Here is a 72,089-nt window from a genome sequence, read left to right as displayed (position 1 = left end):
AGGCAGGGCCCAAGGGGATGGAGCATATGCCCTGGGGGAGCTGGGTTTCTCAAGGGTGTGAAGGCAGTCTCTGCCTTGGTTGGGGGTTTGGCTAGGATCCAAGGGCTTGGTGTTGCACTTCATGCTGCTTTTGCTTTTTCCTCCATGTGCGTGCCTTGGTTAGAGGTTTGGCTGGGGCTGGAGGGGTTGAAGCTGCACCACTGAGCTAGTTTTGTTCTCTCCCAAGTGTATGCATGCATTGGCAATGGTTGCCTCCACCCTGGTCAGGGGCAGGGCTGGGGTCTGAGTTGGCTCAGTTTCCTCCAAGTGTGCACCCTCTTGTTGGCAATAGCAGCCTCCGCCGTGGTGGAGAGCAGCATTAGAGCAAGAGGGGCTGGCGGGGGACCCCAGTGTGGGCTGAGGTGTGTGTGCTGGGGTGATCCTGGCAAGCCAGCTAGAGCCCCAGCCAGTTTGCACTCTGCTTCCTCAGCGCTGGGACTGAGAGTGAACAAGCATGTGCCTACAGTCTTCATGAGTGGAATCTTAGTTTCCTACAGCCCTCTGGTAAGCCTCACTGGTTTTCAAAACAGCCAAGGGGGCTCGTCTTCCTGGTTTTGGACCCCAGATCTGGGGTTCCTAATATGTGGCTCGAACACCTCACTTCCCAGGGAGGATCCCTGAGCCTGTGACATCCCCCTCCTGCTAGGGGTGCAGGTTCTGCCCAAATCACTTCTCTTCCCCTCCTACCAGACTCTGTGAGGATCTTTCTTTACAGCTTTGGTTGTAGAAGAGCCATCCTGCTAATCTGCAGGTCAATTTCAGAGAGAGTTTTTCTATATGTAGTTGACGTTTTAATGTGTTTATGAGAGGAGGTGATCTCAGCATCCTCCTACTCTGTCATCTTGATCCCACCTCAACTGTCACCATTTTCTAGGCAACAGAAAGGGGAGCAGACAGAGTAAGTATCTGTGAGATGACCCGGAAATGGCCTGACTCAGATTCTTTCCTATCCCATCGGCTTGAACACAGTCAGACAGCCTCACATGACTGTAAAACTGCCTGGGAGAATACAATAAGTCCCCTACATGTGAACGAGTTTCATTCCAAAAGTGTGTTGGTAAGTCCAATTTGTTCGTAAGTCCAACAAAGTTAGCCTAGGTACTCAACTAACACAGTCGGCTATACAGTACTGTACTGTAATAGGTTTATAATACTTTTCACACAAATAATACATAAAAAACAAACAAACACAAAAAATAGAAAACATTTTTAATCTTACAGTACAGTACCTTGAAAAGTACAGTAGTGCAGTACAACAGCTGGCATACAGGGGCTGGCATCGAGTGAACAGACAAGAAGAGTTACTGACTGGAGGAGGGAGAGGAGGTGGGAGATGGTAGAGCTGAAGGATTGTCAGCAATAGGAGACGGAGGGCAAGCTGCCATTTCACTCATGCCTGACACTGACAGCACAGGTTCTGGTTCCTTGCTGGATTCAGTTCTATCTACCCTCTTGAAAAAACGATCCAGTGATGTCTGGGTAGTACTGTACCAGCTATATCACTGCTGCTTTTATGCTTGCTTGGACATTCTGGGCTCGAAATAAAGATATTGTACTACTATATTCTATACAGTACTACACAGTAAAGTACACAGAAGCACAACCACTTGTAGAGAATGCACACGTGTGACAATGTACGCCAGACACGTGAACTAACTTATGTGATTGGACATGTGAACGCACGTTTGCATCTCTGAAAGTTCTAAACTTGAAGGTTTGTATGTAGGGAACTTACTGTAGTGTGTATTTTGCAGCTGTGAAGGGATCTGTGTACCCAAGTAAAGACTGGGGGACCCTATTACTAAACATAAAAAGGAGAGAAGGCTACTGGGAGACTGGCCGTCAGTCTGCCCCTCCGTAAGTCCCTCCTCCCCTAGGTTCACATACTTTTTTCTTTCTATTAATACAACTCTCCCTCTCCCCACAAAAGACAAGTCAAATCTCATCCTGTTTCTTCATTCAGCTCACAGTTAGGATTTCTGGGTGATATTCTGTCTTCTCCATCAGATCTGGCTATGGCCCGCCTAGTCTGGCAGACATCAAACAGGAAGATAGCAAAACATGCAGATGCTGAGACCCTGGTGGCTCTGGACAGCTCACCTCTGGCTATTATGTGATAGAGGAATAAATGATCTTTTATTTTAACCCACTGTATTTTTCTCCTTCTGTCACAGCAGCTTAGTTTTTACCCAAACCAATAGAGTATCTATTACAAAATCACTTGAATTTCCTATATTTATTTCAGTTTTATACTTCCCAATGACTTCTCAAACAAGACTATGTATTTTAGCAACTTAAGATTCAGTGAAGTGGAATCTATTTTGCTTAATCTCAGTTATCTTGTTCAATGATCCCAGCAGACGCTATCATACAGAGCACAAAGAGAAGAGCAGATGGCCTGGAAAATGAATCAAACGGAATTTGGCTCTCACTGTCACTGTCATTGCCACTTCTTTTGCTTTTAAATGAGAAAAATCATTACAGTTTTTGAAAACTTCCCTACAGACTCAGTGAAACCTGGGGATGTTCTGAGGTAAGGATTAGAGGGAAATCCTCTCATCCTTGCCCACTTCTTGTCCAATCCAGTGATGAGGTCACCTGAATATTGGGTGTGGAATAATTAGGTGAGGACTGTGTATGCCTCCGTTGACTTCTGCAGCTCCCACTCAACCCCTGACTCTCTAGGGACAGTTCAGACATGGGAAGTACATGATTTGTGTTGAAATAACTTTCTAGGCCCAAGATGCAGCCATCTCCACCCTGGGTGCCTCATTAGCAAACTGAAACTTAGGTGACTTTCATTTCCCTTTAGATGCTCTTCTTGACCAGAAACACAGTACATCCAGTCAGCAAATCCCCGAATGCCAAGCCAACTGTGAGTTCTATAGTTATTTCCTTGTTTCCTGTTCTTTACCCTATAAAAAGCTCCTGTCTTCTGCCCCTGCAGTGATCTGGATGCCTGGGGATGGAGACAGTCTGCTTCATGAAGTGTTAAGTAAAGTTTGTTTGTAACACCTGCCTTGTCTCCTTTAATCATTCTTAGCAAAAGTTATGTTTATTTTTTAGAAGAGTTTGTGTTTCTTGTTTCTTTGAAAGCCCTCAAATGTCTATTTTAAAATTCAGAGATCAAAATGATACAGTGAAAATTCAGTTCATCAGATTGCCTGCCTAAGGAATAGTCTTGTAACTAGAGTTTGATAAAATAAAACAAGTTATTTTTCATTTCAAAAATTGTCACAGAAAAAATGTTTATAAATTTATTAGTGAACCAGCATTTCCATACAGAATCTAGCTCCCATGACCCTCGCATTAAACCCACCTGGAGTGGCAAGGATGGAGGGAGCGTCTATCCAGAGTCTAGTTAGAAAGCACCAAGATTCCTCTCCACGAGCAAGAAAAATCCCAAGAGAAAAAGGCCATCAAGAGCATGGACCAAAGTCTGAGAAGAATACTGAATACTGTTCTCAGAATCTCCTTTAGTTCAATCTCCATGAACCCACACCTCAGTCCTACATCAAGGGAGTTGCAATAAAAATAGACGAAAAAGAAAAAAAAAAGATCTGAGAAATAAATATCAAGCAAGTGTTTGGGCTTCAAATATGAGATAGGGCCAGTAGCATAGACATTGACACCCTTCCCACCGGGCAGTGGCACCTGCTGACTGGACATCAGTGGACGTTAGTGACAATGAGGGCTGCCTTAAGATTTCTAGAGGGCCTGAGACTCAAAAGATTATGATAATTCTCCCACATAGACATGAAATAATAATAACTCCAAACTGTTAAGTAAATGTAAGAAAATTTAAATAAATTATGATTTTGCTCTGAAAACTAAATCAATGAATTTTTGAATAGCCAATGATTTACAAAAGTTTTCCTGATGCCTATATTTTGTTAGTGCTCTAAGCATGTGCTTGCCCGGCCCATTGGGTAAACCAGGCTGGCTTCAGTAGCAGTCTCTCTGGAGGGAGAGGGCTGGACATTAGTACTCTTGGCACAGATACCATGTTGTTCAACACAAAGACCCATAAAACACAGAAGGCATCAGTGGAGACAGAGGCACAGCCAGGGCAAGCTGGGCAGGAGAGCAGAAGCCTGGGAGGTACCTCCGGTGGTCAAGAGTACTAGTTTACCCAGCACACTTGGGAACCTGCCTGAGGTCTCCCAGAACTATTCGGGAGGAATTTGTGAGGAGTCTAGAGTTTCTGCAGAGCAGTTAAAAGAAGAGAGGAAAATGGGTTTATAACAATTGTGATTCTATCTTTTACCTCCAGGTTGATGGGATTTGGGTTGCATTCATATTTATACATACATATACACACACACACACACACACACACACGATATGTATGTGTGATAGAAGATAAAGTATATTGCAATAATTGAATCTTGGTGATACAAAGTCTTGAGGTACCATAATCAGACATCTTTGAGCATTGCTTGTATTACAAATTAGCACAGATGTATAAAAAGAATACGGAGACAATTAGCTTTAATGTGCAAAGTGCCGTAATATGCCCTGAATGTTATTTTCTGTTATATTCAATTTTCTATCATCTCACTTTTGTTCTTATTGCTCAGGGTAGCCAACAATATTTCTGTTCATTGTTAATCACAATTTTAGGGCATGTGCTAAAATTTCAGTTCAATTCAACAATCATATATTGAGCACTTACCACGTGCCAGGTTCAAGGTGCCAGGATCCAGAGATGACGAACACATAAGTCTCTGTCTTCCTCAGCCTCACACTAAGAAGATACACCAAAAAAAACACGATGATTAGAGACAGTGTGGTTAAATCTCATCACATATAAATGAGGTAAATAGAAGTGCAGCAGTAAAGTAGCCGCACATGGAGAGAATGCTTAATTTAGTTGGGGGATATGGAGTTTTGCTAAGAAAATGTTTCTAAAAGGAGGTAGTAATTGATCTGTTCTGGAGGAAGAACAGAAGTCACCAGGCAGTTAAGTAGGAGCTGGGAACCACAGGGTGATAACAAAATCACAGAACATTTGGCCTGGTGAGAAACTGAATGTGCTTTGGTGAAATTGAAGCGGAAGCTTCAACGTTTGGACATTTAGGGAGGTAAGCCTGGAAGAGTATCAGACATTTGAACTAATTCTGTAGGTCTGAGGAGCAAGCTAGGAAATGAAGGGAATGAATAGCATAATGGGATCTGCATGTGAGGAACTTCACCTGGTAGCTGTTTGGAAGGTACTAGGAACGGACTAAGATGCTAATCAACACATGGCAGGGTTTCGAGAAAGGTTTTGACACTGAGGTAAGAAGATAGGAAAGACGGGGCTTCCGGGAAGATGGCGGAAGAGTGAGACGCGGAGATCACCTTCCTCCCACAGATACACCAGAAATACATCTACACGTGGAACAACTCCTACAGAACACCTACTGAATGCTGGCAGAAGACCTCAGACCTCCCAAAAGGCAAGAAAGCCCCCACGTACCTGGGTAGGGCAAAAGAAAAAACAGAGACAAAAGAATAGGGACGGGGCCTGCACCAGTGGGAGGGAGCCGTGAAGGAGGAAAGGTTTCCCACACACTAGGAAGCCCCTTCGCAGGCGGAGACTGCGGGAGGCGGAGCGGGGAAGTTTCGGAGCCGAGGAGGAGACCGCAGCCACAGGGGTGCGGAGTGCAAAGCGGAGAGATTCCCGCACAGAGAATCAGGGCCGACCAGCACTCACCAGCCCAAGAGGCTTGTCTGCTCACCCGCCACGGCGGGCGGGGCTGGGAGCTGAGGCTTGGGCTTCGGTCTGAGCGCAGGGAGAGGACTGGGGTTGGCGGCGTGAACACAGCCTGCAGGGCGCTAGTGCGCCACAGCTAGCCGGGAGGGAGTCCGGGGAAAAGTCTGCACCTGCCGAAGAGGCAAGAGACTTTTCCTTCCCTCTTTGTTTCCTGGTGCGAGAGGAGAGGGGATTACGACCGCCTCTTAAAGGAGCTCCAGAGACGGGTGCGAGCCGCGGCTAAAAGCGCGGACCCCAGAGACGGGCATGAGACGCTAAGGCTGCTGCTGCCGCCACCAAGAAGCCTGTGTGCGAGCACAGGTCACTGTCCACACCCCTCTTCCGGGGAGCCTGTGCAGCCCGCCATTGCCAGGGTCCCGAGATCCAGGGACAACTTCCCCAGGAGAACGGCCGGCGCGCCTCACGCTGGTGCAACGTCACGCCGGCCTCTGCCGCCGCAGGCCCGCCCCGCACGCCGTGCCCCTCCCTTCCCCTCCCCCCACCGGCCTGAGTGAGCCAGAGCCCCCGCCTCAGCGGCTCCTTTAACCCCGTCGTGTCTGAGAGAAGAACAGACGCCCTCCAGCGACCTACACGCAGAGGCGGGGCCAAATCCAAAGCTGAGCCCCGGGAGCTGTGCAAACAAAGAAGAGAAAGGGAAATCTCTCCCAGCAGCCTCAGGGGCAGCGGATTAAATCTCCACAATCAATTTGATGCACCTGCATCTGTGGAATACCTGAATAGACAACGAATCATCCCAAATTGAGGAGGTGGACTTTGAGACCAAGATTTATGATTTTTTCCCCTTTTCCTCTTTTTGTGAGTGTGTATGTGTATGCTTCTGTGTGAGATTTTGTCTGTATAGCTTTGCTTCCACCATTTGTCTTAGGGTTCTATCCGTCCATTTTTGTTTTTTCTTAATAATTCTTTTTACATTTTAATAACTTTATTATATTTTATCTTACTTTATTTTATTTTATCTTCTTTCTTTCTTTTCCTTCCTTCCCTCCTTCCTTCCTTCCTTCCTACTTCCCTCCCTCCCTCCCCCCTTTCTTTCTTTCTTTCTACTTCTACTAATTCTTTCTTTCTACTTTTTCTCCCTTTTATTCTGAGCCGTGTGGATGAACGGCTCTTGGTGCTGCAGTCAGGAGTCAGTGCTGTGCCTCTGAGGTGGGAGAGCCAACTTCAGGACACTGGTCCACAAGAGTCCTCCCAGCTCCACATAATAGCAAATGGCGAAAATCTCCCAGAGATCTCCATCTCAACACCAGCACCCAGCTTCACTCAACGACCAGCAAGCTACAGTGCTGGAAACCCTATGCCAAACAACTAGCAAGACAGGAACACAACCCCACCCATTAGCAGAGAGGCTGCCTAAAATCATAATAAGGCCACAGACACCCCAAAACACACCACCGGACACAGTCCTGCCCACCAGAAAGACAAGATCCAGCCCCATCCACCAGAACACAGGCACTAGTCCCCTCTACCAGGAAGCCTACACAACCCACTGAACCAACCTTAGCCACTGAGGACAGACACCAAAAACAACGGGAACTACAAACCTGCAGCCTGCAAAAAGGAGACCCCAAACACAGTAAGAAAAGCAAAATGAGAAGACAGAAAAACACACAGCAGATGAAGGAGCAAGATGAAAACCCACCAGACCTAATAAATGAAGGGGAAATAGGCAGTCTACCTGAAAAAGAATTCAGAATAATGATAGTAAAGATGATCCAAAATCTTGGAAATAGAATGGACAAAATGCAAGAAACATTTAACAAGGACCTAGAAGAACTAAAGATGAAACAAACAACGATGAACAACACAATAAATGAAATGAAAAATACTCTAGATGGGATCAATAGCAGAATGACTGAGGCAGAAGAACGGATAAGTGACCTGGAAGATAAAATAGTGGAAATAACTACTGCAGAGCAGAATAAAGAAAAAAGAATGAAAAGAACTGAGGACAGTCTCAGAGACCTCTGGGACAATATTAAACGCACCAGTATTCGAATTATAGGGGTTCCAGAAGAAGAAGAGAAAAAGAAAGGGACTGAGAAAATATTTGAAGAGATTATAGTTGAAAACTTCCCTAATATGGGAAAGGAAATAGTTAATCAAGTCCAGGAAGCACCGAGAGTCCCATACAGGATAAAGGAGAAATATGCCAAGACACATATTAATCAAACTGTCAAAAATTAAATACAAAGAAAACATATTAAAAGCAGCAATGGAAAAACAACAAATAACACACAAGGGTATCCCCATAAAGTTAACAGCTGATCTTTCAGCAGAAACTCTGCAAGCCAGAAGGGACTGGCAGGACATATTTAAAGTGATGAAGGAGAAAAACATGCAACCAAGATTACTCTACCCAGCAAGGATCTCATTTAGACTTGATGGAGAAATTAAAACCTTTACAGACAAGCAAAAGCTGAGAGAGTTTAGCACCACCAAACCAGCTTTACAACAAATGCTAAAGGAACTTCTTTAGGCAAGAAACACAAGAGAAGGAAAAGACCTACAATAACGAACCCAAAACAATTAAGAAAATGGGAATAGGAACATACATATCGATAATTACCTTAAATGTAAATGGACTAAAGGCTCCCACCAAAAGACACAGATTGGCTGAATGGATGCAACAACAAGACCCATATATTTGCTGTCTACAAGAGACCCACTTCAGACCTAGAGACACATACAGACTGAAAGTAAGGGGATGGGAAAAGATATTTCATGCAAATGGAAACCAAAAGAAAGCTGGAGTAGCAATTCTCATATCAGACAAAATAGACTTTAAAATAAAGACTATTAGAAGAGACAAATAAGGACACTACATAATGATCAAGGGATCGATCCACGAAGAAGATATAACAATTGTAAATATTTATGCACCCAACATAGGAGCACCTCAATATATAAGGCAAATACTAACAGCCATATAAGGGAAAATCAACAGTAACACATTCATAGAAGGGGACTTTAACACCCCACTTTCACCAATGGACAGATCATCCAAAATGAAAATAAATAAGGAAACACAAGCTTTAACTGATACATTAAACAAGATGGACTTAATTGATATTTATAGGACATTCCATCCAAAACCAACAGAATACACATTTTTCTCTAGTGCTCATGGAACATTCTCCAGGATAGATCATATCTTGGGTCACAAGTCAAGCCTTGGTAAATTTAAGAAAATTGAAATTGTTTCAAGTATCTTTTCTGACCACAACGCCATGAGACTAGATATCAATTACAGGAAAAGATCTGTAAAAAATACAAACACATGGAGGCTAAACAATACACTACTTAATAACGAAGTGATCACTGAAGAAATCAAAGAGGAAATCAGAAAATACCTAGAAACAAATGACAATGGAAACATGATGACCCAAAAAATATGGGATTCAGCAAAAGCAGTTCTAAGAGGGAAGTTTATAGCAATACAATCCTACCTTATGAAACAGGAAACATCTTGAATAAACAACCTAACCTTGCACCTAAAGCAATTAGAGAAAGAAGAACAAAAAAACCCCAAAGTTAGCAGAAGGAAAGAAATCATAAAAATCAGATCAGAAATAAAAAGAAATGAAGGAAACAATAGCAAAGAGCAATAAAACTAAAAGCTGGTTCTTTGAGAAGATAAACAAAATTGATAAACCATTAGCCAGACTCATCAAGAAAAAAAGGGAGAAGACTCAAATCAATAGAATTAGAAATGAAAAGGAGAAGTAACAACTGACACTGCAGAAATACAAAAGATCATGAGAGATTACTACAAGCAACTCTATGCCAATAAAATGGACAACCTGGAAGAAATGGACAAATTCTTAGAAATTCACAACCTGCCAAGACTGAATCAGGAAGAAATAGAAAATATGAACAGAACAATCACAAGCACTGAAATTGAAACTGTGATTAAAAATCTTACAACAAACAAAAGCCCAGGATCAGATGGCTTCACAGGCGAATTCTATCAAACATTTAGAGTAGAGCTAACACCTATCTTTCTCAAACTCTTCCAAAATATAGCAGAGGGAGGAACACTCCCAAACTCATTCTACAAGGCCACCATCACCTTGATACCAAAACCAGACAAGGATGTCACAAAGAAAGAAAACTACAGGCCAATATCACTGTTGAACGTAGATGCAAAAATCCTCAACAAAATACTAGCAAACAGAATCCAACAGCTCATTAAAAGAATCATACACCGTGATCAAGTGGGGTTTATTCCAGGAATGCAAGGATTCTTCAATATACGCAAATGAATCAATGTGATACACCATATTAACAAATTGAAGGAGAAAAACCATATGATCATCTCAATAGATGCAGAGAAAGCTTTCAACAAAATTCAACACCCATTTATGATAAAAACCCTGCAGAAAGTAGGCATAGAGGGAACTTTCCACAACATAATAAAGGCCATAAAAAAAGGCCACAGCCAACATCGTCCTCAATGGTGAAAAACTGAAAGCATTTCCACTAAGATCAGGAACAAGACAAGGTTGCCCACTCTCCCCACTCTTATTCAACATAGTTTTGGAAGTTTTAGCCACAGCAATCAGAGAAGAAAAGGAAATAAAAGGAATCCAAATTGGAAAAGAAGAAGTAAAGCTGTCACTGTTTGCAGGTGACATGATACTATACATAGAGAATCCTAAAGATGCTACCAGAAAACTACTAGAGCTAATCAATGAATTTGGTAAAGTTGCAGGATACAAAATTAATGCACAGAAATCTCTGGTATTCCTATACACTAATGATGAAAAATCTGAAAGTGAAATCAAGAAAACACTCCCATTTACCATTGTAACAAAAGAATAAAATATCTAGGAATAAACCTACCTAATGAGACAAAAGACCTGTATGCAGAAAATTATAAGACACTGATGAAAGAAATTAAAGGTGACACAAATAGATGAGAGATATACCATGTTCTTGGATTGGAAGAATCAACATTGTGAAAATGACTCTACTACCCAAAGCAATCTACAGATTCAATGCAATCCCTATCAAACTACCACTGGTTTTTTTTTTTTTCACAGAACTAGGGCAACAAATTTCACAATTTGTATGGAAACACAAAAGACCCTTAATAGCCAAAGCAATCTTGAGAACGATAAACGGAGCTGGAGGAATCAGGATCCCTGATTTCAGACTATACTACAAGGCTACAGTAATCAAGACAGTATGGTACTGGCACAAAAACAGAAATATAGATCAATGGAACAGGATAGAAAGCCCAGAGATAAACCCACACACATATGGTCACCTTATCTTTCATAAAGGAGGCAGGAAGGTACAGTGGAGAAAGGACAGCCTCTTCAATAAATGGTGCTGGGAAAACTGGACAGGTACATGTAAAAGTATGAGATTAGATCACTCCCTAACACCATACACAAAAATAAGCTCAAAATGGATTAAAGACCTAAATGTAAGGCCAGAAACTATCAAACTCTTAGAGGAAAACATAGACAGAACACTCTATGACATAAATCACAGCAAGATCCTTTCTGACCCACCTCCTAGAGTAATGGAAATAAAAACAAACATAAACAAATGGGACCTAATGAAATGTCAAAGCTTTTGCACAGCAAAGGAAACCATAAACAAGACCAAAAGACTAACCTCAGAATGGGAGAAAATATTTGCAAATGAAGCAACTGACAAAGGATTAATCTCCAAAATTTATAAGCAGCACATGCAGCTCAATAACGAAAAGACAAACAACCCAATCCAAAAATGGGCAGAAGACCTAAATAGACATTTCTCCAAAGAAGATATACAGACTGCCAACAAACACATGAAAGAATGCTCAACTTCATTAATCATTAGAGAAATACAAATCAAAACTACAATGAGATATCATCTCACAGCAGTCAGAATGGCCATCATCAAAAAAATCTAGAAACAATAAATGCTGGAGAGGGTGTGGAGAAAAGGGAACCCTCTTGCACTGTTGGTGGGAATGTAAATTGATACAGCCACTGTGGAGAACAGTATGGACGTTCCTTAAAAAACTACAAATATCGGTACCATATGACCCAGCAATCCCACTACTGGGCATATTCCCTGAGAAAACCATAATTCAAAAAGGGTCACGTACCAAAATGTTCATTGCAGCTCTATTTCCAGTAGCCCGGAGATGGAAACAACCTAAGTGTCCATCATCGGATGAATGGATAAAGAAGATGTGGCACTTATATACAATGGAATATTACTCAGCCATAAAAAGAAACGAAATTGAGCTATTTGTAGTGAGGTGGATAGACCTAGAGTCTTTCATACAGAGTGAAGTAAGTCAGAAAGAGAGAGACAAATACCATGTGCTAACACATATATACGGAATTTTAGAAAAAAAGAAGTCATGAAGAACCTAGGGGTAAGACAGGAATAAAGACACAGACCTACTAGAGAATGGATTTGAGGTTATGGGGAGAGGGAAGGGTAAGCTGTGACAAAGGGAGAGAGAGGCATGGACATATATACACTACAAAACGTAAGGTAGATAGATAGTGGGAAGCAGCCGCATAGTACAGGGAGATCAGCTCGGTGCTTTGTGACCGCCTGGAGGGGTGGGATAGGGAGGGTGGGAGGGAGGGAGACGCAAGAGGGAAGAGATATGCGAACATATGTATATGTATAACTGATTCACTTTGTTATAAAGCGGAAACTAACACACCATTGTAAAGCAATTATACTCCAATAAAGATGCAAAAAAAAGAAGATAGGAAAGACATCTTTCAGAGGTAATCTTTGGGGGAAAGGGGCAAATTAAGATAATGCTCATTTTTTTAGTAACTGGTGGTTCCACTTCCTGATACAAGGAAAACTCAAAGAAAAAGATTTGGATTTGTGTTCAAGGCGAATGCAGGGGTAGCTGTCATGGAATGTGGAATTGCAATGATGTGAGAGGGCCATGTTGAGGTGCCGTGAGGCTCTTACAAAGGGGACTAAAGAGGAGAAGTCCAGGATGGAGAGAGAGATGTTATAACTGACCTTGTTGTATTTCACGTAGATTATCTTACATGAAACACCTTATCATGCTTTTATAACATGTAATGTAAGTAATTTACATGTAAGCAAGGACCATGTAAATGGGTTCATGATAAAAGAGACAGTTTTATCTAACTCAAAAAGAAACATGTGCCCCAATGTTTATAGCAGCACTAGTTACAATATCCAAGACATGGAAGCAACCTAAATGTCCATCGACAGAGGAATGGATAAAGCAGATGTGGTCCATATACAAAATGGAATACTACTCTGCCATAAAAAAGAATGAAATAATGTCATTTGCAGAACATGGATGGACCTAGAGATTATCATATTAAGCAAAGTAAGTCAGACACAGAAAGACAAATATCATATGATATCACCTATATGTGGAATCTAAAAAAATGATACAAATGAACTTATTTACAAAACAGAAATAGACTCACAGACATACAAAACAAAGTTATGGTTACCAAAGGGAATAGTAGGAGGAGGGGAAAGAGATAAATTAGGAGTTGGGGACTAATATATACACACTATTATATATAAAATAGATAAAAAACAAGGACCTTCTGCATAGCACAAGGAACTATACTCAATATCTTATAATAACCCACAGTGGAAAACAATCTAAAAAAGAATATGTACATGTGCATATATGTGTATATACATATATATATATACACATATATAACCAAATCACTTTGCTGTACACTTGAAAATAACACAACATTGTAAATTAACTATACTTCAATTTAAAAAAATGAGAAAAGTACAGACACAAAGAGATCAAAAAAAAGGAGTCAGTTTTAGAAGTTAAAAATGCAAAGGCAGGGCTTCCCTGGTGGCGCAGTGGTTGAGAGTCCGCCTGCCGATGCAGGGGACACGGGTTCGTGCCCTGGTCCGGGAGGATCCCACATGCCGCGGAGCAGCTGGGCCCGTGAGCCATGGCCGCTGAGCCTGCGCATCCAGAGCCTGTGCTCCACAACGGGAGAGGCCACAACAGTGAGAGGCCCGCCTACCGCAAAAAATAAATAAATAAATAATTTTTAAAAATGCAAAGGCGATGGCTGAGAATGAATCCTCCAATATATGTATAAATATATATAATCCTCCATGTGTAAACACAATATTTTCTTTAAAAAATAGTTTGAATTTTTCTATGCATTTCTCACATTGAAAGGCAGTGTGGGATTGAGGCTAAGGGCATATTTTCTGGAATGATCTGTGTGTTTAACTCCTAGTTCTGCCTCTCCTGAGCTGTGTGATCTTGAATACTTCACTTAAGCTCTCTGGGCTTCTGCAATCTCATATAGAATGAAGGTGATAACTTGGAGATAACATACCACACAGGATTTTTGTAAGAACTAAATGGGATATTACAGGGTATGACTTTTTTTTTTTTTTTTTTTTTTTTTTTGCGGTACGCGGGCCTCTCACTGTTGTGGCCTCTCCCGTTGCGCAGCACAGGCTCTGGACGTGCAGGCTCAGCGGCCATGGCTCACGGACCCAGCCGCTCCGCGGCATGTGGGATCTTCCCGGACCAGGGCACGAACCCGTGTCCCCTGCATCAGCAGGTGGACTCTCAGCCACTGCGCCACCAGGGAAGCCCTAGGGTATGACTTTTAAAGGAGAGCTTGGCATATGAGAGTGTTCAATAAGCATTGTCTATTATTATCTTAGATGAAAGTATTTGTTGTTATTCTTTCAACATAAATTTACCCAGAATGGTGAAGAATGGTCTCAAACTTCTATTTATATCTATATCAAACGAACCCAAAGTTGGTACATGACCTAAGTAGAAATTGTGCTCCTTTGAAAAGTGGTTGGATACAAGGTGAATGCACAGGTCTTTCTTCAAAGGAAAATTAAAGCTCATTTAATATTTTTAAAAATATATGTAGTTTGGAGGAAATTTAACTGTTTGACATTGTTTACAATAATCAACCAGTTAATAGCTTCATCATAATAATGCAGATGCAATCCTAGTTTTAGTAAACCGACTGTGCAAAGGACAAAAGGGGGAAATTATAAAAGCTGGAAACCGAAACAAATGCAAGTAATAAGACATAACTGTAAAAAACAGAGGGCTCTATCTTCTGGGGGCCTTTCCTGTGATGATTCTGAGGCACAGCAACCTAGCTTGGAGGGTCAGCTGCCCAAGCAGAGGAAAGGATGCAGGAAGAAACCTGCAGCATCAGACGGAAGGGAAATTTCAGGAAAAGAGAGGATTCAAAAATAAAGTATGTAAATCAGAAGTTTCAAATCGAAACCAGAGAAAGAGTACCCTTGCCCCTTCTCCCCCACCAAAAAAAAATTCCCATTTGTGTATCTTCTGTTAAAGGAAAGAAATAAGAGCTGTGCAGAGATGATTAAGAAGCTATGTCACCCCCTGTTAGGTGATGCTCAGTTCAGCTTCTGGACTGTAAAAGTGACCTAATTCTTTCTCTTAACTTTCTAGATGTTTATACGCCTTCTTCTGAATAGTCAACAATTCTTTCTTCAAGTTTATGTCTTAGATTATAATTTTCTTGATATAGACACTTTGTTGAATATTATGTATAACAAGTGCAACAAAGCAGCCTCTGACAGTTTTTCTTCCTTCATACACAGATAGTATGCATTTGGTAATTCATTCCTGAGGAAGCTTTACTAAAAATAGTATGAAAGATAAAAGGGACAAGTTACAGTGTGGAGGATATGGAAGGGTGAAAACCTAAGAGGACACTAAAAGCATATTCCAATCTATTTAATATAGCTTCCTATATAAGACACAACAATTAGATACATCTTTTGCAGAAAACAAAAAAAAAAAAATTCCACCATGTAGTACACTTAGCTCCCAGAAAACCACCCACAGTTCTCAATTTGGAAATTTATCCTTAGGGTTTTTTGCCAGAAATAATTTATCCTTTTCCATGGTCATGTTTTCAAAGAAATCTTTCTCTTTTTTCCCCTCTACTTTAGAGGCAGTTTAATGCTTATGAGCCCTAGCCCTGACCTAGCCTATGTTCTGATGCATTTTTCCAATGGCAAAATTCAAACTTGGCATTCACTATCTTTGGCCTCACAGAAAACTGGTCCAAGTGGATTCCAGGAATGTTGGCTGAAGAAGACTTTGACACGGAGACAGCCTCTCTGCCAGGTGTATGCCCTCAGGATGACAGACACGGTCTAATTCAGATTCCAAACTTGCAGGAGAGACAAGAGATTAAGAAGAGCTGAGGTCACACATCCATCTCTGGTCCATCCAACTGTGGCCAGGCTTGGGGCTGGAGGGAGAACAGGGTCACATACTAAAAACACAGTAGCTTTCAGGGAAGCATGGCAGTGGGCTGAGGGGAAACTCCAGCATTATCCACTCCAGGTTCTAATCAGGGCCTATTCACCAACAGGATTAAAAGCAATCAGGGCAAGAAATTGTTTGGAAGAGATATCCATGGGATATGATCTTAAAAAAAAAAAGAAAAAGAGTAGTCGAGTTGATCTCCAGGCTGGAGGGTTTAGTATTGTGACAATGACAAAAGAGAAAACCCAAAGATATCTTGGCTACAACTAGAAAGCTTAATCTTTTTTTTAAAAAAAAACATCTTTATTGCAGTATAATTGCTTTACAATGTTGTGTTCGTTTCTGCAGTATAACAAAGTTAGTCAGCTATATGTATACATATAACCTGATATACCCTCTCTCTTGCGGTCTCCCTCCCACCCTCCCTATCCCACCCCTCTAGGTGGTCACAAAGCACGGAGCTGATCTCCCTGTGCTATGTGGCTGCTTCCCACTAGCTATCTATTTTACATTTGGTAGTGTGTATATGTCAGTGCTACTCTCTCACTTCGTTGCAGCTTAGCCTTCTCCCTCCCCGTGTCCTCAAGTCCATTCTCTATGTCTGTGTCCTTATTCCTGTCCTGCCCCTAGGTTCATCAGAACCCTTTTATTTTTTTTAGCTTGCATATATATATGTTAGCATATGGTATATGTTTTTCTCTTTCTGACTTACTTCATTCTGTATGAGAGTCTCTAGATCCATCCACAGCTCTACAAATGACCCAATTTCGTTCCTTTTTATGGCTGAGTAATATTCCATTGTATATATGTACCACATCTTCTTTATCCATTCATCTGTTGATGGGCATTTAGGTTACTTCCATGTCCTGGCTATTGTAAATAGTGCTGCAATGAACATTGGGGTGCATGTGTCTTTTTGAATTATGGTTTTCCCTGGGTATATGCCCAGCAGTGGGATTGCTGGGTCATATAGTAATTCTCTTTTTAGTTTTTTAAGGAACCTCCATACTGTTCTCCATAGTAGCTGTATCAATTTACATTCCCACCAACAGTGCAAGAGGGTTCCCTTTTCTCCACACCCTCACCAGCACTTGTTGTTTATAGATTTTCTGATGATACCCTTTCTAACTGGTGTGAGATGATACCTCAGGTTGTCCATTTTTTTGGCATATAGTTACTGGTAGTCATCTCTCATGGTCCTTTGTATTTGTGCAGTGTCAGTTGTTACTTCTTTTTCACTTCTCATTCTGTTGATTTGACTCTTCTCCCTTTTTTTTCTTGATGAGTCTGGCTACTGGTTTACCAATTTTGTTTATCTTCTCAAAGAACCAGCTTTCAGTTTTATTGATCTTTGCTATCGTTTCCTTCATTTCTTTTTCATTTATTTCTTATCTGATCTTTATGACTTCTTTCCTTCTGCTAACTTTCGGGGTTTTTTTGTTCTTCTTTCTCTAATTGCTTTAGCTGTAAGGTTAGGTTGTTCATTTGAGATGTTTCTTGTTTCTTGACTTAAGACTGTATTGCTATAAACTTCCCTCTTAGAACTGCTTTTGCTGAATCCCATAGGTTTTGGGTCATTGTGTTTTCACTGTCATTTGTTTCTAGGTATTTTTTGATTTCCTCCTTGATTTCTTCAGTGATCTCTTGGTTATTTAGTAGTGTATTGTTTAGCCTCCATGTGTCTCTATTTTTTACAGATTTTTTTCCTGTAATTGATATCTAGTCTCATAGCATTGTGGTAGGAAAAGATACTGATACAATTTCAGTTTTCTTATATTTACCAAGGCTTGATTTGTGACCCAAGATATGATCTATCCTGGAGAATGTTCCATGAGCACTTGAGAAGAAAGTGTATTCTGTTGTTTTTGGAGGGAATGCCCTATAAGTATCAATTAAGTCCATCTTGTTTAATGTGTCATTTAAAGCTTGTGTTTCCTTATTTATTTTCATTTTTGTTGATCTGTCCATTGGTAAAAGTGTGGTGTTAAAGTCCCCTACTCTTATTGTGTTACTGTCAATTTCCCCTTTTATGGCTGTTAGCATTTGCCTTATGTATTGAGGTCCTCCTATGTTGGGTGCATAAATGTTTACAATTGTTGTATCTTCTTCTTGGATTGATCCCATGATTATTATGTAGTGTCCTTCTTTGTCTCTCATAATAGTCTTTATTTTAAAGTCTGTTTTGTCTGATATGAGAATTGCTACTCCAGCTTTCTTTTGATTTCCATTTGTACGGAATATGTTTTTCCATGCCTTCACTTTTAGTCTGTATGTGTCCCTAGGTCTGAAGTGGGTCTCTTGTAGACAGCATATATATGGGTCTTGTTTTTTTTATCCATTCAGCCAGTCTATGCCTTTTGGTTGGAGCATTTATTCCATTTACATTTAAGGTAGCTATTGATATGTGTGTTCCTATTACCATTTTCTTAATTGATCAGATCAATACAACATTTCTAAAATATGTCTTCTGTGAGTGAGAAAGCAGGCTTCGTGTCTAATATCCACACCTAGGAAAACCAAGGGAAGATTTGGTTTTACTAATTCAAATCCCCTTAGTGGAAAATAAACAATTCCTGAAAACCTACAAGAGCTAAATACACTTCAGAATGGAAATCTGAAGCACTGCACTTCTTTGTTTGTAAACCTGCTCTTTGGATCCATTGATCTAGGTATTAGAAAAATAACCTGGGTGTATGAGTGGAGAACAGGCATTTGTATATGCCCTTTAAGAAGCAGTTTATGTTAAAGGTATGCAACAAAATTTATAGATCTCAATAAGGTCAAAGGGAGGTTGGTTTAAAAGGGTGAGGGGTTATATTTAATTCACTGAATGTGAATGCTTAGCCTTAGATTCAAAAGCTAGGATCAGTGAGAAGGAGAAAAATACTCCCTTCTGAATGGAAAAGAATGCATATAAATGATACACCCTGGGACTGCATTCATTGAATGTCCTTTTTTAACTGTAGCTAATTTGGGTTGAATGTCTTACTCTACCAAATGATTCAGACAAAGCAGCAAAGACAAATGAAAGCCGTGGATAAGTATTTCCAAGTTGTCCCAGAAAAGAAAACTAGGGTAAGCCAGCCTCCTTAAAATTTTCATATTCAAGACTCCGTTGAGATTTCTGATAAGAGCTATGGACTCTCTTTCTTGAAAATTGTGCTGCACTAAAATATTTACATATGAGGGGCCAGGGGCTTCTGAATCCCTGGAGATATTTCTGTGGACTTTACCATTTCAAGACCAGCTTGAAACTTCTAGTCATCCATTATTTTCCATTCCCAGTGTCACCATCCTAATTCAAGCCAATTTTATAACACTCCTGTTCTATGTTATTCTCTCCCCTGTGGAGTTCACACTTCCTGTTGAATATATCACTATCCAAAATAAAATTGCAAAGAGTTTTGCCTCAAGTGCAACCCCCTCAGTGTTTTGATCAGAGTTTACCTTATCTCCCTATAAATCCTACTGTTCTACCTGCTTTATTTCTTGTATATATCTAATAGAATTTTTTTCATCTCCATGTTTTTACTTTGAAAGTTATTTTTTGCTTTTAAATGCCTTCATCTGTTTCTCAGCCTATCAAGCTTAAGATTCAACACAAACATCAAACAGTCTTTAAAAAATGTTGCCCTCATAGCTTTCCATACTCTGTTTATAGTCCCATGACATTTAGTTTATGTCCTTCATATGGTATTCGGTACTTATTTATTTATACTACAATCATTTATATATATATGATTTCTCTCCTTTTAAGATAGTCAATATTGGAAACTCAGATCAAGATGGTGGAGTAGGAGGCCATGGAACTCACCTCCCCCCCGCAACACATCAAAAATACATCTACATGTGGAACAATTCTCACTGAAAACTAACTGGAGACTGGCAGGAAATCTTCTGTACAACCAAGGCTATAAGCAAGACACACACATAATCATGTAGGAAGGGAAGAGAAGAGATTAGGTCGGGACCCGTGCCGCTGGGAAGGGACTCAGAGGAAAAGGGAGATCACATGGGCAGAGAGCCTCCCTGGGGAGAGAGTGGTTCAAGCCACACATTGGGTGTCACAGCCCTGGGGTCTGACACAAGGAAGATGAGCCCCCTTGGCTGGTGGGACTAACAGGAGGGCTGTGGGAAGCCTGGACTCTGCACGTGAGGAGCACAGGCTTGCTTGCTTGCTGCTGAGGGAGGGCAAAGAGGGCAGGCTGAAACCACATGTGGGTGGCTGGCTGGTTTCCCACAACTGCCCCAGCGTGTGCCCCAGCCTGAGCTGAGGGAACGCTCCAGCCCTGCTCGCCCCGCATCACAGCGCCACACTGGAGCGAGGGCTGCCGAGGACAGAACCCCGCTGCAAGACAGAGGTGGCTCAAACCCAAGTGGAGGCTGAGCAGGGGGGTGACAGCCACTATTGGCGCTTACACAGGCGGCACATCCAGGGCAGACTGCCACACCTCACACCCCAGCCCTTGCCAAACACCCACACCAGTCCCTCGTGTTGCAGTACTGCTCCCCTCTAGGGATGAGGCTGGGGGTCCTGGGAGAGGGGAGAACACAAACCTAAAGGGAATGGGCCAGCTTGGACCTGAACCTCAGGGCTTCTGCTTCAACAACTTCGGACCCACCCTCACCCCTGATAGTGTGGTGATGAGCACTGAGCAGAGGAGAAGCCCTGCCTCACAGCTGGCTCCAGCCCAAACCTCTCCATCTCCAGCCTCACCTCCTACCAAGGCGATAGCTGTCAGCACACCCCGGGAAAAGCTGTGACTTGTGTTCACGTCAGATCCAGCTCTCCCACCAAAACCACTGGGCACATGCAGTCTGTACAGGGATGCTCCTACAGAAGGACACCCATTTAAGACCACCATGGGAAACTATTTTACCTAATTTCACAGAGACAGAGAAAGATAAACAAAATGAGAAGACAGAGGAATTTGTCTCAATTGAAAGAGCAAGAGAAAACTAAAAAAAAAAAAACTAATGAAATAAAAGTAAGCAGTTTATCAGATAAAGAATTCAAAGCATTAGCAATAAGAGTAATAACTAAATCAGGGAAAAGAATAGATGAATGTAGAATTTTAACAAAGAACTAGAATATATAAAAAAGAACAAGTCAGAACTGAAGAATGTAATAACTGAAATGAAAAACACGCTAGAAGGAATTAATAGCACACTAAGCAATACAGAGGAACACATAAGTGGAAGATAGAATAATGGTGATACTCAATCAGAACAATAAAAAGAAAAACAAATTTAAAAATGAGAATAGTAAAAGTGACCCCTGGGATAACATCAAGCATACCAACATTCACATTGGAGGGGGTCGCAGAAGAAGAGAGAGAGAAAGGAGTTGAAAATATATTTAATGAAATTATTGCTGCCAGTCAATGCTTTGGGTTTGGTATGTGTCTTCTATATCTTTTTTACCCACATTTACTTATTTAATAAAACTTTATTAATACTAATCTTGTGCTTGGTAGCAAAACATACATGGTACTTGCTATCATAGAACATACAGGTAAACAAACAAAACACATACAATAAGCTAACAAAGAAATAATTAATCACAAAATGTAAAATTCTATGAAAGAAAGAAATAGCTTGGCCAAAAATTAACAGAAAGGGACCAATTTAGAATGACCAGGAAAGGCCTCCCCAGGTAAGAGACATTGAATAGAGAGCTGTGGAGGAGCAGGGAGCTGGTCTAACCACAGCCTGGGGAAGAACATTTCAGAAGGAAGGAATAGCATGAGCAGAAACCCTAAGATGAGAAAAAGAAAACCTTTGGAATGTTCTAGAAACTGATAGGGTTCATGTGAATAAAGCATAGTGAGAGAGAGGAGGAATTGCACCACATGTCCAGATGTAGTTGTGGAGAAGCAGGGGCTAAGTGTGAGCTTTTTATGTAAAAAATGCACACAAGCTCTTATGTGGAGAATAAATTGAAGGTGCCAGAGCAGCAAAGAATCAGGGAAACTCAGAAGGCTGTTCTGAGTACATGTGTTTTGAATGAATAATATCAGGCAAAGTAAAAGAAGAACCCAATGTGGAGGTTTAGGTACCTAAATGGTACCAAAAATGGCCTGAATTAATGAAGAAAATATATTTGACATTTATTTAATTCACTTATTTATGATGCCTCTATTGGAAATGAGCCTACATTGGATTCCAGATAGTGCTAAAAAATAACAATGTGACAGCAGAAGCAAAAGACCAACTGACACTAACATAAGAGCAATTGATTATGATATTAGTAGGTCATGAAATGATGTGTAATGAGTGTACATTAGTTAACTTCCTCAAGAGTTAGTTTTATTTTAACTTTTTATTTGGAAATAATTATAGATTCATAGGAAGTTGCCTTTCACCAAGTTTTCTCCAATGGCTTATATAATTCTCATACTATTTCAAAATTAGGAATTTGATGTTGGTAGAACGTGTGTGTATAGTTCTACATCATAAAATTTCATTTTAAACCCTAGAAAAGAATGCCTTTACTTCTTCATAATTAAGATGCCTTTCCACCTATGCTGTTGGCTGAAATTTTCACAGGATAAAGCTTGTTTTTGAATAATGGGCTTGCTTCATGCCCTTGTTGTCATATTTCGCACCACTTAAGGTATTTCCAGCATTAGCTAAATTATATCCTCATCTGTCCAACAGACAGATTTTCTCCTATTTTTATACATAAAGTTGCTGCAAAGAAAAGAAGCATTTGAGAAGTCCACTAAAACATTTTTTTGGGTGCTCTAAAGAATTTATTCAGACAATATTCTTATATCGTGTATAATAGTTATCAATGGTAAGTAACAACTATTTATAAGCTCTTAAACTCACTTCTGTGTGTCACAATACAATTAATTATGGTAACAGGCCAGGAAAATAGCAGAACTATTTGTGTCACATTTAGATGGCAGTGCTAATTTGACTTAGAAATTACTATATAATATTATAGCCTAAACAGTCATTGACATTAATTTCAGATTATACTTCAAATTAAGAATAGAAAAATTAAATAGTTATAAAATAATAATTAGAAAACAGGTTAGCACATCATTTAAGACATGTTTTTTTCCAGTTTTACATATGAAACATTTTTTAATGGTAAAATTAGTCCTGGAGAATGTTTCTATCTGAAGTCAGAACAGGTGTTTCAAATTCTATACACTATCAATTTAAAATTCCCTTTTCCTCCAGCTGCTCTGAGATCTTATCTGCTGCGGGATTGTTCATAGCACTTTCCTCTGCCACCCCTGCTCTTGTGAAAATTCATTTTATTGTAATTGTTGGAAAAAACAATGCCTGGGTTCCCATCAACACACAGAGAGGGTTACTGACCCTCAGCCCGCCTCCACAGCCTGGTGTGAAGGAAGAGCCCATGGCAGCCCTAAACCCAACCCAAACCCAACCCAGCCTCCGTTTACCCATCTCTAAAGTGTAAGTTATAAGTACAAGATCTTCCAAGATACCTTCTCTCTTTAATTCAATAATTCTGTGATGTCTCCAATTCAGGTGGCACATGCAAATTCAATTCCATAGCCAGCATTCCCTCGTGTAGGATATTATCAGCAGAAATGCAGTTTCATTTCTTTGAAAGGATACAGTTGATACTCTCGAGGCATCCACGGTAGCTTGGATGATGGGCCAGAGAATCTCTTTGGCTCTGACAGTCTGGCTTGGCCATGGCCTTGACTTTTGTACCCTGTAACCTTCGAGCTGTGCCAGGACACGAGCAGCAACAAATTGAGATTCCACTGCTCAATTGCCGAAAACCTAGGATAATGGTTGATTTGGGCCAGCCTTTCTATTGAATCCCAGCCCACCTCTCACCAGCTGTGTCTCTAGGCAGAGATGTGGATCAGGAAGGAAGGAGGACCAGGGTAGGCCAACCCTGGACAAGCACAGAGATGGTTTTACCCTCTGCCCCATTTCAAACACCTTCTGGACAGAGCTGCTCCTGGACCCAGCAGTGTGGTTTCCAGACAGGCAGGGGTCAAAGACCTGAGAGTGGATCCTGCCCTTAAAAGATGAAGTCGAGGGTGGGTAGGAGAACCTCACAGCAGGAGGGCACAAGCTAGGAGTACAAATGAACATGAGAATCATAGAGCTTCAGATTTGGGAAAAGGCTGTAACTAGAACTTAGTCCTTGACCTCCTGCTATCTCCTGACCAGCGGCAGTTGGTATTCTGCTTCAATAGCCCCAGTGGTAGGTAATTCACCACCTAGCAATGTAAATGGTTTACTTTTTGCCTACCTAATTCAATCCTTCCCAATTATGGACTGTCTTTAATTTTATTCTATTTTCTTGCACAGTTGTTTGAATGGGAAGTAAAAGGGAGAATGGAAGGAAAAACAATAGCAGCTCTTGCTGAATCTTGGCCTCGTAGTTTGACAGCATCACAGTTTCACTGGTTTTATTTGCAGGAATAATTGCACCTCACAGTCCTTAAATTGCTATGGATACGCAATTCTTGGTGAGCATTTCCTTTGGACTGTTTTTGAATTGTATCACTTTAGAGAAAGCTATTTTATATTTCTAAAAAATTTCACATTATTGTGACAAATTTTGAAAAAATTCCAGAACAAGTGGTTTCTTTTTTTTTTTTTTTTTTTGTATCTATTTCAAATACGTGGCTTGACGTTTTCCCCAAGGTCTTGCTTGAAGGGTGAAATTGTTCCTCCAGCTCTGGTAATGCTCCTTAAGTTTCTCATTAGCAAAAGATAGAAAGCATATTGTCTAGAAAAAAATTAACTTTAAAAAAAATGGTCAGTCTTAAATGGAACCAGACCACAATGTCTGTACCATATTCCAGATGGTTAATGGGAATGATTTTATTCTTTCCTCAACTTGGAGTCTTCTTTGCATTATTCTCTATTTCCTTAGATAAGTGCAGATTGTATCTGAAGACAATCAGAACTGTTAAAAGCTAAGCGACTGCATTTCAGAAGAATAATTTGTGTTTTCTGTCACCCAGTGCCATTGTATTCTGATATCTAATATGCAGTCAGCAAGGATGTGCATTCACCATTCAGCTCTTCAATCTTTGCCCTCCAGAGAAGAGAAGCATTACTCATTTCTCTCCCCATGCACTTCTGGAGCAGGGTTACAAGGTTGAAGGGTCTAACTCTTAAGGAATCATCCATCCAGGAAATTAAAGGTATTTCAGGAGGCATTTTTATAAATACTAACCTATGCAGTGAAGATTAGCATAAAGTCATATAAAAAAGAGAGCCGACCAGTTAAACATGACTTTTTCTAATAAAAGTTATTCATTTTAAGACATGAGAACAGGGCAGTGCAGAGTTTGAGAGAGAAGGCTCCAGAATCAGACAGTCCTGAGTTTGAATTCTGGTTTCACTGTTACTAACTATATGACCATGAGCAAGTTCCTCATAGTTAAACCTAAGCCTATAATTATATGTTTAAAGATAAAGCTAACGTGAGATGTTCACCCCATTAAATTCTGTGAGGAGTAAATGAGATAACACACAAGAACATCTCCTGTAGCACCTACCTACCACACAGTGGTGCCTAGTAAGTACAAGCACTGTTACTATATTATTGCTTAATCCAGGTTCTAGAAATATTTATCATGTCTGCTATATTCCAGATCCTGGGCCAGGTACTGAGGACACAAGAATTTGAAGTTTGTTCTTTAATTGTTTTCAAGATCTAGTAGAGACAAGCAAAAGGTAAACAAATGACAGGATAACGTAAGAAGTGCAGTGACGAGGGACATGGGAACACAGCTGGGGGCGGGGGGTGTCAACTGATAAGACAGCATGAAGCTTTTGACAGGTTTACAGATGAAAGTCTTTCTGTTGGTGCAGAAATGTCTCTGGTTCTTTATCACCCATGCTAGACTCTCCATGAATAAAATTTCTGGGAGTAAATTATGTGCTTCTAAAATCTGCCATCATTACTTGAGGCTGTTAAGGATGCTGTCCGGGCACCATCCTAGCGACTGTCTTCAAGGTGCAGCCTCTGGAATCTTTAAGGTGTGGCCTCTGGAATCAGGCTCCTGGGATTAACTTCCAACTTCCCTGAGCCCTGGTTTGCTGTGTGCAAAATTCTCGATCTCTCTAAGTCTCAGTTTCTTCCGCTGTAGAGTGGGAGCGTAATGTTGCTTACTTTACGAAATTTTGTGAGGATTAAAGGAAATAATATATATAAGGCACTTGACAGATGCCAAGTGACAAGTGGATGTTGACTGCTGCACTTGGTTAAATAAGAGCTAAAAACTGCTCTCATTTCAGAAAAGTCATCATTTTCTGGTTGGTTTGTTAGGACCATGACCCATGAGTCAGAATTAAAAAGGGAGTAGTACATCTCTTGGCCAAAAGGAAAAATCTAGACATGATGGAAAGAACACCCCTATTTGTCTGTAATTTAGTTCTTTTCTATTTCCCTGGATGGTGAAGGGTGAAGGATCCTGGAAGTGTCAAATTAGATAAGGGCTGATTTCCATTTACATTGCCGTGCTAAGCTCTATTTTCTGTGTGCATGTTCATAATGTTCTCATTTAATGTGTAAATATGTTTTAGTCCTGACACCGTGTGCTCCTGGTTTTATGACCAAATCTGTTGCCATGCTGCCCATAGTTTTATTTTTTATATTTTAATAAAAATCCATTGTTTGATCCTTTTTATCAGACTCTTGTGAAAAGATTCATGTGAGAATCACCCAGTGGTAAATCACAGCCCTTTCCTAAATACCCAGGACAACAAAAAAGAAAGGAAAGGCCTTGGAAGGAAGATATGTTACCCACAGAAGTATTAATAATACACTCTGGACACAGGAAGTAGTGGGAGTATCATTCATACCAAGGTAAACATGCTGATTAAAATCTCCCTCACCGTGCCTCGCCTACAGGAGCCTCATTGTTACTTTCACCAGCAGCAACGCTGTACTGTCACTTTCTGATTTCTAGAGATTATTGTCTAAAATGTGTATTGTCTAAAATGTGTATTGTCTAAAATGTGTTTTACTGATTTATTTCTGTACCAATATTGTCTTAACTGTTAAATTTTGTGCTTAAGATGTTTTAAGTCATTATAATACAAAAATATATCTAGGGTATTACAGGCTAGTAAAAACCTGGATATCTTTCAGTCAAGTTTCATAATGATTAATGATCAAATTGATGATCAGAATTCCGTGTAAGATGTTTAAATGTAGTTAAATTAAGAAGTCATTTTAAAAAGATGATTAATGATTCTTGATGATCTAAGTCTAGTTTGAGAAGATAATTTATAATAAAGAAGCAAATGGGGAAGCAGTGGGTCATAACCAGTGGAGAATATTAGAATAAATTGCAGAAGCTTTCAAAATTCACATATGATTGCTTCCCAAGGAAGTCTGGGATATAAGCCAGACACATGAATTTTAATTTAAAAATATGTGATTCCAATCATCTATCATGTTGATAATTACTCCAGAGTCAAAAAGTTGATTTCAAGTGCCGGGTCCACCATCTACTAGCTTTGTGACCTTAAATATGTTAACTTAAATTTCCAGTTTTTTCACCTATAAAATGAGGGACGGGTGTCCCCCTAAAACCTAAAAAGTCTTTTAAAGACTGGTAGGCATAAATACAACTTATTTCTCTTCCTCTTTTAGTCTCGGTTTCCTCATCTGTAAAGTGGAGCTAATAATTATCTAGTGTGAAGAGTTGAACATATCTAAATAAAGCAAACTATGTAGAAATGGTGTATGAACTGCAAAACATTATTTAAATACGAAGTATTTTCATCTAAAAAGTTAACAGGTCAAGGAAGAGCTAGGGAACAAGGGGTAGTGGATTTACTTAATACAAGGTATGAATGCAAATTTTAAGGGATTTAGTGTCAGGCTTTAAGCAACACTGAAAATGGCCTTTCGTGCGTCTTCTGAGGTTTCATCTTCTTTTGTGTGTGGCCGTTTGTCGGTTAATATAACAGCAGTGACAGCAGTGGGCAATGCTCCTTCTTTAGCCCTAATATCAAGACAGCCATACTACTGGGTCTCCCTGGTGCAACTCACCTACGGGCTATGCCCCTTGATCTCCACTTAGTTTACTTGGCTGTTATAAAGAGACTTGGACAGCAAATTGGAATGAAATACCTTTGTCACATAAGTCAAGATAATTAGAAATAATAATAGCTGCATAGCCACAGAGAACCCCAAGATTACCCTAACTAGAAAAATTGCTTCTGTTCCCAAAACTGATTGTTTGAATAAAAAAGAATTTCCACTTAAAGCAAGGAACTTCCCTGGCGGTCCAGTCCAGTGGTTAAGACTCTGCCCTTCCACTGCAGAGGGTATGGGTTCAAAGGTTAAAAAAAAAAAGAAAGAAGCAAATGAACGTGCCCTGAGTGTCACATGTACCTACCCCCTTTGAATTTCCAACTTATACCGCAGATGCCCAGATAATACCACATCTTCCTCAATCAACCTAAATGTATTTAATCACCTCCTGATCCCATCAATGACTGGACTTGGAACCAACATGTTCAAAAGAAGCAGGATTCTTGGATGTGTTAATTATTTTTCCAGTACTATGAACATCAGCTGACGCTTCATTTACATTTGTCTTTTGATTAATGTTAGCTCCTTTCTCCACTAAAATAATTCTTGTTCTTATTAAATGTTTAAAGATAACTTTTGTTTTGAATGCATAAATTTGTATAACATAGGAAAAGCAAAAGAATTCTGATAATTTTGTTGTATGCTCTATTACCTGGCCAAGTGAAGATCCTCCGTAATTCTTGTCACACAGTAGACAGACTCGTGCTGCTAATACTCTTACGTCCAAGGCTTGATTCAGGTGCCTTCAAGAAACTTCCTTCAGTTTTGAGTTAAGTACCTCCCAGAAAACTGTGACTATACATCTGGGGTTACGCTCACCATCTGCTACATGTTAAAAAGATGCATTTCTGTGTAGGTTTCCCATGGAACTTAATGCCTGTCAAGAGGCAGGACTGTCTTGTTTTACTGCCAGCATCTTCCACAGAACTTGGCTGGTACCATTTGGGCTACTCATTAAGTGTTGGTTGAATGGAACTGAACGGCTACTACCTTTTGCTGAGATCCATTCTTCTACTTCTCAGATAAACTGATAGTGAGATGAGCATATTCTCCTAAACAAAGGTTGAATAAAAATTCTTCACTTTATAATCTGCTGTTTCTTCCTCACCCAGTCTCCAGCCAAGACCACTGTGTCAAATTGTTCAGACAAACCTAGCTGGAAAGGGAATATGATGTCCAAACTACAGGAAGCATGAAAAATAAACAAAAGAAGTGTTAAGATGACTTAGAAACCGGGAGCAATTGAAATATTTCCAAAGTGCCAACTTTGTGATTTCCTCAAAAGGAAAAGGTGTGAATAAAGCTCTTAACTGAACCCTAATATACAGCTTCTAGCATTTTAGCTTACTTTATTTTCCCCCTATTTTTCTTATTTGGGTGACTTTTTTCTAATACACTCTAGTAATACTGAGGTTTTTAGAGTCTTAATCATGGCTATTTAATTATAAATTCTCACTTTATTTGAAATGTGATTTTTAAAGTTTTAACACGTTATTTAATTATATTCAGGTGCAATTTTCCCTAACGAGACACTTAAATGGGAAGATGATATTTCCTTGAAAGAATTTGCACTTTTTTTTCAAAATTGTCTTGTGTTCTTTTTTTTTTAATTTATTTTATTGAAGTTTAGTTGATTTACAATGTTGTGTTAGTTTCTGGTGCATATAGCAAAGTGAATCCGTTGTACATATATATATATTCTTCTTCATATTCTTTTCCATTCTGGTTTATTATGGGGTATTGAATATATTTTCCTGTGCTATACAGTAGGACCATATTGTTTATCCATTCCATATATAATAGTTCACATCTGCTAATCCCACACTCCCAGTCCATCCCTTCCCCACCTCCCATCCCACTTGGCAACCACAAGTCTTTTCTCTATGTCTGTGAGTCTGTTTCTGTTTTGTAGATAATTTCATTTGTGTCATATTTTAGATTCCACATATAAGTGATATCATATGGTATTTGTCTTTCTCTTTCTGAATTGTCTTTTGTTCTTATTTAGCATTAAATATAGGCTAACCATAATATCTTGAGATTGAAAAAAATAAGACTTATTGTATGCAGGTGCTCAAGCTGAAAGTCAAGTATACAACTTTAAAGACTTCCATTTGGCTTTGAGTGGGAAGTATAGTAATTCAGTGTTTAGGTAGGCATGCTGTGGAGTCGCCCAGATGTAGGATTAAATTTGCCTTTTGCAAATTGCTGTGACTTTGGGGGAATGTTCTATAGTCTCTGTGAGCTGCAGTTTTCTCATCTGTAAAATAATAACATTATCAAACTTATAGCTTATTGTGAGGCACTAAATGCTCAATCGGTAACTATTGGTGTAGCCTCTATGAAACAGTTAGTCAATTGATAACCCCTTTACTCCATTCAGAATGAGATGGTTTTATTGCATTTGTTATTTGTTATCATTTTGCATCAGTACTTTCTAACCGAATGTTTTCAAATTCCAAGCCTTTGATTGGAAGACAGATCACAGTCTTCCTTTTAATACTCACTGCAGGTGCTCTCGATTTCCCTGAGCCAAACCACAAGCCCTGGCCTCTATGACCCTATGCTTAGTATAACCCACATCAATTCTGAATTCCATTTTGTGTATAGTCTGTTAGTTTGGTCCATTTCCTTTCCTCTCCACAACCTCATTCATACCCAAATATATTTCTAAATATTTTGTTCTGTTCCAAGTTGCAAAATATCCTTTATATGACCTTTAAAAATATCGTCTATTTTGAAAACTAGGTGCATTTTCCTCATCAGCTCCCCCACACCCTCCTGCAGTCTACCTCAGCCTTATGTTGGCATCTTCCCTGGTCTGCTCATGTACAGCACAGCCGTCTCTCTTACTTTGCTAAACCATGTCTCTATTTTACATGATACCTCCTCTTAAAGGATTTGTTATCAGTAGAATATTGTATAGCAAACAGTCCCTAACTAGGTCTCCCCTTTCTATTAACTCATTCCTAGATTTAATTAAATGGGATCACATAATTTGGGCACTTATATCTATCTTAGATATTATTTAGTTTAATCTCCTCATTTTGCAAATGAGAGCGCTGAGGCCCAGAGAGATCGGTGCACAGAAAGTATTGCCTGTCTTTTCTTTCAATTAAATTAAATTTCATTTAAAATTACCCTTGAAAGCAAAGATTACATTTTATGCATATCCCATGTGTCTATACAATCTAAGTTGCTTTGGTGTTAATAAAACAATTCAACACTATGAAAGATTTTGATGTAATTTTCATGCTTAATTATCAAAACAGTGTGCCTATAACAGGTGATGCTTGTTTCAATGGATAATGGCAACAGCAGAAGGTTACCTGGAACTTTTCCTGAGCCATATTTCTATGGTTGTCCCCTGCCCTCTGTTAGGCCTCTGGATAAACTCTATGCCCATAAAGGGCAGTGTGTTATGTGATAGAACAGAGTTCATGTGCTTTGAAGCTGGACCTATCTGAATCAGAATTTACCACTTGCTACCTCACGGCCTCGGTTAAGTCATAGTACCTCTACGAGCCTTAATGGGAACAATAATACAAACCTGAAGTGGGAATTAGAGATGAATTATAATAAGCCCCCAACAGATAAGTGTTCCATACCTGGCAACTCTTATTATTAAAGTTTATTTGATATTACCTAGGGGGAATGCATGCAAAGGAGAGTTACAGCAGTCTTCAGAATAGTCTTCCAAAAGGAAGGAAGAGAGAAAACAAAACTGATGGGACTAGAGAAAGTGTTTGATATGGATGTTCACTCATTTCATTAATTTTTTTAAAAGCCATAAAATATTAAGGCTCAAGATGAATACATATCTACATACATAAAGGAGTGGGGACCACAACAACCTGTAAAATATAGTTTAGAAATAAAAACAGAAACAAGAAAAATAGGTCAGTCACACCTTTTTTTTTCCCCCTTGTTATTTGGGAAAAGCACAATATTTTGCTTGATTGCTTTTACTACTCACTTTTCAACCAGTCATATGGATTATACGGACCATAGGCAAAATAAGTCAACTGTATTATGTTTTTTAAAAACAATATTTATTTATTTATTTTGGCTGTGCTTAATAGCTGGGGGTGATGGGTAAAAGGAACTGTGTTAAATAGGTCTTTAGGGACGCAGTGGTAAAGTGTGGGCGGAGAGCGGGTATTCTAGTCCTAAGGTTAGGTCTCAGTCTTTGAGCGAGTCTCTGAACTGTGAACTTTACAAGTGCTTCTCAGTTTGTTCTCTCCCCTTGGGAGGGGTAGGGTGCTTACATTCGGCTGCAGTTGGGTATTTCCCTTCTCTAATATGGAAGGCTAGAGGTATCTGCAGTCGGGTGTTTTCCTTCCCCCAGGCCAGTGACTCTGATAAAAATCCAGCAGGTGAGGCTCTGATAAAATAATTCCCCTCAAGGGCAGGCCTTGTTATGAAGCACAGAATGTTCTGGCATATTTTAAAATGGCTCCTTTTCCCCTCGTCCTGCCAGAAGCACAAGAGGATTTTTTTTCCAATATTCACGGTGGAAATGCGGTCCTGAAGGGAAAAAACGCGAAGTGTGCTCTGCCCCCAACCCAGGACTGGTTCCCTTGGAGTTTTTAACTCTCCCATTTGTCCACTCTAAGCCTCTGCCACTTCACGTATCAGAGTTCAAGGTTTTCTGCCCCAGCACTTATTCCCCTGGAAGCTTCTGCTCCAGTAAGTTGTGAGTCTCTGTATCTGCTTGTCTTTCCAATTTGGGGCCAGCGTTAGTTGAAAACACGTCTAAAAAGTGAATTTTGGGCTTCCCCGGTGGCGCAGTGGTTGAGAGTCCGCCTGCCGATGCAGGGGACACGGGTTCGTGCCCCGGTCTGGGAAGATCCCACATGCCGCGGGGCGGCTGGGCCCCTGAGCCATGGCCGCTGAGCCTGTGCGTCTGGAGCCTGGGCTCTGCAACGGGAGAGGCCACAACAGTGAGAGGCCCGCGTACCGCAAACAAACAAACAACAACAAAAAATATATATATGTATTCACATCCATACAATGTGTTGCATGTACACACACACAAATACATTAATAAAGGAATCATTAAATGAAAGAAATTTGAGAAATCTTACTCATTTGCCCTAGAAAGCTATGCTCTCCTTCTCACAGGCTCCAACTCTTAGGTCTGACATTGTTGTTTGATGGCCCACAGGGATAAGTAGACAAAGAAAAGAGGGAGACAATGAAAGAATTCATGCTCACTGAGAAACTACATTCCAGAAGAATCCCTGATTGCTGAGAAAGCAATCCCAGCTGTGAGGAAAGACCTAGTAGTGCCCAGGAACTCTCTGAACAAGGCTAGCATTATCCCTGGAGCTTCAGCTTAACTTAGCCTCTTTCCACCACTTTCACTGTTGTGGAGGAATACTTTGTCAAAATACACATTTCCTTGGCTGTCAAATTTTGAAGATATAGTATAATGTGTATGTGTATATCCTTGGAAATTTGTGGACGAGAATATCCAGTTAACAGGAAAGAAATAAAGGTGGTATGAATAATCAAATACTATTTTAAGTGGAATTATCTGAAAAGGGAATTCTTGTAATCATCATGACCATTTTCCCTCCACTCTTCCACTTCAGTCTTTTCTGCAGCTGAAATCAGAATGAAGGTGAATGGTATTACGTCCTAATAATGTCCCTTGTAAGGAAAGAAAGAGAAATGATCTCCTAAAACTCTATCATAAGTTCAGCACACTGATGGGCTTGGTGTCACTGGCCAGACTTTAGTTTTGTTCCTGCTGCACCTGCTACGCAGGGAGGGGCTCAAATTTTTCAACTTGAGCTTCGGTTGTCTCTTCTGTAATGTGGTCACATCAGTCATGCATCCTCCCAGGTACTTAAGCCCTTGACATAGTACATGCACAGGTAAGTGTTTTAAAATGCTGGCTATTATCTTTTTCTAAATTTGTATAAGCTACATTATAATTATGCTCTTGTACTAAGCCAACAATTGAGTTTTATTCTAAAGAAAACCCAATGGTTTGTTTGTATTTATTTATTTTTTAAATATATAAATTTATTTATTTATTTTTGGCTGCGTTGGGTCTTCATTGCTGCGCGCGGGCTTTCTCTAGTTGCGGTGAGCGGGGGCTACTCTTCCTTGCAGTGCGTGGGCTTCTCATTGCAGTAGTTTTGGCTCGCGGGCTCTAGAGCGCAGGCTCAGTAGTTGTGCAGGGGCTTAGCTGCTCTGCGCCGTGTGGGATCTTCCCTGACCAGGGATCGAACCCGTGTTCCCTGCATTGGCAGGTGGATTCTTAACCACTGTGCCACCAGGGAAGTCCTGGTTTGTTTGTATTTAACATGCATGTTTATTTCTTCTTGAATCACAGTGGATCTGTGGTCGACCCTAGACTTTACCACTAGTTCATCGACGTCTTTGGATAAAAGAGAAGAATTTGGTATTCAGGTCATTATTTATGAAAAGCTAAGGAATCAGCAGCCTACATGGCTAAATGAAGATTTTAGAAATGGTATCTCAGCAAATGTGCTATCAAGAATGCACCTGCATTTTCAGGCTGTTCTCAAGCAGCAGTTTGTTTCCATAGCACCTAAGTAGAGAAAGACAAAATCTCCCATTCATCCCCCAAAGCAGAAAACACCAGGTAGTTTCAAATTCCAGGTTTTGGTAAGGAAAGATGATGATATTTTCCAATACACATTAAAGGTTGGTTTTAGAATTTTTTTCCTTTGTTAACTAAAAGTCATTCTTAGGCTATAATTTGAACTCATATTAACATTCAATGCAAAAGACTATTACTTGTCTTACAAGACAAATCGTGCAAGTTTCTAAAATCTAAAATGTCATTTTGCTTAGTTTAGAAAGTGACATAATAAAAGAGAAAACACCTCCTTGCTAAAGATGAACCTAGGAGGAGGAGTCCAAGAAAATTTCAGAATGTAAAGTCAGTACGATCAATAATAAGAGGGAAGGATTTGTGTCATTATTTATTCATTCAATTGTTTAAAAAATTAAAAAAAAAAAAACCTTCTAGGTACTTGGCACTTTGCTAAATGCACTGAGACACAGAATCATGTAAAACAGTCTCTGCCTTCATGAAGCTTCAGGAAGCCAAGGAGAGAGGCTGGACCATCAAGGGTTATACCACAGGGTAGAAAATGCTTCATCAGCAAGCAGACAGAGGATGCTGCAGAACTTCATGGGAGGGAAGACAAGGGGCTAAAAAAGGAAAAAAAAAAAAAAAAGAAGAAGCTAAAGAGAGTCACAAAAGAGACTATTCAGAAAAAGCAGAAACAATTTTAATAAAGAAAATGTCTGCCCTTCTAAAATCAAACACATTTAATACCATGTATGTATAATACATCAAAGATATGTCTTGTTCTTTAAAATATCTTCCCTCCCAATGATTCTGAGGCTCAATCATGATTACAGGGTACATGAAATGAAGTATATTAACATGACACAACCCCTCAGTACATAGTGCATGATTGGTAAGATTCCACAGGCACACAGTTCACACAAGTTAAGATGAGCTACGTGAGGTGTCCTCAGTTTTCCTGTATTTACCCCTGCTACCCAGGGTGGACATTCTTTCAACACTGTACCTTGGTGTCCTTTGAAAGATGGACATTGAAAGTTAAAAATGAGTTAGTATATAGGCACTGATGTATAGAAAATACACTTTGTGGTTATATATATTGTAAGCTGGAAATAAATGCCTCTGAATTACGTGTGTATTTATGCTAGGAAGCTTGACAAACACTGAACAGTCTGTGAAGAATGGAAAGCCTCTTGACCATCAATTCAAATAAATATAATCCAACCATATGCAGCAATACTAATTTACTTGTTAAACGAACTGCTCTGAAATCATTTGGTTGTCAGGTACCAAAATAGTTTTAAAGTTAGGGAACTGCTGTCCCACTTAATCCTTGTGGGTGGCCCAATTCCCCAAGATATTCACAGCTGAGAAGTATTTTTAAATGTATTTTTTATCTTACGTGATAATCAATTAGGAGCAAATGAAATCCTGTCTTAAACTTTCAAAAAAATGCAAATCACTTTTGAATGACTTCAGACTAGGCATAGAGGACACAGACTCTCTTTTAGCTCACACCCTGAATGCTGCTTTTGCATGCCATCTCCTCTGTAACAGGCTGAAGCTTGACGCCTAGCCTTACACAGGACTGCCCAATCTACTGACGATCTCATCGAACAAGGATGGCCCAATCAAGCGAGAGCATCAAGTGTAGTGCTTCTGAAGTCAGTGAACAGTAATACTTTAAAGAAATTTCCTTCTAATAAATACAATATAAAAGCCTTTCTATTCTATGCATAAGTTTACAAAAAAGCACTTCAAAGATGTCTGGTCAAAACCATCACCAGAAGATTCCAAAGCCCACACGTTTTGTTCCAAATATAATTATGACAGCTACTACAAAAGCAGTAAAAAGCAAGACAAGAAAATCTTGATCTTTCTTCAATGATTTCAACCCTATTCCTTGGGAGAACAGGGAATTAAAGTCTTTGCAGGTTGTGCTTGGTTTTAAGCAGATGTCACCTGGGACCAAATGCTACGGCAGGTTCAGATTTTTTCATTATCATCACTGTGGATCTTTTTAAGCATGACTGGGCTTGGTTGCTTCAGAGACGTCTTAGAAACATCCGTGTGAATGGTGGACATGGCGATGGTCTCGTAGTCGTCATCCTGAGACCGGAAATCACAAAAGTTAAAGAAGAACTGCAGGTCTCTCTGGAAGTTTTTGTTCAGGAAGCCATAAAATATGGGGTTGACACAGGTGGAGATCATGGCTGTGAGGTGGCAGAGCAGGAATAACAGATTATGGTTGCACGTAGCAATGATCTGATGATTCCAGTCGAACACGGTGTTGAAGATGGTGAGCGGCAGCCAGCAGACCGCAAACGCCACCACGATGGACAGCAGCATGACGTTGATTCTTTTGGTTTCGCTGGACCTGTACTTACTGTCTCTCATCTTGTCCATCATGTTGTTTCTTCTTTTTAAGCGTATATATATCTACAGGAGGGAAAAAATAAAGAGTTCAAATAGAATCACTCATTGAATGAGGACTCTTGGAGAAAGAAGGTAAAAATGGAAATGGTGGCGGGGGGGGTGGGAGTTTTCTTACCTTGAAGTAGCAAATAAATATAAAACAGAGTGGGCCAAAATACTGCAGCACCAAGAGAAGAGTGGTGTAAGACAACCGGTGAGAGTCTGATGGGAATTTATCAAAGCAGACGTACTTGTCCTTGAAAGCATCAAGGGTCACATTCTGGAACGGTTCATCCGTCAATACTTGGTAGATCAGGAAGGGCAGAGAAGAAGCCACAGCAAGGACCCAGATGACAGCAATGCCTACGTAAGCATGTCTATTACTTGGTCTCCAGCCCCGTGGATTGATGATCAGCTGATGCCGTTCCACGGCAATGAGGACCAGAGAGAAGATAGACACAGTGATGGAAACACACTGTACGAAAGGGTTCAACTTGCACATTGCCTCACCAAAAACCCAGTGGTCCATCAACGTGTAGACAAACGTGAAGGGGAGACACATGATAGCAACAAGCAAGTCTGAGAAGGAAAGGTTCACAATCAGGATGTTGGTGACATTTCTCAACTCCTTTTGTTTCAAGATGATGATGATCAAGGCCAGGTTTCCAGAGACCCCAAGAATGATCACAGCTCCATAGGCAAGAGCTAACGTGAATATCATGGCCAAGGGCAGATGACAATCGTCATTTTCGAAAGCCAAAAACTGGGAATTCTTCTCTGAAAAATTATAATAGATTGAATGATTTTCTACCTGGGAAAATAACGTTGAATTCATTTTGACTGGTTTGGCTATTACAGATGACTTTAGACAAATGGACAATATGTTTCCTCAAAGCAGGTCAAAGACTCAACTTATTTTTATTCTCCATATTGGAATCCATTTCTCAAAATTATTCTGAATTCTTCATTCCCTTGAACTGAACAACCTGTAAAGAGAAAATGACCAATTGCATTACTAATTCTATTGACGGCAGTCAAAACGAATTCTGATTCATAGTACTGTTTAAAGGGAAGACGCTGAAATAAACAAAATGTATTCTATATATACATCTTCTTTTAAATAGTAGAAACAGTGCAAACAATTTGAAAAAACAACTTTAGTAATACTTTTAACTTGACGTTGCTTTCACATTGAGTTTCAGCAAAATGCAGTGGTCTGTACATTAGTAAGGTGTGTATAAATCTCATGCCCAAAGTCTTACATAAACGACCATCAGCACATTCCTAAACACTGTAGGAATACGAATGTATAAAAAAAAAGGACAGATTAAAACATATGAAAAAGATATGACACCAACAAAGGAAAACAAAAAAAAAATTTACCTAATTCTTCCTCTTACGATAAAAAAGAAAGAATTTATCAAGTTGTAGTAACAGCCCCACCAACACTGAACTGCTCTTTAAGGAGATGATCGATACAGTGAAACATCAAGAAACTTTGTCCTGTGAAGGACTGCTGACGGAAAAGAAGACGTTTAATCCAGAAAAGACTCACTAGGAAGGGTACAAACATCTTCTCACATTGGAATGGGTAGCATGTGGTCCCTGGCTTGTGGCTCAGAATCTTATGTCCTCTCAAGTTAGAAGTAGGACCAAGGGAAGTGGATTACATTAAAAATATTTCACGTCATTATGAGGAACAAAAGTTTAATCAAATGGAATGAACTGCCTGTAAACCAGCAAGTTCTCCACAAGCAACAGTTTGTAAGTACTACTCGAAAGGCTTGGGGAAGTTCTCACATTGTGTGGGAGATTCGACTGGGTAACTCTGAAGCTCTTTCTGACTTTAAGATTCTATAATATTACTAACATGTCAGAAGCTTTCAAAGGATTTCTAAGGTTTTCTTCATGGAAATATCCTCCCTCCCCACTAGACTGCATACAGATACAATGCAGGGATCTAAATTTTAGTCGTACTTTTGATCTTTCACAGCATTTTGTGATAGGAATACTCTTTTCTTACCAACAAAACAAATCACAGACAACAGTCCTGTAGAGCTTAAAAGCTCCTTTAAAAAAAATCTCTGATTTCCTTTACGTTATTAAGTAAAAATATGAGATGGGGTTTCTTATGTTAATTAACAGGCCCTTGTGCTTGCGTTAAGAAACAGAATCGCACTTCTTTCTTCTGTGAGAACAATAAAGAAAATCATGCAGAATTACTTCCATTGAAAAGGAGACAAGAACTTTAATGAACAAAATATGCTTTTGCCTTTTAAGTGATGCCACTATTGAATCTTTCCTTTTTGCTTTTGCTTTCTAGAATACGGGTACTTTTGCTTTCTAGAATATGGGGTGTTTTTATTATAAAACTACAACTTATAAAACTGAAGAATAAAAAGAAAGGTTGCTACCACTTAGTGAGAATGAAAGCATCTGGACTAGGAAAGGTATCAAGTGTGAACGTTATAGAAACGTTCTCCCCTCTTCTTGTCAACAGCCTGGAAAGGCTCCTGAACCTCCCTGGTAACACACTTTTCTCTCAAGAATACCAAAGAGAGAGAATATCTGTGTCTCTCAGTGTCTGAGAACAAACCTGGAGCAAGCAAGCGCTAATCTAAAAATTCTTTGGAAATTTCGCACTAAAGAATTCAAGAAAATTTCGCATCATACGTCCTAGTCAGGTTGCTGGCAAGATAGTTAACGTCACTGCACAGGTATCTGAGTTTTTCTTCATTAGTAGAACTAGCATGACAGGAAAATGCATCCTCTAACGCCCTACCCACTGCTCCCCCTCTGCACACAGTGCCAGGTGAGACACACAAGGTAGGGACCACTGAGCCTCCTGGACCTGACACTTGAGGACCGCTACTCTGCCTTACACTCCCGGTCTAACAACCCCATGGGGCATGTTCTGTACCAGGTGGGCAGGTCCCTTCACAGTCACCAAGTGCCCTGGCCCGTTTTAGCTTCTGCATCTTCGCCTCTGCAACACCTCATCACGCATCCAAATTCTACCCATCTTTCAAAGCACCATTTAGTCCCTTAGATCCTTAATTGGCTCTTCACAACTGTAATATTGCCTCTTGAAGGTAGGTACTACGTATATTTCATACTACTTTGTGAATATTAGATTTAGAATAAAAGTGTGTTGATGACACAGTAGGTGCACAGATGGAATAATAGGTTCTTGTGTGATTGCTATTAACATCAATAGCTGAATTCTATTGTCAACTGAAAAAAATCCACAATCTAAAAGCTGAGAGTTATGTTTTATTCGGCGGACTTGCTGAGGACTCAAGCCCGGGAGGCAGCCTCTCAGATGCTCTGAGGGACGGCTCAGAAGAGGTCAGGGCGCAGCCAGCATATACAGGAGTTTTTGCAAGAAAAGGCAGGTAGCTGGAACTTCAAAAGATTGCTGTTAATTAAAGCAAACCAGACATCTCAAGTTAATGAATTTAGCACTTTTCTATGTATGGGAAGATACAAGAGTCTGGGCTCCACTGAAATATTATCTGGAGCCAGTATCCTGTTCTCTTCCTATCCAGAATCCCCTCAGGTACACCGTCCAGGGTGACTGCAGGGGCTGATGGCTTGATGCCCACAACATCCTTTGTTTACTGATACGGCAGGCGGCAGGGGACATTCTTGTCCACACTATCATAGTCCTTTGACGTGCCAAATGGATGTTAATTATAAGAGCCATTTTACTAGGTCAGGTACATGGTGTGTGGGGAGGGGAATGTTCCACTCTGTGCAAAAAAAAAAAAAAAAAAAAAAAAGGAATTGTTTCTGAAAGAGAATTCATTCATCCAATGAATATTTATTGAACACTATTTTGTGTCAGTCAGAGTTTTAGTGGAGACAACAGTGAGGTTCCCACTGAGTTTCTAGTCTTGTGTGCAGAAGCAGACAAGAAAAAAGAAATCAGTAAAAGAGACAGGACACAAGACGGTAGTAAGTACCATGGAGAAAAATAAAGCAAGGAAGGGGACCTGGGACTGTTGGGGGGGGGGGGCGGGAAGGCCTCTGACTGCCGGAGAAGATGGCGTGTGAGTTAAGACCCGACAGTGAGGAAGGAAGCCAGGCGGATGTCGCAGGGATGCATCCCCTGTGGAAATAGCAAACATGAAATCTTTACTACTGGAGTGTGCTTCGTGTGCTGAACAGATGAGAAGCGAAATAAATGAGGGAGAGACTATAGGGAAGTAGCAGGGAGGGTAAGCAGGGGAGAAACAGACGCTGCAGGGCCTTACTCCGTGGGACAGTCTTCGACTTTTTCTCTGAGAAAGACGAGGACTCCCTGGAGAGTCTTTGGTAAAGGCATGAATTTCTATGACTTGTTTTAAAATTATTGCTCTAGCTGTTGTTTGCAAGGACTTAAGACAGGAGAGAGAAGTAGGGAGATTCATTTAGAGGCTAGTGGAATAATCCAGGTGAGAGATAATGGAGGCACGGACCAAGGCGTTTGCAGTGAAAAGGAAGAAAGAAAGTTTACATCTACCAACTGACTTTGACAAAATTCACTGCATATGGGACTTAACGCAAACACTTATTAAATTATTACAATGTATGGGCTACAAAGTTTTCTTGCAGATGAATTTAGGTTAAATATACTGAAACTCTACTCTGATCCCTTTGAAATTATATTTGCTAGACATATCCTGTGAGAAATAGCAGTTTTCTTACTAAGTAGAAGTTAACTTAGCTATACAGAAAATGCAAACTTCACATTTTCTTAATGTATTTGAAATCAGACTCCTTTGCTAAGTGCATGTCATTCCAGTTGGGTAAAACAGTTCTGCATTGGATAAAATGTGTATTTCCAGCCTACCTTAGTATAATCTCAAGGATGAATAATTGTCGGAAAATAATATTGAGAAAGAATTTACATACATCATCTTTGACAAGGAAAATGATTTGATATTTACTATTCCAATATATATTTCTAAAGTAAGGTATGCAACTACAGGCACTGCAAAAATGAAAGGTTGCTGCATCTCACTATAGCTGCCATGTGCTTTTAGAGACAAAACAGAGACACTACATACATCCAGTTGGCAAATTAGCCCCCTTCCAAAGGGAAATTTGCTTCTCCGTTCCAATTTGAACGCTGGCCTTTACTGCCTGCTGTTCTTAGAGCTGTTACTGCCTGAGAATACAGCTCTCTGGTCATAACGTGCTGCAGATAAATTTTGTCATATACTCAGAACCGGCTACTTAACTCCCTTGTTTTTGGAAAAGAAATCAGCCTTGCTACCTGCATCCTCCCAAAGTTACTGCTAGTTTATTCACATGAGTTACATAATTCTCTGTTCCTTTCCCTTCCAGGAGGTCTTGCTCAACTGACAGCTGCCTTAAAACAATAAGGAAAGACTAATAAAGCAGTAGTCACCCACCGAAAAGCGCTCAGTCTTTGGTCATGGGTGAGGAACCCGGCCGACAGCTTTCTGCTCTCACCGGGGAAGCAGCCTGCAGTCCAGGGACTGACAGCCGCTGTTGCTGGGACTCCCCTTCAGGCAGAGCCAGGCAAGGTCCGTGCTCCCCGGCCCCCGCCTGTGTGCCACCCGACAAGTTATGCTCTCCCATAGGGTCCTGGTGGGCACGGCAAATCTGAGAACTCTTTAAAAAAAAAAAAAAAGGAATGTCAAGACACACTTGCTCACTCTCCCCTCCCCTCCCCTAGGTTTTTCCTGAGTTACCAAACTCAGGAAATGGGATGTGTTAAATCAAAATTCCTGTCGGCACGCTTATGCGCCCACCCTTTTCATATCGTGTAACTAGATGAATTGCCCCAAACTGTCCTCATTCCTAACACTCCCTCCCTCCCCGCCCCCCCATACACACACATTTGCCACCCATTTGTCAGATGTCTCTACCCATGATGATGAGACTGGCAAAGCAGAAAACATCTACAACAACCAGAACCAAACGAGCATAGCCCAAACTTAGTTGACTCTGGCCCAGCATCAGTCCTTAGAACATTCGCCTCTCTCCAATCTACCTGGAGACCACCGGGCCACTCTTAGGCCACTTCCCTCTCCAGTCCATCCACAATCTCCTACCCAGCCGCGCTCCACCACCACCGGTGTAAAGGAGCTGAAGAGCTGGACGATGGAAACTCGGAAGTAGGGGACAGTACGATGTCTCCTGGGGACGCAGAGCCAGGCTGGAGAGGCCAGCACCGGGGGGCAGGGCTCGAGGCAGCCCGCGCGCGGGGCGCCCACGGGGGCCCCGGGCCGCTCCCCGCGCACAAGTGCGGAGCGCAGGGCGAAGGCCGACCCGTGAGCCCTCCTCCCCCTGCCGTCCCAGCCGCGCGTTCCTCCGCAAAAGCTCAGCGCGGCCGCGCCGCAGAGGCTCGGGAAAGATGCCAAAGGTAGCGAAGGAGGGAGGACGACGTCTCACCAGAGCCAGAGGAGGGGGACTCGGACCCCGTAGGGAACCCCCGTAGAGAGGCGTCGGCCCCGCACCGCAGGCGGTCCTGGGTGGCCGGTGGTTTGGAGCACCTCGCGACCCGCCCGCGCGGGGACCTAACCGAAGGCTGCCTGCGCCCCCGCCGCTCCCCAGAGCTCGTTTCGGGACTCGTGTGCCCTTTCTTCCTCTCTCATCCTTCACCCCATCGGTGACAGATTCCTCTAAAGTCAGTCCTTTCAAAGGTGTACTCTTGGAACTTACCCTCTCTGCCGGATCCGTCTTTTAGCCCGATGATTAAAGCGGGAAGGGCGGTCGTGGAAGGGAGCGGAGCGGGAAGGAAAGCTCGCGGGTGTTTCTCCGGCTCAAAGCCTAAAGGTTGGTGGGGAGGGGAAGAGCCGCCCTTGAAGCGGAGCTCCACCTCGTCTCGGCCACGTGACAACCCCCGGGCGGCGCCGCAGACCCCCGCACTCCTTCCCGGGAATTCGGTGGGCAGCGCGGGAGCCGCGCGCGCTGTCGGACCGCGCGCCCGGGGCGGTGGTGCGCGCTCTGCGCTCGGCGGGGCCAGGAGGGAGGCGCTGCGCCGGGCTGAGGTCGCGCCCGCGCGCCGTCGCTGGCTGTCGGTGCCACCTCGCGGCGGAGGCTGAGCCGGCGGTGCGGGCAGCGGCGCGAAACCCAGCACCGGGGAAGGGGACGCGAAGCCCACCGCGACTGCGCCGCTCGTGCGTGCCTAGCCTCTCCTGTGACGTCCGGAGGTTTCTCACGCCGGAGCCAGAAGTTTTTCCTTTTTAGCAGTGAACAAAGAGAAGACCTTAAAGAAGCAAAAGTAGCGAATCTCCAATAAGATGGAAGGGGCTTTTTTTTTTTAAGTCCTTCTTTCTCTCCGCTAGAAAAATGCGTTGAGGCAGATTTGTTCCCGGCACCGAGCTGCTCCTTTCAGGAAAGCACGAGGAGAGGAACATTTTCTTGCGGGTCAGGAAGAGTCAGTGCCATTTCCTCGGTACTTAATCTGCTACCGTACGGAGCAATATGAAGGAATAAAAGAACAGAATGTACACAGAGCACGTTGACGGTGCAAAGCCATCCTGGTGCCTGATGGTTCAAGCTAATTGCTGATACACTGCCCTCAGGTGTTTTACATACTTCTACTCTACTTCGAAAAGCCAAAGTTGTGTAACACACACACACACACACACAGTGATTACTGATGTAGATGAATATAGCTTCTTCCAAATCAAACTTTCAAGTAATAAAGAGTCTTCCTAATAAAGATACAGGACACTGCCTACGAGATGCATACAAGTTTCATTACATAACAACCATGATGGCAATCTGTCTTCAAACTAAAAGCAGAACAAAATTCTGAGACAAATGGAATTACTTGAACTTCGTTGAAAAATGTTTTATTTTTCTAGTTATTAGACTGAATAAATACTATTTAAAGCTCAGTAGAAACTCTAACTCATTCATTTATATAAATTATGAGGTACACAATCTCTGTTGTCCCCCCCCCCCCCCGCCGGGAAAGGTTTCTAAAATATTTGTAATTAGGTATATTTTTATAAAGTTGGAAAGGGATTATGACCAAGAATCGGTATATCACAGTCAGGTAATAAATGCACTCTAACAATATATATGAGCGTATATTTTTTAAAAGCCCACTAGTGATTAAGGAATAGTAAAATGGCACATATCTTTTCTTTCTTTTTCTTTTTTTAACCAAGGATGGAAATATAAAACATAATTTAGGAATTTCAGTTATTTAAAGAGCAATAACTCATTTAGGTTTCTATTCACTCTCTGTTTATCCCTTAAGTCACATTCTGTTCATAGAAGCAAATTTACCCCAAGGTCTTCATCATCTAATTGGTTCTTTTTAGTCTGCTGCAAGAATTACAAATGAAATAATTTAATTCTCTGAAAAGAATACATTTTTAGGTAAACATTTTTGCTATATCAGCAAATATTTTGGACTTAAGAATATAATTTGGACTCATTAAAAGACACTTTCCTTTCTGTGTTTTCCAAAAATACTAATAAAAGCATGTCTGCAAGAATACCTGAATTACTGTGGCCATTGTATTTTGTCATCTTATTAATTTTTATAAAGTACCCCCCAAGTCCAATTTACAAAGCTGTATTCTTTTTTTTTTTTTAATTAATTTATTTATTTTTGGCTGCGTTGGGTCTTCCTTGCTGTGCGTGGCCTTTCTCTAGTTGCGGCGAGCGGGGGCTACTTTTCCTTGTGGTGCGCGGGCTTCTCATTGTGGTGGCTTCTCTTGTTGAGGAGCACGGGCTCTAGGCGCACGGGCTTCAGTAGCTGTGGCACACGGGCTCAGTAGTTGTAGCTTGCAGACTCTAGAGCGCAGGCTCAGTAGTTGTGGTGCACGAGCTTAGTTGCTCCGCGGCATGTGGGATCTTCCCGGACCAGGGATCGAACCCCTGTCCCCTGCATTGGCAGATGGATTCTTAACCAGTGTACCACCAGGGAAGTCCCTAAAGCTGTATTCCTGAGACATTAATAACAAATACCAATCTTTGAAAGATCATTGCTCTCAAAGACTTTTTTTCTGTGTCAAATTTTGTGATATAAAGGGAAGTTTTGAAATGCTGAACAAAAACAGCGAATTTATACAATTCTCTAGGACTATCATTTACTAAAGACTCTTTCCAATGTGTAAACTAGAAAACTTAAGCATAGTATAATAACCAAATACAACATAAGATCCTTGTATAATGTAATCTAATGGAAGATTTGAAATAAACAAAGTAACATGAGTTGCTCAGAAAATATGTGTTAAAGAATAATCTGAATTCCTCAGAAGATGTGTTTAAAAGAATATGTGTGTTAAAGATCTTTTTTTTTTCTACTCTTAAGTGAACAGTCAGTTGCATACTTTCCTATTTGGGATTCAAGCTAGATAAAACCTCACCTTTGTTAGAGAGAGAGAATTTTTTTGCATCTTGTGTATTTCCTTCTGAAATTTCACAGCAGCCAGAGAATTAAACTAAAGACTTATTCTCATGTTCTGATGGGCAATAGGTTTGTTCTGTCATTTAAACAAAGGGATAGGATCTACTCCTTAACTCTCTGTAGATCTTAGTTTTATCATATAAAAAATGGGACAACTTTATGGTCTGGCCCTTTAAATTCCATGATTCAATAATTGGCTAGATAAAACTATTTATCACTATATTTACTGCTGGAATTTATCCGCTGTAATTAACTTACTGGTCTCCTGATGAATTTCTGCTGCAAGGGTTAAAGTTCCTGAAATGCTGTTAGGCCTTGATTCATGAAAATTATCATAAATTATCATTCAGAAAAACCCTGATAGTCATTAACACATGTGAAAACTAAAATGTAGCTGATATTGATTAGGAGGAAATTCCATCAAGGTAGAACTTACTACGAAGTATGTTATTCTAGGAATTAATGAAGTGCCAATTTTCCCCTCTTTCAGTGACTTACCTATGGCATTTCTTTGAATCTACGATGCCATAGAATGTAAGCTGCAATGTTATTTTATGGACCACCAACAAAGAGAAAATCCTTCCAGTAGAGCAATGACTTACAGTCAACTGTAAATGAATCTTAAAGTTAGAGAATTTAAATGTTTTTAAAAGCCCTCATCTTAGGACCAATAAAATACAGTAGGTAAAGAGCTTTGACTAAATTGGTTAGTACAATCAAATAGTCAATACGATCACTTTATTCAACTGTCTTTTTGAAAGAATTAACTTAGCAGAAAAAAGTGACAATTAATTTAATTAAAATGTTAGTATACAAGTATATAGACAATTCAATTACCTTCCTTGTGTAGAAGACACCAAATACTATTTATGGATTCGCTCTTGATTTAAAATGGGAATGCACTTCAAGAAAGTTCTCATTTGGTTACATAGGCTACAAATTTAGAGCTTTTGTTATACAACTCTGTCAGAACAGATTCCATACGACCAGGATCTTAAAATTACTTAGTAAATATTCAAAAATTTTCCTGCAGATTTCATCCTGTTTGACACCCTTTAGACATTCAACAAATGTGTAATGTTATGTATTTCTTGCATGGTATAATGGAAAGACCTTTGCTATTATTATTTCTGACTATAATTATTATCACTCCCTTCTTAGGTGTAGGCATAGCTAGCTGGTGAGAAGGGCAAGTATGAATGCCATCACTGACCTTCCTTCATCCATGACAAACATCCTGCCCACCTCCACCCACCTCCACCCCAGCCCTGAAATCTCAGGGTTGACATTAGACCCCATCTCAACATCAGCAGATCAGACTTGGTCCCATGATGTAAAGCTATTTCCCATCCTGAGATAGGACAATATTTCCCAAAGACAGGAGAAAGATTCCTTATGTGCACCTAAATAATATGACAGATGGGCACAGAGGTGGTGAGAAGTGTTGCCGGGTATCACTTTGCTTAGGTAACTATCCCTTATTCATCCCTTTATTTAAGGTCTAGCTGTTGCTTTTCTTTCCCCAGATACATATAAGTCTAGAAAGAGGTTATATAGCCAAATATGGTCTGTGGTATAACCCGATCCTTCTCATCCTAAGAGACTGCTTAGCTGCCACTCTCTGCTAGTATAGTATGTTGGTGGAAATTACTCAACTGTGCAGATTATTGCAACTACAAATTCAAACCCTCAGTTGAGCCTTCAATGTCACTCAGAAATTCTCAGGCTTGGATGACTCCCAATTCCTTTCCTCTTAGAAGATATTTCAAATAGCCACCCCTCTCCCCAGCCTCCCACCTCATACCCTCAGCCTCAGTGGACTCCTCCTTCCTTCTGAAGGGAGTAAAAGCCATAGGGTATTTTTTTTTTACTGAAATATAGTTGATTTACAATGTTATGTTAGTTTCAGGTATACAGCAAAGTGATTCAGAGAGATATATATATATGTTTTCAGAATACTTTCCCTTACAGGTTATTACAAAATGTTGAGCATCATTCCCTGTGCTACATAGTAGGTCCTTGTTGATTATCTGTTTTATCTATTTTATATACAGTAGTATGCATGTGTTAACCCCAAACTCCTAATTTATCCCTAACCCCCTTTCCCCTTTGGGAAATTTGTTTTCTATGTCTGTGGGCCAATTTCTATTGTGTAAATAGGTTCAGTTGTATCATTCTTTTTTTTAGATTCCACATATAAGTGATATCATATGATATTTGTCTTTCTCTGTGTGGCTTACTTCACTTAGTGTGATAATCTCTAGGTCCATCTGCATTGCAAAAATAGAGCTACCATATGATCCTGCAATCCCACTCCTGGGCATATAACCAGAGAAAACCATAATTTCAAAAGATACATGCATCCCAGTGTGATAGCAGCACTATTTACAATAACCAAGACATGGAAGCAACCTAAATGTTCACAGACAGATATAAGGATAAAGAAGATGTGGTACATATATGCGGTGGAATACTACTCAGCCATAAAAAAGAATGAAATAATGCCATTAGCCATAGGGTATTTGTTCCCTTTCATGTCCCTCAGTTTGGCAACGGATCCTCCAGCCCAGCTGACCCAGTCTCCAGGCACTGAGTTGCACCAGCCCACTGAGTTTTCCCAGCTGATGCCCCAAATGTCATGTGACAGAGACAAGCCATCGTCGTTGTGCTCTCCTGAGGTGCTGACCCACTCAATCCATGAGCATAGAGTCCATGAGTTTTTGGTTTTCCATTAAGTTCTGGGAAGTTTTTTACACAACGATACCATAACAAAAATACCTGTTTATTTGACAATTCATTTTTCTTGGCCCAACACTGAAAACAAAAACAGCAAGACAAAATTGCTCACTCTTCCTCACTGTAACTCCCTCACCCTTGTCACAGCTTCTCTAGCTGCCTTCTCTGTCCTGGTCGCTCCTCCAAGAATAAGGCACATTCCCTGTCCTCTCATTGCTTCTCATATGGCCCACTGGAACCTGCTTCTGTCGGGGAAAACAATGACTAAACCGGTAGATACAATTCAGACTTTAATTCTTCATGTTGCATTTGACTCTCTTGACCATCCTCTCCTGGAACCTTCTTTTCCTTTGACCTCACTAACTACATTTCAGATGGTTTTCTTTCCTTACTGGCTGTTTCTGTCTTCTTCCCAAGGATCTGCTGTCTCCATCTCCTCCCTAGGTGATTTGCTTCCTAGGATACTGTTATAATCTATCGGCCAGAGGTGGTCCCTGTGTATTAGCCTAAAATGTTCCCCATATTGTTTACCTCTTCACGGTTGGCAGGACACAAATGCCAGACTGCATCAACCTCAAATTCTCACAAATCTAATTGCTTTATATGCAATCCAAATAAATACAGTTTTAGTTATTTAGAGCCTACCTACTTTATACACTCTGAGAAACTGCACCAAACATCTGCTAACCATGGATAAGACAAATCCTGTAGCCATAAAAGACGCCTACCTGATGCTGCCCTTCAGAGCTCTCTGACCCAAGTCTCCCCACCTTGCCACTGAGTGGTGTTCCCTAGACACTAAGACTCCCTCTGTTTTCTCCTCCCCGGGGATTCCCTTGTCCCATCCCCCTTCTGAATGGTAGCTCATACTACTGTCTCTGGAAGGTCTCTTTCTGGGAGAAACTTCCCTGTCATGCAAGCCTGTCCAGGACCACCCAAATAAAACTTGTGTGTCCTGCCTTTCGTGATCCTGTCTCTTCCCTGATCAGCCCTGAAATTCCCAAGTTTACCAGAGACCTCATTCTTAATCTTCTCCCTTTTTTCACTTTCAAACATAATCATACCCTCTGCCATCACTGACACGCTTGTACATTTGTAACCTTAAATCTCCATGTAGAGTGCGGACCTCTCCTGGGTTTCCTTGGCAAAGGTGCTTCACAGCTGGTGGAACCAATACAAACCAGTGTCGTCATCTCTACCCCTCAAGCCGGAACCTGAGAATCATCCCAGTATTTCCCTCTCTCACACTCTCAAATTCAACTGGTCTCAAATTCATTGGGTCAGTTGGGAATCGGTCACACATTCCCACTGAATTCACAGCATAATATCTCTCAAATGTGTTCTTTTATATCCATCAAGCTCTAGCTAATTCTCTACTCAATGGTCTCTCTGCCACCAACTGCTATCACGGTCAGCCAGTGATGTCACCGCCCAGCTTAAATCATCTAGTTGCTCTCCACATCTAGTTGCACTCTTCAGGAAGAGTGCAAACAATGTCCTTGTGAACCAACCTTTTCAGTAGCATCCTCTACCCATTTCCACATGGACTTCAATCAAACTGAACTACCTGCAGGTCTCTGAATATTACTCTCTATCACCTTCATGTTTCCCCCACTTCTTACTTGCCCATCCCCTCCATCTGCTGGTTTAACTTTCACCAATTCTTCAAACTTCAGTTCAAGTATCTTCTCAACTACAAAGCCCTCTCTAATGTCTATCTGTCCATCTCCCCAGATCACCCCACAGGCTGAGTTTCTATTTATATTCCTATTTTTATTCCTACTGGTCTCTGAGTTTATTTCTAACACAGAATTTGTCACACTATATTGCAGTCAGTTATGTATCTGCACAGCTACACTGGGATCTCTGGAAGGCAGTGATTATTTTTTTTTACCTCTTAAAGCTTAGAGCCTAGAATAATATCTGGCATATCATAAGATACTGAAAACAGTTTTGTTGAGGGATTGAAGAAAAAGAAATAGGATAGGACTATATAAATTATAAACATCACAAATCAAGCCCATTTGTTCATCTCAAACATTAAAAAATATCTTTAGCACTTGTAGCTATGATGGATTATTGTTATTTTTATACATATGCATAACACATGTACATATTTATACATATTACTATTATACTTCTCTTGATTCTTATATTTTTGGATTTTCTTATGTGTTGAATTCTGCTTTCCCCATTCAGTGTAAGCTTGAGTAATGGACTTCACTGCCTATGAAAATGCATGTAATGTCTAGTAGAGAATACGTCTCATATATTTTCTACCTGCTGAATAACATACTTTTAAAACGTGAATTACCTATGAGCATAAGAGTAAGAATATGGTAACAGATGCAGTTTTAAGGAGTATATTATTCAACCATATCCGCTTTTGATTCTGAACTTATGCTTTGAACAGTTCTCTAAACATCCTTTTTAAAGACTATTAAAAACAAACTGACATACCAAAAATAAATAAACTGTTTCCCTTTCATTTCCACTTAAATATAGCAAAGCTATATTTAGCTTTATAACTAGATTTAATTTTTTAACCTTGAAAAATTAGCTAAGAAATGGAAATTTATCTTAAGATGATATTGAGGTGATATTTATCAACTACACTTTTTGTGTGGAGTTTTAACCTACAGAAGGGAAGAATATATGACCTATGTATGAAATTGTATGATAGAATATTGTGTCTCCAAAGGAATCCATGTTCTCTTCCTTTATATATTTTGTAATAAAAATTTAAAATAATGTAATTAGATATAGAATGATTTGCTTTAAGACACCCACAACTTTTAAAAAGAATGAATTAAATATCATTATATAGTTACTACTAGCTTCAGGGAAAAGAATGTACACTAATGGTGGGAAACTTTGTCAACAATATTTCTTTCTTCTTTTTTTCCCCCTAATATGGAGGGGAAACAATGTTTGTCACCATCAAATTTTTCTGAAGATCCAAAAAAGTTATTTTTCTACCCATATATCTGTAATATGTGCTTGTTAATGGCATAAGGTCATAGGTTTTCAGAGCTAAAAGGGGGCTCCAGATCTGCTAGTCAAAATATTTTGTTTTACAGACAAAGAAAGTAAGGACTAACTAAAAAGATCAAGTGCTTTGTCTAAAGACACACCATTAATTTGGGATAAAACCTGGCTGCAATCCAGATGTTTTGACAAACGACCATTATACAAATACGTATGTGATATGTGATTATATAACTATATACGTGGGTATCACACATAAGTGTGTATATATTTTTAACGTGAAAAATTACTTTAGAAAAAGAACTGGAATCAGTCACTGCTTTATAGTGAATGCTTTAATCATTAGGGCATCAAAGAGAAAGACAAAAGTTTGCTTAAGTACCACAGTGTTGGTCAGAAGAAGACAATGAAATGTTTATAGTTCTCCCTTAGCACTTCAAAATTATGATTGAATTCCCTGGAAAAAATGACTCTATGCACGCAAATACTTTAGGTTAACTTATTTTTTAAAAATATCTTCTGTTACTTAAAAAACTGCTTGTATTTCACAATTATAAGTTAGTTCCTTGTTTTAAGTCCCGAATATTGATTATATAACAAATTATTATGATTCCAAAGAAATCAATGCAGCAATGAGTATCATAAAAATATTTGTAACACACAGAGATGGCCCTTTCCATACCTTTTAAGAATTAAAGATTTAAATCTATCATGGTAGAAACAACGGACAAAGAAATGTTTACTCTTCGTGAATATAACAAAAATCTTAAGAGGAAAAGAATGCAACAACTAAAATAATATTTTCTTTAGTTTATTCACTCCCACTATAACTAATATTCGAGATCACATATCATTTGAGATTACATCAAAGCACTTTAGTAACTGGCCTCCACAAATGGTAGCTGTTATTAAAATGCAGTAATAACTTTGATAAAAACAACAGACATTCCTCAGAGAAATGTTACCCCAGGCAGTGTCTGGAGAGTGTTTTATTAGTCAATAATTTGTCTTAGGAGTTACCTAGCAATTTTTAGTTTTACCTTTATAGATATGCTTCCTTCCATAATTGATAAAGAACTATGAGAACTGGAAAATAGCCAGTTTAATTTTGTAACACACATAAAACCCAACTTAATTTCCCAAATGAGCATTTGGCAAATAGTGAGAGGGAAAAGTACATAGAGCAGAGGTGGACGTTACTATTTTTGTTCCCGTGGTGGTACTTCCTCTGTTTGAATGTCACTCCATCAACTAGAAACGAAATTATCATGTTCTATAAAGAGTGATGATGAGTCTTGAATCCCTCCTGGGAAATTTGAAGATAAAAGCACAGTTATCTTCATATTTTCTTCTTTATGTAGCATATTGTTGGAATTTTTCAACTTGACAATTTTTTCAAAAAAAAAAAATCCTAACAATGTGTTCACTCCAGGTATAGCAAGCGTGTATTTAAAGAAGAAATTCGGACTGCCCTTTTGAGGCTTACGTGGTTGTGTGTGTGGTGAGAAGAGAAATGGTGGGTTAACCAAAATCTTCATCTCAAAAACATGCTGGCCTTTTACTTTTACTCTAATAATGATAGTTACTTCAAACCTAAATGCATATCATCGAAAGAAAAAACCCAAATTGGCAGAAAAGAAAAAAATACAATTCATCTTGTATTTTTAATATACAAAAGCTTGTAGCATAGCCTAGTTGTATTTGTTTTTGGAAGCTAGTGTTAGGGCTCAGAGTGGGCCACCCCAAAATATGCCATTGGTTACTTCGAATTAAAGCTACTTAAGAAATAGGGGCTTCCCTGGTGGCGCCGTGGTTGAGAGTCCGCCTGCCGATGCAGGGGACACGGGTTCGTGCTCTGGTCTGGGAAGATTCCACATGCTGCGTAGCGGCTGGGCCCGTGAGCCATGGCCGCTGAGCCTGCGCGTCCAGAGCCTGTGCTCCGCAACGGGAGAGGCCACAACAGTGAGAGGCCCGCGTACCGCAAAAAAGAAAAAAAAGAAAGAAAGAAATGACCAGTGCAATAGGGACACTCTGACCCTGCGTTCTGTCTCTCTGAAGGCAGTAAAGAAATATGCCATGTGAAAGGGGCTGTCCGTGCATCTGGAGGTGGAAGGACACCCTCACTACCAGAGATCCGGAATTTGGCCGAGAAGCCTGTATAAATAAAGCGTTTTACTTCTTTACTTTACTACCCCAAGCCCAAACTCTGTTGAGATTCCTTACTAATTAAGCACCCAAAGCCTAAATTCCCTTGTCCTGTCAATTCCTCACAAATTTATTGTTTCTTTGTCTAAAAACTGTAAAAGCTGCTTGCTTTGGCCACTTCTTAGGTCTCATTTCTATCAGACCTCCATGCATATGAATTAAAATTTGTTTATTTTTCTCCTGTTAATCTGTCTTGTGTCCATTTTATTATTAGTCCAGCCACAAGAACTCCGGGAGGGGACAGGGGGAAATTTCCCCCTCCCAAACAATAGTCACAATGGGGTTCGTTTGGAAGTTTTTTAAAGCTAATATGTCCTAGAAGTAGGCGTGTATTGTAACTGTACAGGGTATGGGAGGGTAGAAATTTATGTGGTAGGTGTGGTGCTTTACTGTACAGATGCTGGAGTTAAGAAAGTCTAAGAACCAAGCTTTCTTTTCTCCCCAGGCACTGCTTCTTGACACTTCCATCTTTCCCTTCACCCACTGCAGAATCCCAGGGCCTTCTTAAAATGCCTATTGTGCTAAAACAGCAATGAATGAAATAGGAAGTTTATATACTTGGGTATTTAAAGCTCTTGGATGACTCTGGCTGATACAACAACAATCTATCCAGGTCCCCTGAGTATCAAATACTAAAATTCAGCAGAAAAGGGCCACAGGAATTTTTTCTCTGGCTTCTGGGGTAACAGCTAGCATTTACTGCCCCCAGAAATTAGATTTACAAGTAGTATCACTTCCAAGGGATACAGTCTTCTGTAGTTTAGAGTGGGCTAGTCTCACAGGATTGCACTCATCACCACACGCACGATGCTGTGACTGTCACATAGCCGTCTTTAGTTTTAAAGTGTACAATAAACACACCCCTTCTCAGTCTCGGCTATAAGCCAATCTACTGACACTGGGCTGTGGTGAAGGAAACTGCAGCGTTTACTGCAGGCGCCAAGCAAGGGGAACGGGCAGCTCATGCTCAGAAGACCCCAACTCCCCGATGGCTTTCGGGGAAGGGGTTTCAACGCAGTGTGAAGGAGGGGGCGGCAGGGTGTATGCTCAGCTCATGCACAGTTCTTGGATTGGTTAGCATCAAAGTGAGGTTTCAAGCATCATCAACCTTCTGGTTTCAACCGGTCTAGGGTCTAAGGGCTTGTGCTCAGCAGTTTTCATCTGGGGACCTGCTTCCTGCAAAAACAACTGAGGAATGTGTGCGGAGCCTTTATCTGTATCTTTCAGGAAACTGGGAGTTCGGTGATTTTGCTGTGGCTGGTTTATGGTCTAAATTGTCACCAGTTTCTCCACCCAACAGCTGTTCTTTGTTTCTGCATGTTCACGTTCCCAATCATTAACTCTGGAGCAGCCTTTAGAGATTCAAGGGAGGCTCCAGAGACTAAAGCAAAAGCTTTACTTCAAAAGACAGGGACCCAGGGGCTTGTACACGGTTTCATCCCAATCTCTCTTGCCTCTTCTCTCTTCTTTTTTCTCTCTCCCTGCCTCCCTCTCTCTCTCTCGCGCGCGCGCGCACGCAAACACACACACACACACACACACACACACACACACACTCACACACACAGAAAAGCATTAAACACCTGACAACTAATAACTAAAAATAAGGCAAACCTGCGCGATACAGATTTGGACGCCCTGGGGATGGAAATCACGTTGAGCAGAAAAGGAGGACAAGTTCTTTTTGCTTGGGACTTTTTTAACCTATGACAACTCTTCTCATCCCAGCCTTCTTTAGCTGCCACGCGCAGCCTGGGAAGCGTGGGCTCGCTCCAGCCTCCCGGGCCCCGGGCCCCACGCCCACGCCTGGTCCCCGCGGCTCCCGCAGATCCCCGTGCCTACTGCGCCCGAGCGCCTCCGCCACCCCGCGTCCCAGCGTCCCCGCAGGTCAGGCGGCCCCCCGCCGCCCTCTGGAAGGTGCGAGAAAGACCAGCGCGCTGCTTTGGTTTGGTTTTTATTATTATTTTTCGAACAAAGAGAAAACCTGGGCCTTGCGGCGTTCCCCGGGAGCCCACGCCGGCCGCGGACCCCGACTTCCCTGCGCGGCCTCGGCGGGCCCGGCCCGGGAGACGGGGTGCTGGGGGCTGCCGCCTCTCCCCGGCCCACACGAAGGTAGGGGGCGCCCTGGGCGGGCTCGGGGAGCAGTCGTGTGCCCGGGCGGCCCCTGCCCCCGTCCCCGCCGCCACCGGGCGCAGGAGCGGCCGCGATCCCGGGAGCCGGGGCGCCCCGAGGTACGGGAAGGGCCGGGGCTGGAAGCGGGGGTCCGGGCGACTTCGGGGCGCGGAGGTAGAGCGGAGGGACCCGGCGGGGCTCCCTGCGGCGCAGGAGCTCCCCGGGTGGGCGCGCGGAGCTGAGCTGGAGGAGAGTGTCGGGGGTCCCGGGGAGGCGGGGAGGACGCAGCCTCTGGGGAGGGCGAGCCCGCGGCGGCCCGGCGGCGTCCGAGGCTGGGGTCCCGGGGCGTCGAGCACCTGCCCCGCTGCCCGCTGATGCCCGAGACCCCGAGGCAGCGCGCCCCGGTCTGCGCTCCGGGGACACATCCCTGCGCCTCGACTTCCGACCCCGGGAATTCATCCCCGAGCTTGCGGACCTTTCGGTTACCTTTTAAAGGGACCGAACGACCGCGTTGGATCGAAGCCCAGAGACTTTATGACAGACCGTGGAAATTGCCTAAGGCGCTCTCAGCGGAATTTGCAGCCCGAATGAAATTTTAAATTTCAGATTTCTCAAAGGAAGAGAAACTAGTGTTAGAAATGGGAAGAGAGGGTGGCTGTGCCTGCGTGTTTATCAGCTGAGCGGAGCAGTATTTCTTTCCGATTTGAATTTTGCCAGATTCTGGCTTTAAAAATAAATCGTGGGAATATTTTAGAACGTGGAATCTCGCCATTGTTCCAGGATCACAGCAAAGTAGGCAATAGTTGATATGTTATCATTGCCAGAGGGGAAAAAAATTACATGGATTTTATTCTTTTGTGTGATTGGCATCTTTTTTGAGATGAAAGATGTGCATTTACATTAAGGCAGGTAAAGAGCCTAACAAAGGGACCTTACTTAAATGTATACGCGCAATCCTTCATTGTCCTCTGAGTTCATGCAGTTCTTTTTGAAGAACTATCTATTCAACACACTTAAAGTCTATTCACGAGATTTCATTTATGTTGGTGTCACATATAGATCAATTTTTATAAACAATTACAATATAGCAAAGTTGCAATGTCTTTACAAGACATTGCTTTTTTAAAAACAGTCACCACAGTTTAACCAGGAAATTTTTTTTTTCACTTTTACTCTGAGGATTAAAGTTTGGTGTTTCAGCCTAGGAATTCTGAGGGTAGAGGGGTTAAAACTAGATATAAAAGAGAAAAATGAAATCTCGTAATTAGGCACCACAAAGGTTTCACACAGTCAATATCAGATTTCTTCCAAAATAATATTTCATTTTAAAAACATTCTCTATTTCATAATTTCTCTAGTAAGCTGAGCTGAAGTTCACATTTAACATTATTTTTTATTATGTATAAAATATTTATGTTGCATAAAATTGTACAATGTTCATTATGACACTTGTTGCAAAACAGATCATTATTAAAGAGATTTTACATTTCCATTATAGGCTTCCTTATTGTACTTTTCAGGAAAAAAGGACGTGAAGGCCTAAGTTGAAGGAAAGAAATCCTGTGTGCTTTTTCTCCTTTTCTTAAACTTCTGTTGTCATTTCAGCAATCTTCACAGCATTTCTACCATCTCAAGATGGATCTTCTTGAGAAGATTCCATCTCAAGAAACCACTTTCTAAGTTCATCCATAAGAAGCAACTCCTCACCCATTAAAATTTTATCATGAGATTGCAGCAGTTCAGTCCCATCTTCAGGCTCCATGTCTAATTCTAGTTCTCTTGCTGTTTCCACCACATCTGCAGTTCCTTCCTCCTCTGAAGTCTTGACCCCTCAAAGTCATCCATGAGGGTTGAAATCAACTTCTTCCAAACCCGTGGTCATGCTGATATGTTGACCTGTTCTCATGAATCACAAATATTCTTAATGGCATCTAGAATGGTGAATCCTTTCCAGAAGTTTTTCAATTGACTCTGCCCAAATCCTTCAGAAGAATCGCTGTCTATGGCAGCTCAAGCCTTACAAAAATGTGTTTCTTAAATATTAAGACTTGAAAGTCGAAATTACTCCTTGATCTATGGGCTGCAGAATGGATGTTGTGTTAGCGGGCAAGAAAACAACATTAATCTCTTACATCTTCGTCAGAGTTTTTGGTTGACCAGGTGCACTGTCAACGAGCAGTACTATTTTGAAAGGAATCCTTTTTTCTGAGCAGTAGGTCTCAACAGTGAGCTTAAAATATTCAGTAAACCCTATTGTCAATAGATGTGCTATTATCCAGGCTTTGTTGTTCTATATATAGAGCACAGGTAGAGTAGATTGAGCATAATTCTTAAAGGCCCTAGGATTTTCGGAATAGTAAATGAACTTTGGCTCAACGTAAAGTCACTGGCTGCATTAGCCCCTAACAACAGGATCAGCCTGTCCTTTGCAGCTTTGAAGCCAGTTATCAACTTCTCCTCTCTAGCTATGAAAGTCCTAGATGGCATCTTCCAATATAAGACTGTTTAGTCTACATTGAAAATCTGTTCTTTTGTGTATCCACCTTCAGAAATACCTTAGCTAGAGTTTCTGGATAACTTAATGTAGCTTCTGTATCAGCACTTGCTGCTTCACCTTGCACTTTTCTGTTATGGAAACGGCTTCTTTCCTTAAATCTCATGAACCTCTGCTAGCGTCAGACTTTTCTTCTACAGCTTCCTCACCTCTCTCAGCCTTCACAGAATTGAAGAGAGTTGGGGTCTGGCTCTGGATGAGGCTTTGGATTGAGGGAATGTTGTCACTTTGATCTTTTATCCAGACCACTAAAACTTCCTCCGTATCAGCAATAAGGCTGTTGCTCTTTCTTATCACTCATGTATTCACTGGAGTAGCACTTTTAATTTCCTTCAAGAACTGTTCCTTTGCATTCACAACTTGGCTAACTGTTTGGTGCAAGAGGCTTAGCTTTCAGCCTATCTCGGCTTCTGACGTGCCTTGCTTACTGAGCTAAATCATTTCTAGCTTTTGATTTAAAGTGAGAGATGTGAAACTCTTCCTTTCATTTCAACACTTAGAGGCCATTGTAGGATTAACAACTGGCCTGACTGCAATATTGTTTGTCTCGGTGGGGGGGGGGCGGGGGGGAACAGGGAGGCTCAAGGAGAGGGAGAGAGATGGGGGCATGGCCAGTCAGTGGAGCAGTCAGAACACACACAACGTTTACGGGTTAAGTTGTCATCTTACGTGGGGAAGTTTGTGGTGCCCCAAACATTACAATAGTACTATTACAATAGTACAATAGTACATCAGAGATCACTGATCACATATCAACATAACAAATAAAATAATAATGAAAAATTTGAAATATCGAGAGAATTACTGAAGTGTGACACAGAGACATGAAGTGAGCAAATGCTGTTAGAAAAATGGTGCTGATATACTTGCTCTACACAGGATTGCCCCAAACCTTCAATTGGTAAAAAACACAATAAGTGAAATAAAGTGAAGAACTATAAAATGAGGCCTGCTTGTAATTTAAGATTGTAAAGTGGTAAATCATCACAGTTGTTTATATAGGTACTCTTCATTTCATTTTGGGACCATCTGAAAGCTTGTCTACTTTCAGTGGTTCTAGTATATGTATATATGTACAGACATACACACACACACACACACACACATATATATATATATATACCCATATATATACATATATACACATATAGTTATACTTTACCCTGAACTTGCCCATATTCCCAGGATGATTCATTTCTGTTATTTTAAAGCTGGAAAAATTAAACTACTTTTCTAAAATTATTAAGTAACAGATACTTACTTAGCATCCACTATGTGCAACATACTCTATTAAGCATCATTAAAATTATGAACATAATTAAAACATTTTTCCTTCTCTCCATTAGAGTCCAGCAGAGAGAACTGACCATGCATTGGAGGCACTCTGAGTTTTAGACTCAAAACCACATTCTTTCTATTACCATCAATTGTGCTGCATATCCTCTTACTTCAAATTGAGAACAGTGGGCTTCTCTGGTGGCGAAGTGGTTGAGAGTCCACCTGCCGATGCAGGGAACACGGGTTCGTGCCCCGGCCCGGGAAGATCCCACATGCCGCGGAGCAACTAGGCCCGTGAGCCATGGCCGCTGAGCCTGCGCGTCTGGAGCCTGTTCTCCGCAGCGGGAGAGGCCACAACAGTGAGAGACTCGCGTACCGCAAAAACAAAAACAAAACAAAAAATAAACTAATTGGGAACAGTAATATTTTACTCTCGGGAATGTCATCCGATAGTTACATGTCCCAAGAAAGCACAAAACCATTATAGAATCGACTGCCCAGTTTCTACCTTGTCCTTGCCTTGGTCGTAGGGGAGGCAATCAGTAACTACTGAAGTATAACAAAAAAGGATTGTTTCCAAAAAGTGAGTCCAGAGAAGAATAAGATATATATATGTATACAAGGATCATGGTAACAAACAGCTTGTACAGATTATGAGTGTAAAGAGGGTTATGAACAAGCGAGATGGAGCCAGGGGGTTATCGGATCTCAGGAAATGAGACAAGAAAGCCAGTCTGGGCTTCCCTGATTAGGAGCTCACTGAGCTGTCCAGGGGAGCAGCAGGAAGGCCATTGACTGGGAATATGATGAGTGGGATGAATCAGTAACCCTGGTGAGTCAGTTTGGTACCAGTTATCTTTTTCAACTTGAGGCAACGTCAATGTAAATTGTTGGTTAGAGCCTAAGAATAAGTCAATAAGATCCTGAGCTTTTGAATTCATTTATCTTTAAAGGAATATAGTGATAATTAGCTTTCAGAAATTCAATCAATATAAAATCAGTTATAGAAATTGTGAAAAACTTACACTTCTAAATTTTCTTATAGCACAAAAATGCTTATATCATCCTATTTGAAAATTGCTATATATAAACTTAAAGTTATTTATGATGAATGTGTGTATACAGTAACATTTTCTACTTGGAAATTTATTGGACCAGGACCTATACTTCCCTTATAAATTGAAGATAATAAGGTTTACTATTAATTTAAATATATATGTATTTTTATAGTTTTAAGTATAATTACCCAACTATAGATCTAAAAACAGGTTGATAAACCTACATTGATATGTAGTGAAAATGCCTTTTTAAGATATATATATATATATCAGGATCTCTATAACAAGGTATACTCATCAGAATTAACAAACTGTTGTTGTCCTGAGTATGCTGTAGGATATTCTTGTTTAAAAAAATATAAGTGCTGGGCGTCCCTGGTGGCGCAGTGGTTGAGAGTCTGCCTGCCGATGCAGGGGACACAGGTTCGTGCCTCGTTTCGGGAAGATCCCACATGCCGCGGAGCGGCTGGGCCCATGAGCCATGGCCACTGAGCCTGCACGTCCGGAGCCTGTGCTCCGCAACGGGAGAGGCCACAACAGTGAGAGGCCCGCGTACCGCAAAAAAAAAAAAACTGGAGGTGCTTGCTTTTTTTAAAGGGGAGAAAGCATTCCTTTTGCCTCTTCTTGATATATTATAGGCAGTTGTGTACTTCATTAGGCAATACTGTCAAATCTCTAATATATACCAGTAAATAAGTAATATCAGCAGAGTCAAGAGAGTGGACTGAGGGGATGCAGAGTTCATGTCTCCGCACAACTAGGGCACCTACCAGGCCCTGGTGGGGGACCACAGACACCTAAGGGGACGGGAGGACCCCCCCAGCGACTGGGTAGGATGAGGTGGGGAGGGAGGGGGGAGGAGAACTTGAGGCAGGATGGGACCGGCACCCTTGAGGGGCAGCTGGGGGAGGGGAGGGGTTCCCACGCCCAGAGGGGAACGGGGGAGACCCTCGGGAGGGCAGAAGATCGGAAGGGCATGCGGCCAGTTCCCCCTGCCCACTTGGGCCCCAGGAAGCTTGCTGAGGTCCCGAGCCTGATCTGCCCACTGGGACCCCTCGAGCCGCGTGGGTCCTGTGGGAGTGGGAGCGAGCGGGGAGGAAAAGTAAAGGCCGGATGGACAGGACTGGTGCCCCTGAGGGGCGGCTAGGGGCGGGAAGGGGTTCCCACGCCCAGAAGGGCCCACCCACAGTCAGGGGATGAACGGGGATGGGGGAGACCCTTGGAAGAGCGGAGGAACAGAAGGGAGTGCCTGGGCCCCGGAAAGCCTGCTGAGGTCCCGGGACTAAACCTCTGCCCTCTGAGGCTCACTCCCGCCACGCTGAGCCTAAGCCCCGCCCCCGCCCCCGCCCCCCCCACCCAGTGCCTTACCTCGGAACTCTGCAATCCAAAGCACACCTTTCCCAGCAGCCCAGGTCCTGAGCCTGGGCCCTGACCTCCGCCCTAACCCCCCCGCCCCCGCCTAAGCTCCACCCCGAACCTAAGCTCCACCCCACACAGCCCAAGCTTTTTCTGGCCTTTTTTTTTTTTAGGTTGTGGTTCTGTTTTACCTTGTTGTTAATTCGTTTATATTTTTATTTTTTCTGATAAGTTTTTTATTTTTCTAATTTTATTTTACTCTTTATAATTTGTTACTGTTCTGCTCCTTTGGGCTTGTTCCCCCCACTTTTTTTTTTTTTTTCTGTTGTTGTTCTGTTTTACCTTGGTGTAGTTGTTTCACTTATATTTTTATTTTTCCTAATATATTTTTTATTTTTCTAATTTTATTTTATTTTTTATTCTTTGTTATTGTACTGCTTCTTTTTTCTTTTCTTTTCTTTTGCTATGCTGCACGACTTGTGGTAGCTTGGTTCCCAGGCCGAGGATAGGGCCTGAATTCCTGTGATGGGAGCACTGAGTTCAAACTGCTGGACTAACAGAGAACCTCAGATCCCAGGGAATATTAATCAGACTGAGGTCTCCCAGAGGTCCTCATATCGGCACCAACCCGGCTCTGCCCAACTGCTTGTAAATTATAGTGCTGCATGCTTCAGGCCAAACAACCAGTAAGACAGGTATACAGCCCTACCCATCAAAAAAAAAAAAAAAAATGAAACGACAAAAAAATATGTTACAGACGAAGGAGCAAGGTAAAAACCTACAAGAAAAAATAAATGAAGAGGAAATAGGCAACCTACCTGAAAAAGAATTCGGAGTAATGATAGTAAAAATGATACAAAATCTTGGAAATAGAATGGAGGCACGCATTGAGAAAATACAAGAAATGTTTAACAAGGACCTAGAAGAACTAAAGAACAAACAAAAAGTGATGAACAACACAATAACTGAAGTGAAAAATACACTAGAAGGAATCAATAGTAGAATAACTGAGGGAGAAGAGCAAATAAGTGAGCTGGAATGTAGACTGGTGGAAATAACTGCAGAGGAGCAGAATAAAGAAAAAAGAATGGAAAGAATTGAGGACAGTCTCAGAGACCTCTGGGAAAACATTAAATGCACCGACATTCAAATTATTAGGGTCCCAGAAGAAGAAGAGAAAGAGAAAGGGTCTGAGAAAATATTTGAAGAGATTATAGTCGAAACTTCCCTAACATGGGGTAGGAAATCGCCACCCAAGTCCAGGAAGTGCAGAGAGTCCCATACAGGATAAACCCTAGAAGAAACACACCAAGACACATATTAATCAAACTAACAAAATTTAAATTCAAAGAAAATATATAAAAAGCACCAAGGGAAAAGCAACAAATAACATACAAGGGAATCCCCATAAGGTTATCAGCTGATTTTTCAGCAAAAACTCTTCAGGCCAGAAGGGAGTGGCAGGATATATTTAAAGTGATGAAAGGGAAAAATCTACAACCAAGATTACTCTACCAGCATGCATCTCATTCAGATTTGATGGAGAAATCAAAAGCTTTACAGACAAGCAAAAGCTAGGAGAATTCAGCACCACCAAACCAGCTTTATAACAAATGCTAAAGGAATTTCTCTAGGCGGGAAACACAAAAGAAGAAAAAGACCCACAAAAACAAACACAAATCAATTAAGAAAACGGTAATAGGGACATACATATCAATAATCGTCTTCAATGTAGAACGTTTAATGCTCCAACCAAAAGACATAGACTGGCTGAAAGGGTACAAAAACAAGACCCATATATATGCTGTCTACAAGAGACCCACTTCAGACCTAAGGACACATACAGACTGAAAGTGAGGGGATGGTAAAAAATATTCCATGCAAATGGAAATAACAATAAAGCTGGAGTAGTAATACTCATATCAGATAAAATAGACTATAAGATAAAGACTGTTAAAAGAGATAAGGAAAAACCCAAAATTAGTAGAAGGAAAGAAATCATAAAGATCAGAGCAGAAATAAATGAAATAGAAATGAAGAGACAATAGCAAAGATCAATAAAACTAAAAGTTGGTTCTTCAAGAAGATAACATAATTGATAAACTTTTAGCCAGAATCATCAAGAAAAAAAGAGAGAGAAGTCAAATCAATAAAATTAGAAATGAAAAAAGAGAAGTTACAACTGACACCACAGAAATACAAAGGGTCATAAGAGCTACTACAAGCAACTACATGCCAATAAAATGGACAGTCTGGAAGAAATGGACAAATTCTTGGAAAGGTACAACTTTCCAAGACTGAACCAGGAAGAATTAGAAAATACAAACAGACTGATCGCAAGTAATGAAAGTGAAACTGTAATTAAAAATCAACAAACAAAAGTCAAGGACCAGATGGCTTCACAGGCAAATTCTATCAAACATTTAGAGAAGAGATAACACCTAACCTACTCAAACTCTTCCAAAAAATTGCAGACTCTCAAACTCATTCTACAAGGCCACCATCACCCTGATACGAAAACCAGACAAAGATATCCCACAAAAAAGAAAATTACAGGCCAATATCACTGATGAACATAGATGCAAACTTCCTCAACAAGATACTAGCAAACAGATTCCAACACCACATTAAAAGGATCATACATCATGATCAAGTGGGATTTATCCCAGGGATGCAAGGATTCTTCAATATATAGAAATCAATCAATGTGATACACCACATAAACAAAGAATAAAAACCATATGATCATCTCAATAGATGCAGAAAAAGCTTTTGACAAAAATCAACAAACATTTATGATAAAAACTCTACAGAAAGTGGGCATAGAGGGAACCTACCTCAACATAATAAAAGCCATAAATGACAAACCCACAGCAAACATCATTCTCAACGATGAAAAACTGAAAGTATTTCCTCTAAGATAAGGAACAAGTCAAGGATTTCCACTCTTGCCACTATTATTCAACATACTTTTGGAAGTCTTAGCCACAGCAATCAGAGAAGAAAAAGAAATAAAAGGAATACAAATTGGAAAAAAAGAAGTAAAACTGTCACTATTTGCCGATGACAAGATACTATACATAGAAGATCCTAAAGATGTCACCAGAAAACTACTGGTGAACTAATCAATGAATTTGGTAAGGTTGCAGGAATACAAAATTAATGCACAGAAATCTCTTGCATTCCTATACACTAACAGTGAAAGATCAAAAAGAGAAATTAAGGAAACACTCCCATTTACCACTGCAACAAAAAGAATAAAATACCTGGGAATAAACCTACTTAAGGAAGCAAAATACCTGTACTCAGAAAACTATAAAACACTGATGACACAAATCAAAGATGACACTAACAGATGGAGATAGATACCATGCTCCTGGATGGAAGAATCAATATTGTGAAAACGACTATACTACCCAAAGCAATCTACAGGTTCAGTGCAATCCCTATCAAATTACCAGTGGCATTTTTCACAGAATTAGAACAAAAAATTTTACAATCTGTGTGGAAACACAAAAGACCCCGAATAGACAAAACAGTGTTGAGAAAGAAAAACAGAGCTGGAGGAATCAGGCTCCCTGGCTTCAGACTATACTACAAAGCTACAGTAATCAAGACAATATGGTACTGGCACAAAAACAGAAATATAGATCAATGGTACAGGATAGAAAGCCCAGAGATAAACCCACACACCTATGGTCACCTAATCTATGACAAAGAAGGCAAGAATATACAACGGAAAAAAGACAGCCTCTTTAATAAATGGTGCTGTAAGTCAGTAAGTCAGAAAGAGAAAAACAAATATTGTGTCTTAACGCATATATGTGGAAGCTTGAAAAATAGTACAGATGAACCTATTTGCAGGGCAGGAATCGAAACACAGAGGTAGAGAACAGCCATGTGGACACAGAGGGGGAAGGGAAGAGTGGGATGAATTGGGAGATTAGGTTTGACATAAATACACTTCCATGTGTAAACTAGATAGCTAGTGGGAAACTGCTGTATAGCACAGGGAGCTCAGCTCGGTGCTCTGTGATGACCTGGTTGGGTGGGATGGGGGGGGTGGGAGGGAGGTCCAAGAGGGAGGGGATATATGTATACATATATCTGATTCACTTCACTGTACAGCAGAAAGTAACCCAACATTGTAAAGCAATTATACTCCAATTAAAAAAAAGTAAAAATAAAAGTAATATCATTGTGGTATTAATATTACATTATTAATTTCCTTGAGGTGAAAAAACTTATTATGGGATGTTATATTAGTATCACTTCTACATTTAACTTTATGCCGTGTTATCTTCCTTAAAAAATATGAATTTATTTAATCTTTTTAATGCTGAAATCTACTTTCAATTTTTAAATTAAAAAATAAACAGGTAAATTTTGTTTTTAAAAACACCAGTAGCCAGCTGCTTAGTGGTTTAATTCATGGTAATCTGCACCTCTCAGAGGACTGAGAATTAGTCATGAAATGATTTTGCCATCCAATTGTGTTCACATAGTCAACAGTACCATGTGATAAACATTTATTGAGTGCCTACTCTATACATGTAGGTCATGGAATAGTGTTTCTACACTTGAGAAGCTCAAATCTGAAGATTATATGAACTGGATATATTTAGGATATTAGCTTTTTGTTTGAATTTCTCATTTCCCCATAAATATTTATTTTTGTTTGAATTTTTCATCTTCCCACATATATTTATTTAACACTTTCCATGGTGAAGTTACTGTGCCATGTTTTATGGTAGATACCACAGTGAGTAAAACACAGTTTCACTTTTCCATTGCTTATACATAAATAAGGTATACTGATTTTTATTATAATTGCAGTGCAAAGCAAATTGTGTCATGTAGCATCAGACAGCTATAAACAGAAATACATGGAGGTTCCAAAAGGTTCCAGTTGAACAGATGAAGGAACACTTTAGGGCAGGTGACTTTTAAGTTTGACCTTGATTGATGTAAGAGAGGAAGGAATGTTTAAGGTAAGATTATATGACTACAACATGTATCAGGTACCTTGACTGGAGAACAATATTAATTAGCTATTATAATCTTGAAGTTCTTATCCACATTTGTCTTTTCTGTCCCTTACATTATTTATACATAAATTAAAAAAAAAAAAGTTCTGCTATTTTAACACGAGTCAACACACCATAGAAGTGATGATAGATTTACACTTACTGTAATTGTTATTGATTGACATTTACACTGTACTTGTTGCCAGTTAAAGACTTCCCTAAACTTTTTAGTAAATGAATAAGGTAATGGGAACACATGGTATAATGTTTCCTTCTCAATGGATTAATTTATAGTAGTCATGGAGTTTTTTTTCGAGTTGCTAACTAATGTCTTTTTATTCCAAGCAGGAGAATAATATGGCTTCAGAGCTCAAGGATTATTATAACAAGACATTTGCTGCAGAGAACAATACTGCTGCCACTCGGAATTCTGACTTCCCAGTCTGGGATGACTACAAAAGCAGTGTCGATGACTTGCAGTATTTTCTGATTGGACTCTATACGTTTGTAAGTCTTCTTGGTTTTATGGGGAATCTACTTATTTTAATGGCTCTCATGAGGAAGCGAAATCAGAAGACAACGGTCAACTTCCTCATTGGGAATCTGGCCTTCTCCGATATCTTGGTTGTGCTGTTTTGCTCACCTTTCACACTGACCTCTGTCTTGCTGGATCAGTGGATGTTTGGCAGGGTCATGTGTCATATTATGCCTTTCCTTCAATGTGTGACAGTTCTGGTTTCCACTTTAATTTTAATATCTATCGCCATCGTCAGGTATCATATGATAAAGCATCCTGTATCTAATCATTTAACAGCAAATCATGGCTATTTCCTGATCGCTACTGTCTGGACACTAGGCTTTGCAATGTGTTCTCCCCTCCCAGTGTTTCACAGCCTTGTGGAACTTCAGGAGACATTTGGTTCAGCGTTGCTCAGCAGCAGGTATTTATGTGTCGAGTCATGGCCATCCGATGCATACCGAATTGCTTTCACTATCTCTTTATTGCTCGTTCAGTATATTCTGCCCTTAGTTTGTCTAACTGTAAGTCATACCAGTGTCTGCAGGAGTATAAGCTGTGGATTGTCCAACCAAGAAAACCAACTAGAAGAAAATGAGATGATCAACTTAACTCTCCATCCTTCCAAAAAGAGTGGGCCTCAGGTGAGGGTCTCCAGCAGCCGGAAATGGAGCTATTCGTTCATCAGAAAGCACAGAAGGAGGTACAGCAAGAAGACGGCATGCGTGCTGCCTGCTCCGGCGAGACCTCCTCCAGAGAACCGCTCAAGAAGGCTTCCAGAACACTCGGGCTCTGGGAAAAGTCAGCCCCCTTCATCCCGTAAGTTTATACCAGGGGTCCCCACTTGCTTTGAGGTGAAACCGGAAGAAAACTCAGATGTTCATGAGATGAGAGTAAACTGTTCTATCATGAGATTAAAAAAAAGATCTCGAAGTGTGTTCTACAGACTGACCATCTTGATACTAGTGTTTGCAGTGAGCTGGATGCCTCTGCACCTTTTCCATGTGGTGACCGATTTTAACGATAGCCTGATTTCAAACAGGCATTTCAAGTTGGTGTATTGCATCTGTCACTTGCTAGGCATGATGTCCTGCTGTCTTAATCCAATTCTATATGGATTTCTTAATAATGGGATCAAAGCCGACTTAAGGTCCCTTATACGCTGTCTTCATATGTCATAATTCTCAATGTTTTCCAAGGAAAGTACAAGTATGGGGATCATCTAAAATATATTCACAGTGACTGTATATGTATAATCAACAAATTTTGTTAACTTACAGAATTTAATTTATGTGTAAGAACTCTGGATTTGCATATCAGTTCCTAATATATGGAAGATCATTTTAACATGTTATAATATGATAAATTCGTTTAGTTGTATAAAGTCATTGTCAATCCAATCTGTAATTTCATTTTAAAGAGTAGTTATATTACCTTCCATTTCAGCTTGTCCTGTAAACCAATGAATTGTAAGTTCTTGTTTAAAATAAAAGTTATATTTAACCATCTCAGTATTTTTTGTTCAAAATTATAAGCAAAACCATTTCTCCTAACACATTTAATTTCAGGTATGAGGAACATCTAATAATCTTCATTTTTACTTCACAGATTTCTTAATAGTTAGTTTCTGACAATACAGAAAACTTTAATATGACCAGCAAACCATAACTAAGTGACAGATATATGCCTAAGTCATAAATTAAATGTCAACATTGGGTACAGTTTTAGAACCTCTAAAGGAAAATTTTTATATCCTATTATTGATGATTGGTCAAATTGTCAATTTATTCCCCACTATCCTAGTAATACACAGTTAATTTATCCAATAAAAATAGATTTTAAATCTTTTCTAGACTTATACCATGACATTAAGCTATCAAACAAAGATTGTTTCATATACATCTTTTATATTCTAAAATTTGAAATATAAATGGTATCTATATTTCCAAGTATTAAATAATTGTAAAGAATACTTGAAGTGTCTACAGGGGGACAAAAAGTTTAGTTAATTTTTTTGGCCAAGATGTAGAATGATTAATATACTTTATGCCATTTCAGTACTGAGGTCTCATATGCTATCTTACTAGATTGAAGTCAGTCTTTTCAAGTGGAGCTTTTTATTTGTTTTAGTCAGTTTTTTATAGAACTAAGTCTCTGAAAATAATGAATGTTTTCACATGAGGCTCAGATGTGCAAAATAATAATGCTGTCTTCAGTTCCTTTCTCTGATTTAACCGTCTCCTGTATGGATTCCTGTTCATAAGGGAAAACAACTGAGCAAAACAAGAAACCGTTTAAGTTTTCAAACAGTAGGTAACTTTGGTCATTGTTTAGTCAATTGAAAGTCCAGACTCTCTACGGGGGCTTTTTTTCGGGCCTCTCCTGCTTCCCTAGGCAAGGCCTACACATAGGGGAAGCAGAAGATGGCGCTGGTCCCCACGTGTCCTCTGCTGACTCCTGCCCAGCTCCAGGTGAGAGGTAACTGTCTTGCCTGGTCTCTCTGTTCCATCAGCTTCTCCGTGTGTTGTAGAATGTATGGTCTGTTCTCCGCAGGGTCCAGGCCTGAGGGTTCAGCCCCCGCGTTCTCCACCCCTGCTGATGTAAACTCACTGGCTGTGAGGTCCCTCTGAATCTCCACCACGTTTTCCAGTTTGTCCTGAGCCTGGGCTGTCTGCTCTGTGGGGTCTTGTCCCTGCCAAGGCCGGGGACACTTCAGGAACTTTATCACCAAGAACTCTTCAGAAAGGTATTGTTGACTATAAAGATATTCACAACCTGAGAGATGAGAGTTCTGTTTTATTCTACGGGAAGTTTTAGGACTTCAAGCCCGGGAGGCAGACTCTCAAGTAACCCTGAGAGAACCGTTCTCAGGAGGCGGTGGGCAAAGAGCGAGGATATAGAGAAGGTTTGCAGCAAAGGGCAAAGGGAGCATAAAAATATTCTTGTTAATTAAAGAAAACCAGAAATCTCAAATTAAGGAATTTAGCACTTTTCTATATATGGGAACATGCAAGAGTCTGTGCTCACCGAAATCATTCCTTTGAGATGCACCTCAGCTCTCTGGGGCCGTATCCTGTGTTTTCACATCCTGAGTTTCCTCGGGGCTCACAGTGGCTGCAGTCTGATGGCTGCTACCTGGCAGGTATTCTTTCCTTGGGAGTCCCCTCAGGGCTCGCTGTAGGAAGTGGCTGCAATCACTGACGACGGTGACATCTTTTGTTTATTGATACGGCAGGAAATATTCCGCATCATTCCAGTATGAATGCTTACTGCTCACGTAGCTCACCTAGAACTGAGGCAGCATGGACTTCCCCAGGCCTTCTCTGCCCAAACGCTACAAGCCACCCTGTCCACAGTGTTGTTCACCTCATGTTGCTGCCAAAGCATCTGCTTTCCAGTTCCTTTCTAGATTTTCAAACATGAAACTAGGTAAAGCCACCACTGCTTTTAGCTTCCCTCTAATCTACCTGGGGTTATATGAGTGTCCTCCCCAAGTTTTGATAGGAGAGCAGAAAAAAAAAGTGAAGAAACTTTGGTTCACTTTTGCTTTTCTCTTTCTTTCCTTCTTCTTATTCTAAGGGCTTCTGCTGCTTTCTGCCGACTAAGAATGTCCCTTGCTGATAAAATCTTTATATTTCTCTGCACTACGGCTTACGGTAAAACTGTGTTCAGAATATCAAGGTTTGTATTTGGAAAAGGAAACTTTTGTGATTTAAAACCCTTTTCCCCTTTAAATGCTTG

At 40.6% G+C, this 72,089-nt stretch overlaps 2 protein-coding genes across 3 annotated transcripts; one reads left to right on the top strand and one right to left on the bottom strand.

The window, feature by feature from the left end:
* Window positions 1-35,401: 35,401 nt before the first annotated feature.
* On the bottom strand, window positions 35,402-44,063 carry NPY1R (neuropeptide Y receptor Y1). Of its 2 annotated transcripts, XM_067737023.1 has the most exons (4): window positions 43,808-44,063; window positions 42,532-42,754; window positions 37,269-38,118; window positions 35,402-37,156 (listed from the first exon to the last, which is right to left on the bottom strand). In XM_067737023.1, exons 3-4 carry the CDS (start codon window positions 37,965-37,967, stop codon window positions 36,704-36,706), a joined length of 1,152 nt encoding a protein of 383 aa, XP_067593124.1. In that variant the 5' UTR covers window positions 37,968-38,118; window positions 42,532-42,754; window positions 43,808-44,063; the 3' UTR covers window positions 35,402-36,703. The 2 variants fall into 2 exon arrangements, with proteins under 2 accessions (XP_067593124.1, XP_067593125.1); XM_067737024.1 differs by lacking the exon at window positions 42,532-42,754.
* Window positions 44,064-56,097: 12,034 nt separating this feature from the next.
* On the top strand, window positions 56,098-69,846 carry NPY5R (neuropeptide Y receptor Y5). The gene is made up of 2 exons (XM_067734759.1): window positions 56,098-56,363; window positions 68,180-69,846. The coding sequence occupies exon 2, from the start codon at window positions 68,189-68,191 to the stop codon at window positions 69,527-69,529; it is 1,341 nt and encodes a 446-aa protein (XP_067590860.1). The 5' UTR covers window positions 56,098-56,363; window positions 68,180-68,188; the 3' UTR covers window positions 69,530-69,846.
* Window positions 69,847-72,089: the final 2,243 nt, after the last annotated feature.

This window comes from Pseudorca crassidens, chromosome 4 (assembly GCF_039906515.1).
Source record: "Pseudorca crassidens isolate mPseCra1 chromosome 4, mPseCra1.hap1, whole genome shotgun sequence".
Lineage (NCBI taxonomy): Eukaryota > Metazoa > Chordata > Mammalia > Artiodactyla > Delphinidae > Pseudorca > Pseudorca crassidens.
The sequence above is the reverse complement of the archived record's forward strand: the minus strand, read 5'-3'. Positions and strand labels throughout refer to the sequence as shown.

Bases quoted from the DNA above. Each gene is read 5' to 3' on its own strand.
- NPY1R (XM_067737023.1), bottom strand. From the start codon at position 37,967: ATGAATTCAACGTTATTTTCCCAGGTAGAAAATCATTCAATCTATTAT. The intron at 37,157-37,268 runs GTAAGAAAACTC...TCCCTCCTGTAG, and splicing joins TATTTATTTGCTACTTCAAG to ATATATATACGCTTAAAAAG.
- NPY5R (XM_067734759.1), top strand. From the start codon at position 68,189: ATGGCTTCAGAGCTCAAGGATTATTATAACAAGACATTTGCTGCAGAG.